Raw genomic sequence first — 72,089 nt, 5'->3', positions numbered from 1 at the left:
GAGACACCAGTCAGTGTACAGATATCTCCCTGAGAGAGAGAAGGGACTGAGAGACACCAGTCAGTGTACAGATATCTCCCGGAGAGAGAGGAGGGACTGAGAGGCAACAGTCAGTGTACACATATCTCCCTGAGTGAGAGAGAGAGGGGACTGAGAGACACCAGTCAGTGTACAGATATCTCCCTGAGAGACAGAGGGGTAACTGAGAGACACCAGTCAGTGTACAGATATCTCCCTGAGAGAGAGGGGACTCAGAGACACCAGTCAGTGTACAGATATCTCCCTGAGAGAGAGGGGACTGAGAGACACCAGTCAGTGTACAGATATCTCACTGAGAGAGAGGGGACTGAGAGACACCAGTCAGTGTACAGATATCTCCCTGAGAGAGAGAGGGGACTGAGAGACACCAGTCAGTGTACAGATATCTCCCTGAGAGGGAGGGGACTGAGAGACACCAGTCAGTGTACAGATATCTCCCTGAGAGGGAGGGGACTGAGAGACACCAGTCAGTGTACAGACATCTCCCTGAGAGAGAGAGGGGGGACTGAGAGACACCAGTCAGTGTACAGATATCTCCCTAAGAGAGAGAGAGAGAGGGGACTCAGAGACACCAGTCAGTGAACAGATATCTCCCTGAGAGAGAGAGGGAGGACAGAGAGACAACAGTCAGTGTACAGATATCTCACTGACAGAGAGAGGGGACTGAGAGACACCAGTCAGTGTACAGATATCTCACTGACAGAGAGAGGGGACTGAGAGACACCAGTCAGTGTACAGATATCTCCCTGAGAGAGAGGGGACTGAGAGACACCAGTCAGTGTACAGATATCTCCCTGAGAGAGAGAGAGGGGACTGAGAGACACCAGTCAGTGTACAGATATCTCCCTGAGAGAGAGAGGACTGAGAGAAACTAGTCAGTGTACATATATCTCCCTGAGAGAGAGGGGACTGAGAGACACCAGTCAGTGTACAGATATCTCCCTGTGAGAGAGAGAGGGGACTGAGAGACACCAGTCAGTGTCCAGATATCTCCCTGAGAGAGAGAGAGGGGACTGAGAGACACCAGTTAGTGGACAGATATCTCCCTGTGAGAGAGAGAGGGGACTGAGAGACACCAGTCAGTGTACAGATATCTCCCTGAGAGAGAGAGGGGGGACTGAGAGACACCAGTCAGTGTACAGATATCTCCCTGAGAGAGAGAGAGGGGACTGAGAGACACCAGTTAGTGGACAGATATCTCCCTGAGAGAGAGAGAGCGGACTGAGAGACACCAGTCAGTGTACAGATATCTCCCTGAGAGAGAGGGGACTGAGAGACACCAGTCAGTGTACAGATATCTCCCTGAGAGAGAGGGGACTGAGAGGCACCAGTCAGTGTACAGATATCTCCCTGAGAGTGAGAGAGGGGATTGAGAGACACCAGTCAGTGTACAGATATCTCCCTGAGAGAGAGGGGACTGAGAGACACCAGTCAGTGTACAGATATCTCCCTGAGAGAGGGGGGAGACTGAGAGACACCAGTCAGTGTACAGATATCTCCCAGAGATAGAGGGGACTGAGAGACACCAGTCAGTGTACAGATATCTCCCTGAGAGAGAGAGGACTGAGAGACACCAGTCAGTGTACAGATATCTCCCTGAGAGAGAGAGAGGGGACTGAGAGACACCAGTCAGTGTACAGTTATCTCCCTGAGAGAGAGAGAGGGGACTGAGAGACACCAGTCAGTGTACAGATATCTCCCTGAGAGTGAGAGAGGGGATTGAGAGACACCAGTCAGTGTACAGATATCTCCCTGAGAGAGAGGGGACGGAGAGACACCAGACAGTGTACAGATATCTCCCAGAGATAGAGGGGACTGAGAGACACCAGTCAGTGTACAGATATCTCCCTGAGAGAGAGAGGACTGAGAGACACCAGTCAGTGTACAGATATCTCCCTGAGAGAGAGGGGACTGAGAGACACCAGTCAGTGTACAGATATCTCCCTGAGAGAGAGGGGACTGAGAGGCACCAGTCAGTGTACAGATATCTCCCTGAGAGTGAGCGAGGGGATTGAGAGACACCAGTCAGTGTACAGATATCTCCCTGAGATACAGAGGGGGGACTGAGAGACACCAGTCAGTGTACAGATATCTCTCTGAGAGAGAGGGGACTGAGAGACACCAGTCAGTGTACAGATATCTCCCTGTGAGAGAGAGAGGGGACTGAGAGACACCAGTCAGTGTACAGATATCTCCCTAAGAGAGAGAGAGAGAGGGGACTCAGAGACACCAGTCAGTGTACAGATATCTCCCTGAGAGAGAGGGGACTGAGAGTCACCAGTCAGTGTACAGATATCTCCCTGAGAGAGAGAGAGGGGACTGAGAGACACCAGTCAGTGTACAGATATCTCCCTGAGAGAGAGAGGGAGGACAGAGAGACAACAGTCAGTGTACAGATATCTCACTGACAGAGAGAGGGGACTGAGAGACACCAGTCAGTGTACAGATATCTCCCTGAGAGAGAGGGGACTGAGAGACACCAGTCAGTGTACAGATATCTCCCTGTGAGAGAGAGAGGGGTCTGAGAGACACCAGTCAGTGTACAGATATCTCCCTGAGAGAGAGAGGACTTAGAGAAACTAGTCAGTGTACATATATCTCCCTGAGAGAGAGGGGACTGAGAGACACCAGTCAGTGTACAGATATCTCCCTGTGAGAGAGAGAGGGGACTGAGAGACACCAGTCAGTGTCCAGATATCTCCCTGAGAGAGAGAGAGGGGACTGAGAGACACCAGTTAGTGGACAGATATCTCCCTGTGAGAGAGAGAGGGGACTGAGAGACACCAGTCAGTGTACAGATATCTCCCTGAGAGAGAGAGGGGGGACTGAGAGACACCAGTCAGTGTACAGATATCTCCCTGAGAGAGAGAGAGGGGACTGAGAGACACCAGTTAGTGGACAGATATCTCCCTGAGAGAGAGAGAGCGGACTGAGAGACACCAGTCAGTGTACAGATATCTCCCTGAGAGAGAGGGGACTGAGAGACACCAGTCAGTGTACAGATATCTCCCTGAGAGAGAGGGGACTGAGAGGCACCAGTCAGTGTACAGATATCTCCCTGAGAGTGAGAGAGGGGATTGAGAGACACCAGTCAGTGTACAGATATCTCCCTGAGAGAGAGGGGACTGAGAGACACCAGTCAGTGTACAGATATCTCCCTGAGAGAGGGGGGGGACTGAGAGACACCAGTCAGTGTACAGATATCTCCCAGAGATAGAGGGGACTGAGAGAGACCAGTCAGTGTACAGATATCTCCCTGAGAGAGAGAGGACTGAGAGACACCAGTCAGTGTACAGATATCTCCCTGAGAGAGAGGGGACTGAGAGACACCAGGCAGTGTACAGATATCTCCCTGAGAGAGAGGGGACTGAGAGACACCAGTCAGTGTACAGATATCTCCCTGAGAGTGAGAGAGGGGATTGAGAGACACCAGTCAGTGTACAGATATCTCCCTGAGAGAGAGGGGACGGAGAGACACCAGTCAGTGTACAGATATCTCCCTGAGAGAGGGGGGGGACTGAGAGACACCAGTCAGTGTACAGATATCTCCCAGAGATAGAGGGGACTGAGAGACACCAGTCAGTGTACAGATATCTCCCTGAGAGAGAGAGGACTGAGAGACACCAGTCAGTGTACAGATATCTCCCTGAGAGAGAGGGGACTGAGAGACACCAGTCAGTGTACAGATATCTCCCTGAGAGAGAGGGGACTGAGAGGCACCAGTCAGTGTACAGATATCTCCCTGAGAGTGAGCGAGGGGATTGAGAGACACCAGTCAGTGTACAGATATCTCCCTGAGAGAGAGGGGACTGAGAGACACCAGTCAGTGTACAGATATCTCCCTGAGAGAGAGAGGGGACTGAGAGACACCAGTCAGTGTACAGATATCTCCCTGAGAGAGGGGGGGGACTGAGAGACACCAGTCAGTGTACAGATATCTCCCAGAGATAGAGGGGACTGAGAGACGCCAGTCAGTGTACAGATATCTCCCTGAGAGAGAGAGGGGACTGAGAGACACCAGTCAGTGTACAGATATCTCCCTGAGAGAGAGAGGGGACTGAGAGACACCAGTCAGTGTACAGATATCTCCCTGAGAGAGAGAGGGGACTGAGAGACACCAGTCAGTGTACAGATATCTCCCTGAGAGAGAGAGGGGACTGAGAGACACCAGTCAGTTTACAGATATCTCCCTGAGAGAGAGGGGGGACTGAGAGACACCAGTCAGTGTACAGATATCTCCCTGAGAGAGAGAGAGGACTAAGAGACACCGGTCAGTGTACAGGTATCTCCCCGAGGGAGAGAGAGGGGACTGAGAGACACCAGTCAGTGGACAGATATCTCCTTGAGACAGATACAGAGGGGGGACTGAGAGACACCAGTCAGTGTACAGAGATCTCCCTGAGAGAGAGAGGGGACTGAGAGACACCAGTCAGTGTACAGATATCTCCCTGAGGGAGAGAGGGGGGACTGAGAGACACCAGTCAGTGTACAGATATCTCCCCGAGAGAGAGGGAGGACTGAGAGACACCAGTCAGTGTACAGATATCTCCCTGAGAGAGAGAGGGGGGACTGAGAGACACCAGTCAGTGTACAGATATCTCCCTGAGAGAGAGAGGGGGGACTGAGAGACACCAGTCAGTGTACAGATATCTCCCTGAGAGAGAGAGGGGACTGAGAGACACCAGTCAGTGTACAGATATCTCCCTGAGAGAGACAGAGGGGACTGAGAGACACCAGTCAGTGTACAGATATCCCCCTGAGAGAGAGAGAGGGGACTGAGAGACACCAGTCAGTGTACAGATGTCTCCCTGAGAGAGAGGGAGGCTTCTGAGAGACACCAGTCAGTGTACAGATATCTCCCTGAGTGAGGGGACAGAGAGACACCAGTCAGTGTACAGATATCTCCCTGAGAGAGGGGACTGAGAGACACCAGTCAGTGTACAGATACCTTCCTGGGAGAGAGACGGGGGAATGAAAGACACCAGTCATTGTACAGTTATCTCCCTGTGAGAGAGAGACGGGGTACTGACAGACACCAGACAGTGTACATTTATCTCCCTGAGAGAGAGGGGACTGAGAGACACCAGTCATTGTACAGATATCTCCCTGAGAGAGAGAGAGGGGACTGAGATACTCCAGTCAGTGCACAGATATCTCCCTGAGAGACAGAGGGGACTGAGAGACACCAGTCAGTGTACAGATATCTCCCTGAAAGAGAGTGGGGGGCCTGAGAGACACCAGTCAGTGTACAGATATCTCCCTGAGAGAGAGAGGGGACTGAGAGACACCAGTCAGTGTACAGATATCTCCCTGAGAGAGAGGGGACTGAAAGACACCAGTCAGTGTACAGATATCTCCCTGAGAGAGAGGGGACTGAGAGACACCAGTCAGTGTACAGATATCTCCCTGAGATACAGAGGGGGGACTGAGAGACACCAGTCAGTGTACAGATATCTCCCTGAGAGAGAGGGGACTGATAGACAACAGTCAGTGTACAGATATCTCCCTGAGGGAGAGAGGGGGGACTGAGAGACACCAGTCAGTGTACAGATATCTCCCTGAGAGAGAGAGAGAGGGGTGAGTGAGAGACACCAGTCAGTGTACAGATATCTCCCTGAGAGAGAGGGGACTGAGAGTCACCAGTCAGTGTACAGATATCTCCCTGAGAGAGAGAGCGGGGACTGAGAGACACCAGTCAGTGTACAGATATCTCCCTGAGAGAGAGAGGGGGGACTGAGAGACACCAGTCAGTGCACAGATATCTCCCTGAGAGAGAGGGGACTGAGAGACACCAGTCAGTGTACAGATATCTCCCTGAGAGAGAGGGGACTGAGAGACACCAGTCAGTGTACATATATCTCCCTGTGAGAGAGAGAGGGGACTGAGAGACACCAGTCAGTGTACAGATATCTCCCAGAGAGAGAGAGGACTGAGAGAAACTAGTCAGTGTACATATATCTCCCTGAGAGAGAGGGGACTGAGAGATACCAGTCAGTGTACAGATATCTCCCTGAGAGAGAGAGGGGGGACTGAGAGACACCAGTCAGTGTACAGATATCTCCCTGTGAGAGAGAGGGGGGACTGAGAGACACCAGTCAGTGTACAGATATCTCCCTGAGAGAGAGAGAGGGGACTGAGAGACACCAGTTAGTGGACAGATATCTCCCTGAGAGAGAGGGGACTGAGAGACACCAGTCAGTGTACAGATATCTCCCTGAGAGAGAGGGGACTGAGAGACACCAGTCAGTGTACAGATATCTCCCTGAGAGAGAGAGAGCGGACTGAGAGACACCAGTCAGTGTACAGATATCTCCCTGAGAGAGAGGGGACTGAGAGACACCAGTCAGTGTACAGATATCTCCCTGAGAGAGAGGGGACTGAGAGACACCAGTCAGTGCACAGATATCTCCCTGAGAGTGAGAGAGGGGATTGAGAGACACCAGTCAGTGTACAGATATCTCCCTGAGAGAGAGGGGACTGAGAGACACCAGTCAGTGTACAGATATCTCCCTCAAAAAAGGGGCGGACTGAGAGACACCAGTCAGTGTACAGATATCTCCCAGAGATAGAGGGGACTGAGTGACACCAGTCAGTGTACAGATATCTCCCTGAGAGAGAGAGGGGACTGAGAGACACCAGTCAGTGTACAGATATCTCCCTGAGAGAGAGGGGACTGAGAGACACCAGTCAGTGTACAGATATCTCACTGAGAGAGAGGGGACTGAGAGACACCAGTCAGTGTACAGATATCTCCCTGAGAGAGAGAGGGGACTGAGAGACACCAGTCAGTGTACAGATATCTCCCTGAGAGGGAGAGAGGGGACTGAGAGACACCAGTCAGTGTACAGATATCTCCCTGAGAGAGAGGGGACTGAGAGACAACAGTCAGAGTACAGATATCTCCCTGAGAGAGAGGGGGGACTGAGATACACCAGTCAGTGTACAGATATCTCCCTGAGAGAGAGCGAGGGGAATGAGAGACACCCGTCAGTGTACAGATATCTCCCTGAACGAGAGTGGGGGGCCTGAGAGACACCAGTCAGTGTACAGATATCTCCCTCAGAGAGAGAGGGGACTGAGAGACACCAGTCAGTGTACAGATATCTCCCTGAGAGAGAGGGCACTGAAAGACACCAGTCAGTGTACAGATATCTCCCTGAGAGAGAGGGGACTGAGAGACACCAGTCAGTGTACAGATATCTCCCTGAGATACAGAGGGGGGACTGAGAGACACCAGTCAGTGTACAGATATCTCCCTGAGAGAGAGGGGACTGAGAGACAACAGTCAGTGTACAGACATCTCCCTGAGAGAGAGAGGGGGGACTGAGAGACACCAGTCAGTGTACAGATATCTCCCTAAGAGAGAGAGAGAGAGGGGACTCAGAGACACCAGTCAGTGAACAGATATCTCCCTGAGAGAGAGAGGGAGGACAGAGAGACAACAGTCAGTGTACAGATATCTCACTGACAGAGAGAGGGGACTGAGAGACACCAGTCAGTGTACAGATATCTCCCTGAGAGAGAGGGGACTGAGAGACACCAGTCAGTGTACAGATATCTCCCTGAGAGAGAGAGAGGGGACTGAGAGACACCAGTCAGTGTACAGATATCTCCCTGAGAGAGAGAGGACTGAGAGAAACTAGTCAGTGTACATATATCTCCCTGAGAGAGAGGGGACTGAGAGACACCAGTCAGTGTACAGATATCTCCCTGTGAGAGAGAGAGGGGACTGAGAGACACCAGTCAGTGTCCAGATATCTCCCTGAGAGAGAGAGAGGGGACTGAGAGACACCAGTTAGTGGACAGATATCTCCCTGTGAGAGAGAGAGGGGACTGAGAGACACCAGTCAGTGTACAGATATCTCCCTGAGAGAGAGAGGGGGGACTGAGAGACACCAGTCAGTGTACAGATATCTACCTGAGAGAGAGAGAGGGGACTGAGAGACACCAGTTAGTGGACAGATATCTCCCTGAGAGAGAGAGAGGGGACTGAGAGACACCAGTCAGTGTACAGATATCTCCCTGAGAGAGAGGGGACTGAGAGACACCAGTCAGTGTACAGATATCTCCCTGAGAGAGAGGGGACTGAGAGTCACCAGTCAGTGTACAGATATCTCCCTGAGAGTGAGAGAGGGGATTGAGAGACACCAGTCAGTGTACAGATATCTCCCTGAGAGAGAGGGGACTGAGAGACACCAGTCAGCGTACAGATATCTCCCTGAGAGAGGGGGGGAACTGAGAGACACCAGTCAGTGTACAGATATCTCCCAGAGATAGAGGGGACTGAGAGACACCAGTCAGTGTACAGATATCTCCCTGAGAGAGAGAGGACTGAGAGACACCAGTCAGTGTACAGATATCTCCCTGAGAGAGAGGGGACTGAGAGACACCAGTCAGTGTACAGATATCTCCCTGAGAGAGAGGGGACTGAGAGACACCAGTCAGTGTACAGATATCTCCCTGAGAGTGAGAGAGGGGATTGAGAGACACCAGTCAGTGTACAGATATCTCCCTGAGAGAGAGGGGACGGAGAGACACCAGTCAGTGTACAGATATCTCCCTGAGAGAGAGGGGACTGAGAGGCACCAGTCAGTGTACAGATATCTCCCTGAGAGTGAGCGAGGGGATTGAGAGACACCAGTCAGTGTACAGATATCTCCCTGAGAGAGAGGGGACTGAGAGACACCAGTCAGTGTACAGATATCTCCCTGAGAGAGAGGGGACTGAGAGACACCAGTCAGTGTACAGATATCTCCCTGAGAGAGAGAGGGGGGACTGAGAGACACCAGTCAGTGTACAGATATCTCCCTAAGAGAGAGAGAGAGAGGGGACTCAGAGACACCAGTCAGTGTACAGATATCTCCCTGAGAGAGAGAGGGGTCTGAGAGACACCAGTCAGTGTACAGATATCTCCCTGAGAGTGAGCGAGGGGATTGAGAGACACCAGTCAGTGTACAGATATCTCCCTGAGATACAGAGGGGGGACTGAGAGACACCAGTCAGTGTACAGATATCTCCCTGAGAGAGAGGGGACTGAGAGACAACAGTCAGTGTACAGACATCTCCCTGAGAGAGAGAGGGGGGACTGAGAGACACCAGTCAGTGTACAGATATCTCCCTGAGAGAGAGGGGACTCAGAGACACCAGTCAGTGTACAGATATCTCCCTGAGAGAGAGGGGACTGAGAGTCACCAGTCAGTGTACAGATATCTCCCTAAGAGAGAGAGAGGGGACTGAGAGACACCAGTCAGTGTACAGATATCTCCCTGAGAGAGAGAGGGAGGACAGAGAGACAACAGTCAGTGTACAGATATCTCCCTGAGAGAGAGGGGACTGAGAGACACCAGTCAGTGTACAGATATCTCCCTGTGAGAGAGAGAGGGGACTGAGAGACACCAGTCAGTGTACAGATATCTCCCTGAGAGAGAGAGGACTGAGAGAAACTAGTCAGTGTACATATATCTCCCTGAGAGAGAGGGGACTGAGAGACACCAGTCAGTGTACAGATATCTCCCTGTGAGGGAGAGAGGGGACTGAGAGACACCAGTCAGTGTCCAGATATCTCCCTGAGAGAGAGAGAGGGGACTGAGAGACACCAGTTAGTGGACAGATATCTCCCTGTGAGAGAGAGAGGGGACTGAGAGACACCAGTCAGTGTACAGATATCTCCCTGAGGGAGAGAGAGGGGACTGAGAGACACCAGTCAGTGTACAGATATCTCCCAGAGATAGAGGGGACTGAGAGACACCAGTCAGTGTACAGATATCTCCCTGAGAGAGAGAGGACTGAGAGACACCAGTCAGTGTACAGATATCTCCCTGAGGGAGAGAGAGGGGACTCAGAGACACCAGTCAGTGTACAGATATCTCCCTGAGAGAGAGGGGACTGAGAGACACCAGTCAGTGTACAGATATCTCCCTGAGAGTGAGAGAGGGGATTGAGAGACACCAGTCAGTGTACAGATATCTCCCTGAGAGAGAGGGGACTGAGAGACACCAGTCAGTGTACAGATATCTCCCTGAGAGAGGGGGGGGACTGAGAGACACCAGTCAGTGTACAGATATCTCCCAGAGATAGAGGGGACTGAGAGACACCAGTCAGTGTACAGATATCTCCCTGACAGATAGAGGACTGAGAGACACCAGTCAGTGTACAGATATCTCCCTGAGAGAGAGGGGACTGAGAGACACCAGTCAGTGTACAGATATCTCCCTGAGAGAGGGGGGGGACTGAGAGACACCAGTCAGTGTACAGATATCTCCCAGAGATAGAGGGGACTGAGAGACACCTGTCAGTGTACAGATATCTCCCTGAGAGAGAGAGGACTGAGAGACACCAGTCAGTGTACAGATATCTCCCTGAGAGCGAGGGGACTGAGAGGCACCAGTCAGTGTACAGATATCTCCCTGAGAGTGAGCGAGGGGATTGAGAGACACCAGTCAGTGTACAGATATCTCCCTGAGAGAGAGGGGACTGAGAGACACCAGTCAGTGTACAGATATCTCCCTGAGAGAGAGAGGGGACTGAGAGACACCAGTCAGTGTACAGATATCTCCCTGAGAGAGGGGGGGGACTGAGAGACACCAGTCAGTGTACAGATATCTCCCAGAGATAGAGGGGACTGAGAGACACCAGTCAGTGTACAGATATCTCCCTGAGAGAGAGAGGACTGAGAGACACCAGTCAGTGTACAGATATCTCCCTGAGAGAGAGGGGACTGAGAGACACCAGTCAGTGTACAGATATCTCCCTGAGAGAGGGGGGGGACTGAGAGACACCAGTCAGTGTACAGATATCTCCCAGAGATAGAGGGGACTGAGAGACACCAGTCAGTGTACAGATATCTCCCTGAGAGAGAGAGGACTGAGAGCCACCAGTCAGTGTACAGATATCTCCCTGAGAGAGAGGGGACTGAGAGGCACCAGTCAGTGTACAGATATCTCCCTGAGAGTGAGCGAGGGGATTGAGAGACACCAGTCAGTGTACAGATATCTCCCTGAGAGAGAGGGGACTGAGAGACACCAGTCAGTGTACAGATATCTCCCTGAGAGAGAGGGGGGACTGAGAGACACCAGTCAGTGTACAGATATCTCCCTGAGAGAGGGGGGGGACTGAGAGACACCAGTCAGTGTACAGATATCTCCCAGAGATAGAGGGGACTGAGAGACGCCAGTCAGTGTACAGATATCTCCCTGAGAGAGAGAGGGGACTGAGAGACACCAGTCAGTGTACAGATATCTCCCTGAGAGAGAGGGGGGGGACTGAGAGACACCAGTCAGTGTACAGATATCTCCCTGAGAGAGAGAGAGGACTAAGAGACACCGGTCAGTGTACAGATATCTCCCCGAGGGAGAGAGAGGGGACTGAGAGACACCAGTCAGTGGACAGATATCTCCTTGAGACAGATACAGAGGGGGGACTGAGAGACACCAGTCAGTGTACAGAGATCTCCCTGAGAGAGAGAGGGGACTGAGAGACACCAGTCAGTGTACAGATATCTCCCTGAGGGAGAGAGGGGGGACTGAGAGACACCAGTCAGTGTACAGATATCTCCCTGAGAGAGAGAGGGGGGACTGAGAGACACCAGTCAGTGTACAGATATCTCCCTGAGAGAGACAGAGGGGACTGAGAGACACCAGTCAGTGTACAGATATCTCCCTGAGAGAGAGAGAGGTGACTGAGAGACACCAGTCAGTGTACAGATGTCTCCCTGAGAGAGAGGGAGGCTTCTGAGAGACACCAGTCAGTGTACAGATATCTCCCTGAGAGAGGGGACAGAGAGACACCAGTCAGAGTACAGATATCTCCCTGAGAGAGGGGACTGAGAGACACCAGTCAGTGTACAGATACCTTCCTGGGAGAGAGACGGGGGAATGAGAGACACCAGTCATTGTACAGTTATCTCCCTGTGAGAGAGAGACGGGGTACTGAGAGACACCAGACAGTGTACATTTATCTCCCTGAGAGAGAGGGGACTGAGAGACACCAGTCAGTGTACAGATATCTCCCTGAGAGAGAGAGAGGGGACTGAGATACTCCAGTCAGTGCACAGATATCTCCCTGAGAGACAGAGGGGACTGAGAGGCAACAGTCAGTGTACAGATATCTCACTGATAGAGAGAGGGGACTGAGAGACACCAGTCAGTGTACAGATATCTCCCTGAAAGAGAGTGGGGGGCCTGAGAGACACCAGTCAGTGTACAGATATCTCCCTGAGAGAGAGAGGGGACTGAGAGACACCAGTCAGTGTACAGATATCTCCCTGAGAGAGAGGGGACTGAAAGACACCAGTCAGTGTACAGATATCTCCCTGAGAGAGAGGGGACTGAGAGACACCAGTCAGTGTACAGATATCTCCCTGAGATACAGAGGGGGGACTGAGAGACACCAGTCAGTGTACAGAGAACTCCCTGAGAGAGAGAGGGGACTGAGAGACGCCAGTCAGTGTACAGATATCTCCCTGAGAGAGAGGGGACTGATAGACAACAGTCAGTGTACAGATATCTCCCTGAGAGAGAGAGGGGGGACTGAGAGACACCAGTCAGTGTACAGATATCTCCCTGAGAGAGAGGGGACTGAGAGTCACCAGTCAGTGTACAGATATCTCCCTGAGAGAGAGAGCGGGGACTGAGAGACACCAGTCAGTGTACAGATATCTCCCTGAGAGAGGGGGGGGACTGAGAGACACCAGTCAGTGTACAGATATCTCCCAGAGATAGAGGGGACTGAGAGACACCAGTCAGTGTACAGATATCTCCCTGAGAGAGAGAGGACTGAGAGACACCAGTCAGTGTACAGATATCTCCCTGAGAGAGAGGGGACTGAGAGACACCAGTCAGTGTACAGATATCTCCCTGAGAGAGGGGGGGGACTGAGAGACACCAGTCAGTGTACAGATATCTCCCAGAGATAGAGGGGACTGAGAGACACCAGTCAGTGTACAGATATCTCCCTGAGAGAGAGAGGACTGAGAGACACCAGTCAGTGTACAGATATCTCCCTGAGAGAGAGGGGACTGAGAGGCACCAGTCAGTGTACAGATATCTCCCTGAGAGTGAGCGAGGGGATTGAGAGACACCAGTCAGTGTACAGATATCTCCCTGAGAGAGAGGGGACTGAGAGACACCAGTCAGTGTACAGATATCTCCCTGAGAGAGAGAGGGGACTGAGAGACACCAGTCAGTGTACAGATATCTCCCTGAGAGAGGGGGGGGACTGAGAGACACCAGTCAGTGTACAGATATCTCCCAGAGATAGAGGGGACTGAGAGACACCAGTCAGTGTACAGATATCTCCCTGAGAGAGAGAGGACTGAGAGACACCAGTCAGTGTACAGATATCTCCCTGAGAGAGAGGGGACTGAGAGACACCAGTCAGTGTACAGATATCTCCCTGAGAGAGGGGGGGGACTGAGAGACACCAGTCAGTGTACAGATATCTCCCAGAGATAGAGGGGACTGAGAGACACCAGTCAGTGTACAGATATCTCCCTGAGAGAGAGAGGACTGAGAGCCACCAGTCAGTGTACAGATACCTCCCTGAGAGAGAGGGGACTGAGAGGCACCAGTCAGTGTACAGATATCTCCCTGAGAGTGAGCGAGGGGATTGAGAGACACCAGTCAGTGTACAGATATCTCCCTGAGAGAGAGGGGACTGAGAGACACCAGTCAGTGTACAGATATCTCCCTGAGAGAGAGGGGGGACTGAGAGACACCAGTCAGTGTACAGATATCTCCCTGAGAGAGGGGGGGGACTGAGAGACACCAGTCAGTGTACAGATATCTCCCAGAGATAGAGGGGACTGAGAGACGCCAGTCAGTGTACAGATATCTCCCTGAGAGAGAGAGGGGACTGAGAGACACCAGTCAGTGTACAGATATCTCCCTGAGAGAGAGAGGGGGGACTGAGAGACACCAGTCAGTGTACAGATATCTCCCTGAGAGAGAGAGAGGACTAAGAGACACCGGTCAGTGTACAGATATCTCCCCGAGGGAGAGAGAGGGGACTGAGAGACACCAGTCAGTGGACAGATATCTCCTTGAGACAGATACAGAGGGGGGACTGAGAGACACCAGTCAGTGTACAGAGATCTCCCTGAGAGAGAGAGGGGACTGAGAGACACCAGTCAGTGTACAGATATCTCCCTGAGGGAGAGAGGGGGGACTGAGAGACACCAGTCAGTGTACAGATATCTCCCTGAGAGAGAGAGGGGGGACTGAGAGACACCAGTCAGTGTACAGATATCTCCCTGAGAGAGACAGAGGGGACTGAGAGACACCAGTCAGTGTACAGATATCTCCCTGAGAGAGAGAGAGGGGACTGAGAGACACCAGTCAGTGTACAGATGTCTCCCTGAGAGAGAGGGAGGCTTCTGAGAGACACCAGTCAGTGTACAGATATCTCCCTGAGAGAGGGGACAGAGAGACACCAGTCAGAGTACAGATATCTCCCTGAGAGAGGGGACTGAGAGACACCAGTCAGTGTACAGATACCTTCCTGGGAGAGAGACGGGGGAATGAGGGACACCAGTCATTGTACAGTTATCTCCCTGTGAGAGAGAGACGGGGTACTGAGAGACACCAGACAGTGTACATTTATCTCCCTGAGAGAGAGGGGACTGAGAGACACCAGTCAGTGTACAGATATCTCCCTGAGAGAGAGAGAGGGGACTGAGATACTCCAGTCAGTGCACAGATATCTCCCTGAGAGACAGAGGGGACTGAGAGGCAACAGTCAGTGTACAGATATCTCACTGATAGAGAGAGGGGACTGAGAGACACCAGTCAGTGTACAGATATCTCCCTGAAAGAGAGTGGGGGGCCTGAGAGACACCAGTCAGTGTACAGATATCTCCCTGAGAGAGAGAGGGGACTGAGAGACACCAGTCAGTGTACAGATATCTCCCTGAGAGAGAGGGGACTGAAAGACACCAGTCAGTTTACAGATATCTCCCTGAGAGAGAGGGGACTGAGAGACACCAGTCAGTGTACAGATATCTCCCTGAGATACAGAGGGGGGACTGAGAGACACCAGTCAGTGTACAGAGAACTCCCTGAGAGAGAGAGGGGACTGAGAGACGCCAGTCAGTGTACAGATATCTCCCTGAGAGAGAGGGGACTGATAGACAACAGTCAGTGTACAGATATCTCCCTGAGAGAGAGAGGGGGGACTGAGAGACACCAGTCAGTGTACAGATATCTCCCTGAGAGAGAGGGGACTGAGAGTCACCAGTCAGTGTACAGATATCTCCCTGAGAGAGAGAGCGGGGACTGAGAGACACCAGTCAGTGTACAGATATCTCCCAGAGATAGAGGGGACTGAGAGACACCAGTCAGTGTACAGATATCTCCCTGAGAGAGAGAGGACTGAGAGACACCAGTCAGTGTACAGATATCTCCCTGAGAGAGAGGGGACTGAGAGACACCAGTCAGTGTACAGATATCTCCCTGAGAGAGAGGGGACTGAGAGACACCAGTCAGTGTACAGATATCTCCCTGAGAGTGAGAGAGGGGATTGAGAGACACCAGTCAGTGTACAGATATCTCCCTGAGAGAGAGGGGACTGAGAGACACCAGTCAGTGTACAGATATCTCCCTGAGAGAGGGGGGGGACTGAGAGACACCAGTCAGTGTACAGATATCTCCCAGAGATAGAGGGGACTGAGAGACACCAGTCAGTGTACAGATATCTCCCTGAGAGAGAGAGGACTGAGAGACACCAGTCAGTGTACAGATATCTCCCTGAGAGAGAGGGGACTGAGAGGCACCAGTCAGTGTACAGATATCTCCCTGAGAGTGAGCGAGGGGATTGAGAGACACCAGTCAGTGTACAGATATCTCCCTGAGAGAGAGGGGACTGAGAGACACCAGTCAGTGTACAGATATCTCCCTGAGAGAGAGAGGGGACTGAGAGACACCAGTCAGTGTACAGATATCTCCCTGAGAGAGGGGGGGGACTGAGAGACACCAGTCAGTGTACAGATATCTCCCAGAGATAGAGGGGACTGAGAGACACCAGTCAGTGTACAGATATCTCCCTGAGAGAGAGAGGACTGAGAGACACCAGTCAGTGTACAGATATCTCCCTGAGAGAGAGGGGACTGAGAGACACCAGTCAGTGTACAGATATCTCCCTGAGAGAGGGGGGGGACTGAGAGACACCAGTCAGTGTACAGATATCTCCCAGAGATAGAGGGGACTGAGAGACACCAGTCAGTGTACAGATATCTCCCTGAGAGAGAGAGGACTGAGAGCCACCAGTCAGTGTACAGATACCTCCCTGAGAGAGAGGGGACTGAGAGGCACCAGTCAGTGTACAGATATCTCCCTGAGAGTGAGCGAGGGGATTGAGAGACACCAGTCAGTGTACAGATATCTCCCTGAGAGAGAGGGGACTGAGAGACACCAGTCAGTGTACAGATATCTCCCTGAGAGAGAGGGGGGACTGAGAGACACCAGTCAGTGTACAGATATCTCCCTGAGAGAGGGGGGGGACTGAGAGACACCAGTCAGTGTACAGATATCTCCCAGAGATAGAGGGGACTGAGAGACGCCAGTCAGTGTACAGATATCTCCCTGAGAGAGAGAGGGGACTGAGAGACACCAGTCAGTGTACAGATATCTCCCTGAGAGAGAGAGGGGGGACTGAGAGACACCAGTCAGTGTACAGATATCTCCCTGAGAGAGAGAGAGGACTAAGAGACACCGGTCAGTGTACAGATATCTCCCCGAGGGATAGAGAGGGGACTGAGAGACACCAGTCAGTGGACAGATATCTCCTTGAGACAGATACAGAGGGGGGACTGAGAGACACCAGTCAGTGTACAGAGATCTCCCTGAGAGAGAGAGGGGACTGAGAGACACCAGTCAGTGTACAGATATCTCCCTGAGGGAGAGAGGGGGGACTGAGAGACACCAGTCAGTGTACAGATATCTCCCTGAGAGAGAGAGGGGGGACTGAGAGACACCAGTCAGTGTACAGATATCTCCCTGAGAGAGACAGAGGGGACTGAGAGACACCAGTCAGTGTACAGATATCTCCCTGAGAGAGAGAGAGGGGACTGAGAGACACCAGTCAGTGTACAGATGTCTCCCTGAGAGAGAGGGAGGCTTCTGAGAGACACCAGTCAGTGTACAGATATCTCCCTGAGAGAGGGGACAGAGAGACACCAGTCAGAGTACAGATATCTCCCTGAGAGAGGGGACTGAGAGACACCAGTCAGTGTACAGATACCTTCCTGGGAGAGAGACGGGGGAATGAGAGACACCAGTCATTGTACAGTTATCTCCCTGTGAGAGAGAGACGGGGTACTGAGAGACACCAGACAGTGTACATTTATCTCCCTGAGAGAGAGGGGACTGAGAGACACCAGTCAGTGTACAGATATCTCCCTGAGAGAGAGAGAGGGGACTGAGATACTCCAGTCAGTGCACAGATATCTCCCTGAGAGACAGAGGGGACTGAGAGGCAACAGTCAGTGTACAGATATCTCACTGATAGAGAGAGGGGACTGAGAGACACCAGTCAGTGTACAGATATCTCCCTGAAAGAGAGTGGGGGGCCTGAGAGACACCAGTCAGTGTACAGATATCTCCCTGAGAGAGAGAGGGGACTGAGAGACACCAGTCAGTGTACAGATATCTCCCTGAGAGAGAGGGGACTGAAAGACACCAGTCAGTTTACAGATATCTCCCTGAGAGAGAGGGGACTGAGAGACACCAGTCAGTGTACAGATATCTCCCTGAGATACAGAGGGGGGACTGAGAGACACCAGTCAGTGTACAGAGAACTCCCTGAGAGAGAGAGGGGACTGAGAGACGCCAGTCAGTGTACAGATATCTCCCTGAGAGAGAGGGGACTGATAGACAACAGTCAGTGTACAGATATCTCCCTGAGAGAGAGAGGGGGGACTGAGAGACACCAGTCAGTGTACAGATATCTCCCTGAGAGAGAGGGGACTGAGAGTCACCAGTCAGTGTACAGATATCTCCCTGAGAGAGAGAGCGGGGACTGAGAGACACCAGTCAGTGTACAGATATCTCCCAGAGATAGAGGGGACTGAGAGACACCAGTCAGTGTACAGATATCTCCCTGAGAGAGAGAGGACTGAGAGACACCAGTCAGTGTACAGATATCTCCCTGAGAGAGAGGGGACTGAGAGACACCAGTCAGTGTACAGATATCTCCCTGAGAGAGAGGGGACTGAGAGACACCAGTCAGTGTACAGATATCTCCCTGAGAGTGAGAGAGGGGATTGAGAGACACCAGTCAGTGTACAGATATCTCCCTGAGAGAGAGGGGACTGAGAGACACCAGTCAGTGTACAGATATCTCCCTGAGAGAGGGGGGGGACTGAGAGACACCAGTCAGTGTACAGATATCTCCCAGAGATAGAGGGGACTGAGAGACACCAGTCAGTGTACAGATATCTCCCTGAGAGAGAGAGGACTGAGAGACACCAGTCAGTGTACAGATATCTCCCGGAGAGAGAGGGGACTGAGAGGCACCAGTCAGTGTACAGATATCTCCCTGAGAGTGAGCGAGGGGATTGAGAGTCACCAGTCAGTGTACAGATATCTCCCTGAGAGAGAGGGGACTGAGAGACACCAGTCAGTGTACAGATATCTCCCTGAGAGAGAGAGGGGACTGAGAGACACCAGTCAGTGTACAGATATCTCCCTGAGAGAGGGGGGGGACTGAGAGACACCAGTCAGTGTACAGATATCTCCCAGAGATAGAGGGGACTGAGAGACACCAGTCAGTGTACAGATATCTCCCTGAGAGAGAGAGGACTGAGAGACACCAGTCAGTGTACAGATATCTCCCTGAGAGAGAGGGGACTGAGAGACACCAGTCAGTGTACAGATATCTCCCTGATAGAGGGGGGGGACTGAGAGACACCAGTCAGTGTACAGATATCTCCCAGAGATAGAGGGGACTGAGAGACACCAGTCAGTGTACAGATATCTCCCTGAGAGAGAGAGGACTGAGAGCCACCAGTCAGTGTACACATATCTCCCTGAGAGAGAGGGGACTGAGAGGCACCAGTCAGTGTACAGATATCTCCCTGAGAGTGAGCGAGGGGATTGAGAGACACCAGTCAGTGTACAGATATCTCCCTGAGAGAGAGGGGACTGAGAGACACCAGTCAGTGTACAGATATCTCCCTGAGAGAGAGGGGGGACTGAGAGACACCAGTCAGTGTACAGATATCTCCCTGAGAGAGGGGGGGGACTGAGAGACACCAGTCAGTGTACAGATATCTCCCAGAGATAGAGGGGACTGAGAGACGCCAGTCAGTGTACAGATATCTCCCTGAGAGAGAGAGGGGACTGAGAGACACCAGTCAGTGTACAGATATCTCCCTGAGAGAGAGAGGGGGGACTGAGAGACACCAGTCAGTGTACAGATATCTCCCTGAGAGAGAGAGAGGACTAAGAGACACCGGTCAGTGTACAGATATCTCCCCGAGGGAGAGAGAGGGGACTGAGAGACACCAGTCAGTGGACAGATATCTCCTTGAGACAGATACAGAGGGGGGACTGAGAGACACCAGTCAGTGTACAGAGATCTCCCTGAGAGAGAGAGGGGACTGAGAGACACCAGTCAGTGTACAGATATCTCCCTGAGGGAGAGAGGGGGGACTGAGAGACACCAGTCAGTGTACAGATATCTCCCTGAGAGAGAGAGGGGGGACTGAGAGACACCAGTCAGTGTACAGATATCTCCCTGAGAGAGACAGAGGGGACTGAGAGACACCAGTCAGTGTACAGATATCTCCCTGAGAGAGAGAGAGGGGACTGAGAGACACCAGTCAGTGTACAGATGTCTCCCTGAGAGAGAGGGAGGCTTCTGAGAGACACCAGTCAGTGTACAGATATCTCCCTGAGAGAGGGGACAGAGAGACACCAGTCAGAGTACAGATATCTCCCTGAGAGAGGGGACTGAGAGACACCAGTCAGTGTACAGATATCTCCCTGAGAGAGAGAGAGGGGACTGAGATACTCCAGTCAGTGCACAGATATCTCCCTGAGAGACAGAGGGGACTGAGAGGCAACAGTCAGTGTACAGATATCTCCCTGAAAGAGAGTGGGGGGCCTGAGAGACACCAGTCAGTGTACAGATATCTCCCTGAGAGAGAGAGGGGACTGAGAGACACCAGTCAGTGTACAGATATCTCCCTGAGAGAGAGGGGACTGAAAGACACCAGTCAGTGTACAGATATCTCCCTGAGAGAGAGGGGACTGAGAGACACCAGTCAGTGTACAGATATCTCCCTGAGATACAGAGGGGGGACTGAGAGACACCTGTCAGTGTACAGAGAACTCCCTGAGAGAGAGAGGGGACTGAGAGACGCCAGTCAGTGTACAGATATCTCCCTGAGAGAGAGGGGACTGATAGACAACAGTCAGTGTACAGATATCTCCCTGAGAGAGAGAGGGGGGACTGAGAGACACCAGTCAGTGTACAGATATCTCCCTGAGAGAGAGGGGACTGAGAGTCACCAGTCAGTGTACAGATATCTCCCTGAGAGAGAGAGCGGGGACTGAGAGACACCAGTCAGTGTACAGATATCTCCCTGAGAGAGAGAGGGGGGACTGAGAGACACCAGTCAGTGCACAGATATCTCCCTGAGAGAGAGTGGACTGAGAGACACCAGTCAGAGTACAGATATCTCCCTGAGAGAGAGGGGACTGAGAGACACCAGTCAGTGTACATATATCTCCCTGTGAGAGAGAGAGGGGACTGAGAGACACCAGTCAGTGTACAGATATCTCCCAGAGAGAGAGAGGACTGAGAGAAACTAGTCAGTGTACATATATCTCCCTGAGAGAGAGGGGACTGAGAGATACCAGTCAGTGTACAGATATCTCCCTGAGAGTGAGAGGGGGGACTGAGAGACACCAGTCAGTGTACAGATATCTCCCTGTGAGAGAGAGGGGGGACTGAGAGACACCAGTCAGTGTACAGATATCTCCCTGTGAGAGAGAGAGGGGACTGAGAGACACCAGTTAGTGTACAGATATCTCCCTGAGAGAGAGAGCGGACTGAGAGACACCAGTCAGTGTACAGATATCTCCCTGAGAGAGAGGGGACTGAGAGACACCAGTCAGTGTACAGATATCTCCCTGAGAGAGAGGGGACTGAGAGACACCAGTCAGTGTACAGATATCTCCCTGAGAGTGAGAGAGGGGATTGAGAGACACCAGTCAGTGTACAGATATCTCCCTGAGAGAGAGGGGACTGAGAGACACCAGTCAGTGTACAGATATCTCCCTGAGAGAGGGGGGGGACTGAGAGACACCAGTCAGTGTACAGATATCTCCCAGAGATAGAGGGGACTGAGTGACACCAGTCAGTGTACAGATATCTCCCTGAGAGAGAGAGGGGACTGAGAGACACCAGTCAGTGTACAGATATCTCCCTGAGAGAGAGAGGGGGGACTGAGAGACACCAGTCAGTGTACAGATATCTCCCTGAGAGAGAGAGAGGGGACTGAGAGACACCAGTCAGTTTACAGATATCTCCTTGAGACAGATACAGAGGGGGGACTGAGAGACACCAGTCAGTGTACAGAGATCTCCCTGAGAGAGAGAGGGGACTGAGAGACACCAGTCAGTGTACAGATATCTCCCTGAGAGAGAGAGAGGGGACTCATTGACACCAGTCAGTGTACAGATAACTCCCTGAGAGAGAGAGGGGTCTGAGAGACACCAGTCAGTGTACAGATATCTCCCTGAGAGAGAGAGTGGGGACTGAGAGACACCAGTCAGTGTACAGATATCTCCCTGAGAGAGAGAGGGGACTGAGAGACACCAGTCAGTGTACAGATATCTCCCTGAGAGAGAGGGGACTGAGAGACACCAGTCAGTGTACAGATATCTCCCTGAGAGAGGGGACAGAGAGACACCAGTCAGTGTACAGATATCTCCCTGAGAGAGGGGACTGAGAGACACCAGTCAGTGTACAGATACCTTCCTGGGAGAGAGACGGGGGAATGAGAGACACCAGTCATTGTACAGTTATCTCCCTGTGAGAGAGAGACGGGGTACTGAGAGACACCAGACAGTGTACATTTATCTCCCTGAGAGAGAGGGGACTGAGAGTCACCAGTCAGTGTACAGATATCTCCCTGAGAGAGAGAGAGAGGGGACTGAGAGACACCAGTCACTGTACAGATATCTCCCTGAGAGAGAGGGGACTGAGAGACACCAGTCAGTGCACAGATATCTCCCTGAGAGAGAGAGAGGGGACTCATCGACACCAGTCAGTGTACAGATATCACCCTGAGAGAGAGAGGGGGGACTGAGAGACACCAGTCAGTGTACAGATATCTCCCTGAGAGAGAGAGAGGGGACTGAGAGACACCAGTCAGTGTACAGATATCTCCCTGAGAGAAAGAGAGGGGACTGAGAGACACCAGTCAGTGTACAGATATCTCCCTGAGAGAGAGGGGGGACTGAGAGACACCAGTCAGTGAACAGATATCTCCCTGAGAGAGAGACGACTGAGAGACACCAGTAAGTGTACAGATATCTCCCTGAGAGAGAGGGAGGCTTCTGAGAGACACCAGTCAGTGTACAGATATCTCCCTGAGAGAGAGGGGACTGAGAGACACCAGTCAGTGTACAGATATCTCCCTGAGAGAGAGGGAGGCTTCTGAGAGACACCATTCAGTGTACAGGTACCTTCCTGGGAGAGAGACAGGGGAATGAGAGGCACCAGTCAGTGTACAGATATCTCCCTGAGAGAGAGAGAGAGGGGACTGAGAGACACCAGTCAGTGTACAGATATCTCCCTGAGAGAGAGAGGGGACTGAGAGACACCAGTCAGTGTACAGATATCTCCCTGAGAGAGAGGGGACTGAGAGACACCAGTCAGTGTACAGATATCTCCCTGAGAGAGAGGGAGGCTTCTGAGAGACACCATTCAGTGTACAGATATCTCCCTGAGTGAGGGGACAGAGAGACACCAGTCAGTGTACAGATATCACCCTGAGAGAGGGGACTGAGAGACACCAGTCAGTGTACCGATACCTTCCTGGGAGAGAGACGGGGGAATGAGAGACACCAGTCAGTGTACAGTTATCTCCCTGTGAGAGAGAGGCGGGGTATTGAGAAACACCAGTCAGTGTACAGATATCTCCCTGAGAGAGAGAGAGAGGGGACTGAGAGACACCAGTCAGTGTACAGATATCTCCCTGACAGAGAGAGAGAGGGGACTGAGAGACACCAGTCAGTGTACAGATATCTCCCTGAGAGAGAGAGAGGACTGAGAGACACCAGTCAGTGTACAGATATCTCCCTGAGAGAGAGAGAGAGGGGACTGAGAGGCACCAGTCAGTGTACAGATATCTCCCTGAGAGAGAGAGGGGGGACTGAGAGACACCAGTCAGTGTACAGATATCTCCCTGAGAGAGAGAGGGGACTGAGAGACACCAGTCAGTGTACAGATATCTCCCTCAGAGAGAGGGGACTGAGAGACACCAGTCAGTGTACAGATATCTCCCTGAGAGAGAGGGAGGCTTCTGAGAGACACCAGTCAGTGTACAGATATCTCCCTGAGAGAGGGGACAGAGAGACACCAATCAGTGTATAGATATCACCCTGAGAGGGAGAGGGGACTGAGAGGCACGAGTCAGTGTACAGATATCTCCCTCAGAGAGAGAGGGGACTGAGAGACACCAGTCAGTGTACAGATATCTCCCTGAGTGAGAGAGAGAGGGGTTTGAGAGACACCAGTCAGTGTACAGATATCTCCCTGAGAGAGAGAAGTGACTGAGAGACACCAGCCAGTGCACAGGTATCTCCCGGAGAGAGAGGGGGGACTGAGAGGCAACAGTCAGTGTACACATATCTCCCTGAGTGAGAGAGAGAGGGGACTGAGAGACACCAGTCAGTGTACAGATATCTCCCTGAGAGACAGTGGGGACTGAGAGACACCAGTCAGTGCACAGATATCTCCCTGAGAGAGAGGGGACTGAGAGACACCAGTCAGTGCACAGATATCTCCCTGAGAGAGAGGGGACTGAGAGACACCAGTCAGTGTACCGATATCTCCCTGAGAGAGAGGGGACTCAGAGACACCAGTCAGTGTACAGATATCTCCCTGAGAGAGAGGGGACTGAGAGACACCAGTCAGTGTAGAGATATCTCACTGAGAGAGAGAGAGGGGGGACTGAGAGACACCAGACAGTGTACAGATATCTCCCTGAGAGAGAGAGAGGGGACTGAGAGACACCAGTCAGTGTACAGATATCTCCCTGAGAGAGGGGGGACTGAGAGACACCAGTCAGTGTACAGATATCTCACTGAGAGAGAGGGGACTGAGAGACACCAGTCAGTGTACAGATATCTCCCTGAGAGAGAGAGGGGACTGAGAGACACCAGTCAGTGTACAGATATCTCCCTGAGAGGGAGAGAGGGGACTGAGAGACACCAGTCAGTGTACAGATATCTCCCTGAGAGAGAGGGGGGACTGAGATACACCAGTCAGTGTACATTTATCTCCCTGAGAGAGAGAGAGGGGAATGAGAGACACAAGTCAGTGCACAGATATCTCCCTGAGAGACAGAGGGGACTGAGAGGCAACAGTCAGTGTACAGATATCTCACTGACAGAGAGAGGGGACTGAGAGACACCAGTCAGTGTACAGATATCTCCCTGAAAGAGAGTGGGGGGCCTGAGAGACACCAGTCAGTGTACAGATATCTCCCTCAGAGAGAGAGGGGACTGAGAGACACCAGTCAGTGTACAGATATCTCCCAGAGAGAGAGAGGACTGAGAGAAACGAGTCAGTGTACATATATCTCCCTGAGAGAGAGGGGACTGAGAGACACCAGTCAGTATACAGATATCTCCCTGAGAGAGAGAGGGGGGACTGAAAGACACCAGTCAGTGTACAGATATCTCCCTGAGAGAGAGGGGGGACTGAGAGACACCAGTCAGTGTACACAGATCTCACTGAGAGAGACGGGGTACTGAGAGACACCAGTCAGTGTACAGATATCTCCCTGTGAGAGAGGGGACTGAGAGACAACAGTCAGTGTACAGATATCTCCCTGAGAGAGAGAGGGGGGTCTGAGAGACACCAGTCAGTGTACAGATATCTCCCTGTGAGAGAGGGGACTGAGAGACAACAGTCAGTGTACAGATATCTCCCTGAGAGAGAGAGGGGGGACTGAGAGACACCAGTCAGTGTACAGATATCTCCCTGAGAGAGAGAGAGAGAGAGGGTACTGAGAGACACCAGTCAGTGTACAGATATCTCCCTGAGAGAGTGGACTGAGAGACACCAGTCAGTGTACAGATATCTCCCTGAGAGAGAGGGGACTGAGAGACACCAGTCAGTGTACAGATATCTCCCTGTGAGAGAGAGAGGGGACTGAGAGACACCAGTCAGTGTACAGATATCTCCCAGAGAGAGAGAGGACTGAGAGACACCAGTCAGTGTACAGATATCTCCCTGAGAGAGAGAGAGGGGATTGAGGGACACCAGTCAGTGTACAGATATCTCCCTGTGAGAGAGAGAGTGGACTGAGAGACACCAGTCAGTGTACAGATATCTCCCTGTGAGAGAGAGGGGGGACTGAGAGACACCAGTCCGTGTACAGATATCTCCCTGAGAGAGAGAGAGGGGACTGAGAGACACCAGTCAGTGTACCGATATCTCCCTGAGAGAGAGGGGACTGAGAGACACCAGTCAGTGTACAGATATCTCCCTGTGAGAGAGAGAGTGGACTGAGAGACACCAGTCAGTGTACAGATATCTCCCTGTGAGAGAGAGGGGGGACTGAGAGACACCAGTCCGTGTACAGATATCTGCCTGAGAGAGAGAGAGGGGACTGAGAGACACCAGTTAGTGGACAGATATCTCCCTGAGAGAGAGAGCGGAATGAGAGACACCAGTCAGTGTACAGATATCTCCCTGAGAGAGAGGGGACTGAGAGACACCAGTCAGTGTACAGATATCTCTCTGAGAGGGAGAGAGAGGGGACTGAGAGACACCAGTCAGTGTACAGATATCTCCCTGAGAGAGAGGGGACTGAGAGGCACCAGTCAGTGTACAGATATCTCCCTGAGAGTGAGAGAGGGGATTGAGAGACACCAGTCAGTGTACAGATATCTCCCTGAGAGAGAGGGGACTGAGAGACACCAGTCAGTGTACAGATATCTCCCTGAGAGAGGGGGGGGACTGAGAGACACCAGTCAGTGTACAGATATCTCCCAGAGATAGAGGGGACTGAGAGACACCAGTCAGTGTACAGATATCTCCCTGAGAGAGAGAGGGGACTGAGAGACACCAGTCAGTGTACAGATATCTCCCTGAGAGAGGGGGGGGACTGAGAGACACCAGTCAGTGTACAGATATCTCCGAGAGATAGAGGGGACTGAGAGACACCAGTCAGTGTACAGATATCTCCCTGAGAGAGAGAGGGGACTGAGAGACACCAGTCAGTGTACAGATATCTCCCTGAGAGAGAGAGGGGGGAGTGAGAGACACCAGTCAGTGTACAGATATCTCCCTGAGAGAGAGAGGGGACTGAGAGACACCAGTCAGTGTACAGATATCTCCTTGAGACAGATACAGAGGGGGGACTGAGAGACACCAGTCAGTGTACAGAGATCTCCCTGAGAGAAAGAGGGGGGACTGAGAGACACCAGTCAGTGTACAGATATCTCCCTGAGAGAGAGAGGGGGGACTGAGAGACACCAGTCAGTGTACAGATATCTCCCTGAGAGAGAGAGGGGACTGAGTGACACCAGTCAGTTTACAGATATCTCCCTGAGAGAGAGGGGACTGAGAGACACCAGTCAGTGTACAGATATCTCCCTGTGAGAGAGAGAGGGGACTGAGAGACACCAGTCAGTGTACAGATATCTCCCTGTGAGAGAGAGAGGGGACTGAAAGACCCCAGTCAGTGTACAGATATCTCCCTGAGGGAGAGAGAGGGGACTGAGAGACACCATTCAGTGTACAGATATCTCCCTGAGAGAGAGAGGGGACTGAGAGACACCAGTCAGTGTACAGATATCTCCCTGAGAGAGAGAGAGGGGACTGAGAGACACCAGTCAGTGTACAGATATCTCCCTGAGAGAAAGAGAGGGGACTGAGAGACACCAGTCAGTGTACAGATATCTCCCTGAGAGAGAGAGAGGGGACTCATCGACACCAGTCAGAGTACAGATATCTCCCTGAGAGAGAGAGAGGGGACTGAGAGACACCAGTCAGTGTACAGATATCTCCCTGAGAGAGAGGGGACAGAGAGACACCAGTCAGTGTACAGATATCTCCCTGAGAGAGAGGGGACTGAGAGACACCAGTCAGTGTACAGATATCTCCCTGAGAGAGAGAGGGGACTGAGAGACACCAGTCAGTGTACAGATATCTCCCTCAGAGAGAGAGAGGGGACTGAAAGACCCCAGTCAGTGTACAGATATCTCCCTGAGGGAGAGAGAGGGGACTGAGAGACACCATTCAGTGTACAGATATCTCCCTGAGAGAGAGAGGGGACTGAGAGACACCAGTCAGTGTACAGATATCTCCCTGAGAGAAAGAGAGGGGACTGAGAGACACCAGTCAGTGTACAGATATCTCCCTGAGAGAGAGAGAGGGGACTCATCGACACCAGTCAGAGTACAGATATCTCCCTGAGAGAGAGGGGACTGAGAGGCACCAGTCAGTGTACAGATATCTCCCTGAGAGAGAGAGGGGGGACTGAGAGACACCAGTCAGTGTACAGATATCTCCCTGAGAGAGAGGGGGTCTGAGAGACACCAGTCAGTGTACAGATATCTCCCTGAGAGAGAGAGGGGACTGAGAGACACCAGTCAGTGTACAGATATCTCCCTGAGAGAGAGGGAGGCTTCTGAGAGACACCAGTCAGTGTACAGATATCTCCCTGAGAGAGGGGACAGAGAGACACCAGTCAGTGTACAGATATCACCCTGAGAGGGAGAGGGGACTGAGAGACACCAGTCACTGTACAGATATCTCCCTCAGAGAGAGAGGGGACTGAGAGACATGAGTCAGTGTACAGATATCTCCCTCAAGAGAGAGGGGACTGAGAGACACCAGTCAGTGTACAGATATCTCCCTGAGGGAGAGAAGGGACTGAGAGACACCAGTCAGTGTACAGATATCTCCCGGAGAGAGAGGGGGGACTGAGAGGCAACAGTCAGTGTACACATATCTCCCTGAGTGAGAGAGAGAGGGGACTGAGAGACACCAGTCAGTGTACAGATATCTCCCTGAGAGACAGAGGGGTTACTGAGAGACAAAAGTCAGTGCACAGATATCTCCCTGAGAGAGAGGGGACTGAGAGACACCAGTCAGTGTACCGATATCTCCCTGAGAGAGAGGGGACTCAGAGACACCAGTCAGTGTACAGATATCTCCCTGAGAGAGAGGGGACTGAGAGACACCAGTCAGTGTACAGATATCTCACTGAGAGAGAGAGGGGACTGAGAGACACCAGTCAGTGTACAGATATCTCCCTGAGAGAGAGAGGGGACTGAGAGACACCAGTCAGTGTACAGATATCTCCCTGAGAGGGAGAGAGGGGACTGAGAGACACCAGTTAGTGTACAGATATCTCCCTGAGAGAGAGGGGGGACTCAGATACACCAGTCAGTGTACAGATATCTCCCTGAGAGAGAGGGGGGACTGAGAGACACCAGTCAGTGTACAGATATCTCCCTGAGAGAGAGAGAGGGGAATGAGAGACACCAGTCAGTGCACAGATATCTCCCTGAGAGACAGAGGCGACTGAGAGGCAACAGTCAGTGTACAGATATCTCCCTGAAAGAGAGTGGGGGGCCTGAGAGACACCAGTCAGTGTACAGATATCTCCCTCAGAGAGAGAGGGGACTGAGAGACACCAGTCAGTGTACAGATATCTCCCTGAGAGAGAGGGGACTGAAAGATACCAGTCAGTGTACAGATATCTCCCTGAGAGAGAGGGGACTGAGAGACACCAGTCAGTGTACAGATATCTCCCTGAGATACAGAAGGGGGACTGAGAGACACCAGTCAGTGTACAGATATCTCCCTGAGAGAGAGGGACTGAGAGACAACAGTCAGTGTACAGATATCTCCCTGAGAGAGAGAGAGGGGGGACTGAGAGACACCAGTCAGTGTACAGATATCTCCCTGAGAGAGAGAGAGTGGGGACTGAGAGACACCAGTCAGTGTACAGATAACTCCCTAAGAGAGAGGGGACTGAGAGTCACCAGTCAGTGTACAGATATCTCCCTTAGAGAGAGAGCGGGGACTGAGAGACACCAGTCAGTGTACAGATATCTCCCTGAGAGAGAGAGAGGGGGGACTGAGAGACACCAGTCAGTGTACAGATAACTCCCTAAGAGAGAGGGGACTGAGAGACACCAGTCAGTGTACAGATATCTCCCTGAGAGAGAGGGGGGGGACTGAGAGACACCAGTCAGTGTACAGATATCTCCCTGAGAGAGAGGGGGGACTGAGAGACACCAGTCAGTGTACAGATATCTCCCCGAGAGAGAGAGAGGGGACTGAGAGACACCAGTCAGTGTACAGATATCTCCCTGAGAGAGAGAGTGGACTGAGAGACACCAGTCAGTTTACAGATATCTCCCTGAGAGAGAGGGGACTGAGAGACACCAGTCAGTGTACAGATATCTCACTGAGAGAGAGGGGACTGAGAGACACCAGTCAGTGTACAGATATCTCCCTGTGAGAGAGAGGGGGGACTGAGAGACACCAGTCCGTGTACAGATATCTGCCTGAGAGAGAGAGAGGGGACTGAGAGACACCAGTTAGTGGACAGATATCTCCCTGAGAGAGAGAGCGGAATGAGAGACACCAGTCAGTGTACAGATATCTCCCTGAGAGAGAGGGGACTGAGAGACACCAGTCAGTGTACAGATATCTCTCTGAGAGGGAGAGAGAGGGGACTGAGAGACACCAGTCAGTGTACAGATATCTCCCTGAGAGAGAGGGGACTGAGAGGCACCAGTCAGTGTACAGATATCTCCCTGAGAGTGAGAGAGGGGATTGAGAGACACCAGTCAGTGTACAGATATCTCCCTGAGAGAGAGGGGACTGAGAGACACCAGTCAGTGTACAGATATCTCCCTGAGAGAGGGGGGGGACTGAGAGACACCAGTCAGTGTACAGATATCTCCCAGAGATAGAGGGGACTGAGAGACACCAGTCAGTGTACAGATATCTCCCTGAGAGAGAGAGGGGACTGAGAGACACCAGTCAGTGTACAGATATCTCCCTGAGAGAGGGGGGGGACTGAGAGACACCAGTCAGTGTACAGATATCTCCGAGAGATAGAGGGGACTGAGAGACACCAGTCAGTGTACAGATATCTCCCTGAGAGAGAGAGGGGACTGAGAGACACCAGTCAGTGTACAGATATCTCCCTGAGAGAGAGAGGGGGGAGTGAGAGACACCAGTCAGTGTACAGATATCTCCCTGAGAGAGAGAGGGGACTGAGAGACACCAGTCAGTGTACAGATATCTCCTTGAGACAGATACAGAGGGGGGACTGAGAGACACCAGTCAGTGTACAGAGATCTCCCTGAGAGAAAGAGGGGGGACTGAGAGACACCAGTCAGTGTACAGATATCTCCCTGAGAGAGAGAGGGGGGACTGAGAGACACCAGTCAGTGTACAGATATCTCCCTGAGAGAGAGAGGGGACTGAGTGACACCAGTCAGTGTACAGATATCTCCCTGAGAGAGAGGGGACTGAGAGACACCAGTCAGTGTACAGATATCTCCCTGTGAGAGAGAGAGGGGACTGAGAGACACCAGTCAGTGTACAGATATCTCCCTGTGAGAGAGAGAGGGGACTGAAAGACCCCAGTCAGTGTACAGATATCTCCCTGAGGGAGAGAGAGGGGACTGAGAGACACCATTCAGTGTACAGATATCTCCCTGAGAGAGAGAGGGGACTGAGAGACACCAGTCAGTGTACAGATATCTCCCTGAGAGAGAGAGAGGGGACTGAGAGACACCAGTCAGTGTACAGATATCTCCCTGAGAGAAAGAGAGGGGACTGAGAGACACCAGTCAGTGTACAGATATCTCCCTGAGAGAGAGAGAGGGGACTCATCGACACCAGTCAGAGTACAGATATCTCCCTGAGAGAGAGGGGACTGAGAGACACCAGTCAGTGTACAGATATCTCCCTGAGAGAGAGGGGACAGAGAGACACCAGTCAGTGTACAGATATCTCCCTGAGAGAGAGGGGACTGAGAGACACCAGTCAGTGTACAGATATCTCCCTGAGAGAGAGAGGGGACTGAGAGACACCAGTCAGTGTACAGATATCTCCCTCAGAGAGAGAGAGGGGACTGAAAGACCCCAGTCAGTGTACAGATATCTCCCTGAGGGAGAGAGAGGGGACTGAGAGACACCATTCAGTGTACAGATATCTCCCTGAGAGAGAGAGGGGACTGAGAGACACCAGTCAGTGTACAGATATCTCCCTGAGAGAAAGAGAGGGGACTGAGAGACACCAGTCAGTGTACAGATATCTCCCTGAGAGAGAGAGAGGGGACTCATCGACACCAGTCAGAGTACAGATATCTCCCTGAGAGAGAGGGGACTGAGAGGCACCAGTCAGTGTACAGATATCTCCCTGAGAGAGAGAGGGGGGACTGAGAGACACCAGTCAGTGTACAGATATCTCCCTGAGAGAGAGGGGGGACTGAGAGACACCAGTCAGTGTACAGATATCTCCCTGAGAGAGAGAGGGGACTGAGAGACACCAGTCAGTGTACAGATATCTCCCTGAGAGAGAGGGAGGCTTCTGAGAGACACCAGTCAGTGTACAGATATCTCCCTGAGAGAGGGGACAGAGAGACACCAGTCAGTGTACAGATATCACCCTGAGAGGGAGAGGGGACTGAGAGACACCAGTCAGTGTACAGATATCTCCCTCAGAGAGAGAGGGGACTGAGAGACATGAGTCAGTGTACAGATATCTCCCTCAGAGAGAGAGGGGACTGAGAGACACCAGTCAGTGTACAGATATCTCCCTGAGGGAGAGAAGGGACTGAGAGACACCAGTCAGTGTACAGATATCTCCCGGAGAGAGAGGGGGGACTGAGAGGCAACAGTCAGTGTACACATATCTCCCTGAGTGAGAGAGAGAGGGGACTGAGAGACACCAGTCAGTGTACAGATATCTCCCTGAGAGACAGAGGGGTTACTGAGAGACAAAAGTCAGTGCACAGATATCTCCCTGAGAGAGAGGGGACTGAGAGACACCAGTCAGTGTACCGATATCTCCCTGAGAGAGAGGGGACTCAGAGACACCAGTCAGTGTACAGATATCTCCCTGAGAGAGAGGGGACTGAGAGACACCAGTCAGTGTACAGATATCTCACTGAGAGAGAGAGGGGACTGAGAGACACCAGTCAGTGTACAGATATCTCCCTGAGAGAGAGAGGGGACTGAGAGACACCAGTCAGTGTACAGATATCTCCCTGAGAGGGAGAGAGGGGACTGAGAGACACCAGTTAGTGTACAGATATCTCCCTGAGAGAGAGGGGGGACTCAGATACACCAGTCAGTGTACAGATATCTCCCTGAGAGAGAGGGGGGACTGAGAGACACCAGTCAGTGTACAGATATCTCCCTGAGAGAGAGAGAGGGGAATGAGAGACACCAGTCAGTGCACAGATATCTCCCTGAGAGACAGAGGCGACTGAGAGGCAACAGTCAGTGTACAGATATCTCCCTGAAAGAGAGTGGGGGGCCTGAGAGACACCAGTCAGTGTACAGATATCTCCCTCAGAGAGAGAGGGGACTGAGAGACACCAGTCAGTGTACAGATATCTCCCTGAGAGAGAGGGGACTGAAAGATACCAGTCAGTGTACAGATATCTCCCTGAGAGAGAGGGGACTGAGAGACACCAGTCAGTGTACAGATATCTCCCTGAGATACAGAAGGGGGACTGAGAGACACCAGTCAGTGTACAGATATCTCCCTGAGAGAGAGGGACTGAGAGACAACAGTCAGTGTACAGATATCTCCCTGAGAGAGAGAGAGGGGGGACTGAGAGACACCAGTCAGTGTACAGATATCTCCCTGAGAGAGAGAGAGTGGGGACTGAGAGACACCAGTCAGTGTACAGATAACTCCCTAAGAGAGAGGGGACTGAGAGTCACCAGTCAGTGTACAGATATCTCCCTTAGAGAGAGAGCGGGGACTGAGAGACACCAGTCAGTGTACAGATATCTCCCTGAGAGAGAGAGAGGGGGGACTGAGAGACACCAGTCAGTGTACAGATAACTCCCTAAGAGAGAGGGGACTGAGAGACACCAGTCAGTGTACAGATATCTCCCTGAGAGAGAGGGGGGGGACTGAGAGACACCAGTCAGTGTACAGATATCTCCCTGAGAGAGAGGGGGGACTGAGAGACACCAGTCAGTGTACAGATATCTCCCCGAGAGAGAGAGAGGGGACTGAGAGACACCAGTCAGTGTACAGATATCTCCCTGAGAGAGAGAGTGGACTGAGAGACACCAGTCAGTTTACAGATATCTCCCTGAGAGAGAGGGGACTGAGAGACACCAGTCAGTGTACAGATATCTCACTGAGAGAGAGGGGACTGAGAGACACCAGTCAGTGTACAGATATCTCCCTGAGAGAGAGAGGGGACTGAGAGACACCAGTCAGTGTACAGATATCTCCCTGAGAGAGAGGGGACTGAGAGACACCAGTCAGTGTACAGATATCTCCCTGAGAGAGAGGGGGGACTGAGATACACCAGTCAGTGTACAGATATCTCCCTGAGAGAGAGAGAGGGGAATGAGAGACACCAGTCAGTGCACAGATATCTCCCTGAGAGACAGAGGGGACTGAGAGGCAACAGTCAGTGTACAGATATCTCACTGATAGAGAGAGGGGACTGAGAGACACCAGTCAGTGTACAGATATCTCCCTGAAAGAGAGTGGGCGGCCTGAGAGACACCAGTCAGTGGACAGATATCTCCCTGAGAGAGAGGGGACTGAAAGACACCAGTCAGTGTACAGATATCTCCCTGAGAGAGAGGGGACTGAGAGACACCAGTCAGTGTACAGATATCTCCCTGAGAAACAGAAGGGGGACTGAGAGACACCAGTCAGTGTACAGATATCTCCCTGAGAGAGAGGGGACTGAGAGACAACAGTCAGTGTACAGATATCTCCCTGAGAGAGAGAGAGGGGGGACTGAGAGACACCAGTCAGTGTACAGATATCTCCCTGAGAGAGAGAGAGTGGGGACTGAGAGACACCAGTCAGTGTACAGATACCTCCCTGAGAGAGAGTGGACTGAGAGTCACCAGTCAGTGTACAGATATCTCCCTGAGAGAGAGTGGGCGGCCTGAGAGACACCAGTCAGTGTACAGATATCTCCCTGAGAGAGAGGGGACTGAGAGACACCAGTCAGTGTACAGATATCTCCCTGAGAGAGAGAGGGGACTGAAAGACCCCAGTCAGTGTACAGATATCTCCCTGAGAGAGAGTGGGCGGCCTGAGAGACACCAGTCAGTGTACAGATATCTCCCTGAGAGAGAGGGGACTGAGAGACACCAGTCAGTGTACAGATATCTACCTCAGAGAGAGAGAGGGGACTGAAAGACCCCAGTCAGTGTACAGATATCTCCCTGAGGGAGAGAGAGGGGACTGAGAGACACCATTCAGTGTACAGATATCTCCCTGAGAGAGAGAGGGGACTGAGAGACACCAGTCAGTGTACAGATATCTCCCTGAGAGAAAGAGAGGGGACTGAGAGACACCAGTCAGTGTACAGATATCTCCCTGAGAGAGAGAGAGGGGACTCATCGACACCAGTCAGAGTACAGATATCTCCCTGAGAGAGAGGGGACTGAGAGGCACCAGTCAGTGTACAGATATCTCCCTGAGAGAGAGAGGGGGGACTGAGAGACACCAGTCAGTGTACAGATATCTCCCTGAGAGAGAGGGGGGACTGAGAGACACCAGTCAGTGTACAGATATCTCCCTCAGAGAGAGGGGACTGAGAGACACCAGTCAGTGTACAGATATCTCCCTGAGAGAGAGGGAGGCTTCTGAGAGACACCAGTCAGTGTACAGATATCTCCCTGAGAGAGGGGACAGAGAGACACCAGTCAGTGTACAGATATCACCCTGAGAGGGAGAGGGGACTGAGAGACACCAGTCAGTGTACAGATATCTCCCTCAGAGAGAGAGGGGACTGAGAGACATGAGTCAGTGTACAGATATCTCCCTGAGGGAGAGAAGGGACTGAGAGACACCAGTCAGTGTACAGATATCTCCCGGAGAGAGAGGGGGGACTGAGAGGCAACAGTCAGTGTACACATATCTCCCTGAGTGAGAGAGAGAGGGGACTGAGAGACACCAGTCAGTGTACAGATATCTCCCTGAGAGACAGAGGGGTTACTGAGAGACAAAAGTCAGTGCACAGATATCTCCCTGAGAGAGAGGGGACTGAGAGACACCAGTCAGTGTACCGATATCTCCCTGAGAGAGAGGGGACTCAGAGACACCAGTCAGTGTACAGATATCTCCCTGAGAGAGAGGGGACTGAGAGACACCAGTCAGTGTACAGATATCTCACTGAGAGAGAGAGGGGACTGAGAGACACCAGTCAGTGTACAGATATCTCCCTGAGAGAGAGAGGGGACTGAGAGACACCAGTCAGTGTACAGATATCTCCCTGAGAGGGAGAGAGGGGACTGAGAGACACCAGTTAGTGTACAGATATCTCCCTGAGAGAGAGGGGGTCTCAGATACACCAGTCAGTGTACAGATATCTCCCTGAGAGAGAGGGGGGACTGAGAGACACCAGTCAGTGTACAGATATCTCCCTGAGAGAGAGAGAGGGGAATGAGAGACACCAGTCAGTGCACAGATATCTCCCTGAGAGACAGAGGCGACTGAGAGGCAACAGTCAGTGTACAGATATCTCCCTGAAAGAGAGTGGGGGGCCTGAGAGACACCAGTCAGTGTACAGATATCTCCCTCAGAGAGAGAGGGGACTGAGAGACACCAGTCAGTGTACAGATATCTCCCTGAGAGAGAGGGGACTGAAAGATACCAGTCAGTGTACAGATATCTCCCTGAGAGAGAGGGGACTGAGAGACACCAGTCAGTGTACAGATATCTCCCTGAGATACAGAAGGGGGACTGAGAGACACCAGTCAGTGTACAGATATCTCCCTGAGAGAGAGGGACTGAGAGACAACAGTCAGTGTACAGATATCTCCCTGAGAGAGAGAGAGGGGGGACTGAGAGACACCAGTCAGTGTACAGATATCTCCCTGAGAGAGAGAGAGTGGGGACTGAGAGACACCAGTCAGTGTACAGATAACTCCCTAAGAGAGAGGGGACTGAGAGTCACCAGTCAGTGTACAGATATCTCCCTTAGAGAGAGAGCGGGGACTGAGAGACACCAGTCAGTGTACAGATATCTCCCTGAGAGAGAGAGAGGGGGGACTGAGAGACACCAGTCAGTGTACAGATAACTCCCTAAGAGAGAGGGGACTGAGAGACACCAGTCAGTGTACAGATATCTCCCTGAGAGAGAGGGGGGGGACTGAGAGACACCAGTCAGTGTACAGATATCTCCCTGAGAGAGAGGGGGGACTGAGAGACACCAGTCAGTGTACAGATATCTCCCCGAGAGAGAGAGAGGGGACTGAGAGACACCAGTCAGTGTACAGATATCTCCCTGAGAGAGAGTGGACTGAGAGACACCAGTCAGTTTACAGATATCTCCCTGAGAGAGAGGGGACTGAGAGACACCAGTCAGTGTACAGATATCTCACTGAGAGAGAGGGGACTGAGAGACACCAGTCAGTGTACAGATATCTCCCTGAGAGAGAGAGGGGACTGAGAGACACCAGTCAGTGTACAGATATCTCCCTGAGAGAGAGGGGACTGAGAGACACCAGTCAGTGTACAGATATCTCCCTGAGAGAGAGGGGGGACTGAGATACACCAGTCAGTGTACAGATATCTCCCTGAGAGAGAGAGAGGGGAATGAGAGACACCAGTCAGTGCACAGATATCTCCCTGAGAGACAGAGGGGACTGAGAGGCAACAGTCAGTGTACAGATATCTCACTGATAGAGAGAGGGGACTGAGAGACATCAGTCAGTGTACAGATATCTCCCTGAAAGAGAGTGGGCGGCCTGAGAGACACCAGTCAGTGTACAGATATCTCCCTCAGAGAGAGAGGGGACTGAGAGACACCAGTCAGTGTACAGATATCTCCCTGAGAGAGAGAGGGGACTGAGAGACACCAGTCAGTGTACAGATATCTCCCTCAGAGAGAGAGGGGACTGAGAGACACCAGTCAGTGTACAGATATCTCCCTGAGAGAGAGAGGGGACTGAGAGACACCAGTCAGTGTACAGATATCTCCCTGAGAGAGAGAGGGGACTGAGAGACACCAGTCAGTGGACAGATATCTCCCTGAGAGAGAGGGGACTGAAAGACACCAGTCAGTGTACAGATATCTCCCTGAGAGAGAGGGGACTGAGAGACACCAGTCAGTGTACAGATATCTCCCTGAGAAACAGAAGGGGGACTGAGAGACACCAGTCAGTGTACAGATATCTCCCTGAGAGAGAGGGGACTGAGAGACAACAGTCAGTGTACAGATATCTCCCTGAGAGAGAGAGAGGGGGGACTGAGAGACACCAGTCAGTGTACAGATATCTCCCTGAGAGAGAGAGAGTGGGGACTGAGAGACACCAGTCAGTGTACAGATACCTCCCTGAGAGAGAGTGGACTGAGAGTCACCAGTCAGTGTACAGATATCTCCCTGAGAGAGAGTGGGCGGCCTGAGAGACACCAGTCAGTGTACAGATATCTCCCTGAGAGAGAGGGGACTGAGAGACACCAGTCAGTGTACAGATATCTCCCTGAGAGAGAGAGGGGACTGAGAGACACCAGTCAGTGGACAGATATCTCCCTGAGAGAGAGGGGACTGAAAGACACCAGTCAGTGTACAGATATCTCCCTGAGAGAGAGGGGACTGAGAGACACCAGTCAGTGTACAGATATCTCCCTGAGAGAGGGGGGGGACTGAGAGACACCAGTCAGTGTACAGATATCTCCCTGATAGAGAGAGGGGACTGAGAGACACCAGTCAGTGGACAGATATCTCCCTGAGAGAGAGGGGACTGAGAGACAACAGTCAGTGTACAGATATCTCCCTGAGAGAGAGAGAGGGGGGACTGAGAGACACCAGTCAGTGTACAGATATCTCCCTGAGAGAGAGAGCGGGGACTGAGAGACACCAGTCAGTGTACAGATATCTCCCTGAGAGAGAGGGGGGGGACTGAGAGACACCAGTCAGTGTACAGATATCTCCCTGAGAGAGAGTGGACTGAGAGACACCAGTCAGTGTACAGATATCTCCCTGAGAGAGAGGGGACTGAGAGACACCAGTCAGGGTACAGATATCTCCCGGTGAGAGAGAGAGGGGACTGAGAGACACCAGTCAGTGTACAGATATCTCCCAGAGAGAGAGAGGACTGAGAGAAACTAGTCAGTGTACATATATCTCCCTGAGAGAGAGGGGACTGAGAGACACCAGTCAGTGTACAGATATCTCCCTGAGAGAGAGAGGGGAGATTGAGAGACACCAGTCAGTGTACAGATATCTCCCTGTGAGAGAGAGGGGGGACTGAGAGACACCAGTCAGTGTACAGATATCTCCCTGAGAGAGAGGGGACTGAGAGGGACCAGTCAGTGTACAGGAATCTGCCTGAGAGTGAGAGAGGGGATCGAGAGACACCAGTCAGTGTACAGATATCTCCCTGAGAGAGAGGGGACTGAGAGACACCAGTCAGTGTACAGATATCTCCCAGAGAGAGAGAGAGGGGACTGAGAGACACCAGTCAGTGTACAGATATCTCCCAGAGATAGAGGGGACTGAGAGACACCAGTCAGTGTACAGATATCTCCCTGAGAGAGAGAGGGGACTGAGAGACACCAGTCAGTGTACAGATATCTCCCTGAGAGAGGGGGGGGACTGAGAGACACCAGTCAGGGTACAGATATCTCCCAGAGATAGAGGGTACTGAGAGACACCAGTCAGTGTACAGATATCTCCCTGAGAGAGAGAGGGGACTGAGAGACACCAGTCAGTGTACAGATATCTCCCTGAGAGAGAGGGGACTGAGAGACACCAGTCAGTGTACAGATATCTCCCTGAGAGAGAGAGAGGACTGAGAGACACCAGTCAGAGTACAGATATCTCCCTGAGAGAGAGAGGGGGGACTGAGAGACACCAGTCAGTGTACAGATATCTCCCTGAGAGAGAGGGGGGACTGAGAGACACCAGTCAGTGTACAGATATCTCCCTGAGAGAGAGAGAGGGGACTGAGAGACACCAGTCAGTGTACAGATATCTCCCTGAGAGAGAGAGAGGACTGAGAGACACCAGTCAGAGTACAGATATCTCCCTGAGAGAGAGAGAGGACTAAGAGACACCGGTCAGTGTACAGATATCTCCCCGAGGGAGAGAGAGGGGACTGAGAGACACCAGTCAGTGTACAGATATCTCCTTGAGACAGATACAGAGGGGGGACTGAGAGACACCAGTCAGTGTACAGAGATCTCCCTGCGAGAGAGAGGGGACTGAGAGACACCAGTCAGTGTACAGATATCTCCCTGAGAGAGAGAGAGGGGACTGAGAGACACCAGTCAGTGTACAGATATCTCCCTGAGAGAGAGAGGGGGGACTGAGAGACACCAGTCAGTGTACAGATATCTCCCTGAGAGAGAGAGGGGGGACTGAGAGACACCAGTCAGTGTACAGATATCTCCCTGAGAGAGAGAGGGGACTGAGAGACACCAGTCAGTGTACAGATATCTCCCTCAGAGAGAGAGAGGGGACTGAGAGACACCAGTCAGTGTACAGATATCTCCCTGAGAGAGAGGGGACTGAGAGGCACCAGTCAGTGTACAGATATCTCCCTGAGAGAGAGAGAGGGGACTGAGAGACACCGGTCAGTGTACAGATATCTCCCCGAGGGAGAGAGAGGGGACTTAGAGACACCAGTCAGTATACAGATATCTCCCTGAGAGAGAGAGAGGGGACTGAGAGACACCAGTCAGTGGACAGATGTCTCCCTGAGAGAGAGGGAGGCTTCTGAGAGACACCAGTCAGTGTTCAGATATCTCCCTGAGAGAGGGGACAGAGAGACACCAGTCAGTGTACAGATATCTCCCTGAGAGAGGGGACTGAGAGACACCAGTCAGTGTACAGATGCCTTCCTGGGAGAGAGACGGGGGAATGAGAGACACCAGTCATTGTACAGTTATCTCCCTGTGAGAGAGAGACGGGGTACTGAGAGACACCAGACAGTGTACAGATATCTCCCTCAGAGAGAGGGGACTGAGAGACACCAGTCAGTGTACAGATATCTCCCTGAGAGAGAGGGAGGCTTCTGAGAGACACCAGTCAGTGTACAGATATCTCCCTGAGAGAGAGAGAGGGGACTGAGAGACACCAGTCAGTGTACAGATATCACCCTGAGAGGGAGAGGGGACTGAGAGACACCAGTCAGTGTACAGATATCACCCTGAGAGGGAGAGGGGACTGAGAGACACGAGTCAGTGTACAGATATCTCCCTCAGAGAGAGAGGGGACTGAGAGACACCAGTCAGTGTACAGATATCTCCCTGAGTGAGAGAGAGAGGGGTTTGAGAGACACCAGTCAGTGTACAGATATCTCCCTGAGAGAGAGAAGGGACTGAGAGACACCAGTCAGTGTACAGATATCTCCCGGAGAGAGAGGGGGGACTGAGAGGCAACAGTCAGTGTACACATATCTCCCTGAGTGAGAGAGAGAGGGGACTGAGAGACACCAGTCAGTGTACAGATATCTCCCTGAGAGACAGAGGGGTAACTGAGAGACACCAGTCAGTGTACAGATATCTCACTGAGAGAGAGGGGACTGAGAGACACCAGTCAGTGTACAGATATCTCCCTGAGAGAGAGAGGGGACTGAGAGACACCAGTCAGTGTACAGATATCTCCCTGAGAGGGAGAGAGGGGACTGAGAGACACCAGTCAGTGTACAGATATCTCCCTGAGAGAGAGGGGGGACTGAGATACACCAGTCAGTGTACAGATATCTCCCTGAGAGAGAGAGAGGGGAATGAGAGACACCAGTCAGTGTACGGATATCTCCCTGAAAGAGAGTGGGGGGCCTGAGAGACACCAGTCAGTGTACAGATATCTCCCTGAGAGAGAGGGCACTGAAAGACACCAGTCAGTGTACAGATATCTCCCTGAGAGAGAGGGGACTGAGAGACAACAGTCAGTGTACAGACATCTCCCTGAGAGAGAGAGGGGGGACTGAGAGACACCAGTCAGTGTACAGATATCTCCCTAAGAGAGAGAGAGAGAGGGGACTCAGAGACACCAGTCAGTGTACAGATATCTCCCTGAGAGAGAGGGGACTGAGAGTCACCAGTCAGTGTACAGATATCTCCCTGAGAGAGAGAGCGGGGACTGAGAGACACCAGTCAGTGTACAGATATCTCCCTGAGAGAGAGAGGGAGGACAGAGAGACAACAGTCAGTGTACACATATCTCCCTGTGAGAGAGAGAGGGGACTGAGAGACACCAGTCAGTGTACAGATATCTCCCTGAGAGAGAGAGAGGGGACTGAGAGACACCAGTCAGTGTACAGATATCTCCCTGAGAGAGAGAGGACTGAGAGAATCTAGTCAGTGTACAGACATCTCCCTGAGAGAGAGGACTGAGAGACACCAGTCAGTGTACAGATATCTCCCTGTGAGAGAGAGAGGGGACTGAGAGACACCAGTCAGTGTACAGATATCTCCCTGTGAGAGAGAGAGGGGACTGAGAGACACCAGTCAGTGTACAGATATCTCCCTGAGAGAGAGAGGACTGAGAGAAACTAGTCAGTGTACATATATCTCCCTGAGAGAGAGGGGACTGAGAGACACCAGTCAGTGTACAGATATCTCCCTGAGAGAGAGAGAGGGGACTGAGAGACACCAGTCAGTGTACAGATATCTCCCTGAGAGAGAGAGGACTGAGAGAAACTAGTCAGTGTACAGATATCTCCCTGAGAGAGAGGGGGGACTGAGAGACAGCAGTCAGTGTACAGATATCTCCCTGAGAGAGAGAGGACTGAGAGACACCAGTCAGTGTACAGATATCTCCCTGAGAGAGAGAGGGGACTGAGAGACACCAGTCAGTGTACAGATATCTCCCTGATAGAGAGAGGGGACTGAGAGAAACTAGTCAGTGTACATATATCTCCCTGAGAGAGAGGGGACTGAGAGACACCAGTCAGTGTACAGATATCTCCCTGTGAGAGAGAGAGGGGACTGAGAGACACCAGTCAGTGTACAGATATCTCCCTGAGAGAGAGAGAGGGGACTGAGAGACACCAGTTAGTGGACAGATATCTCCCTGTGAGAGAGAGAGGGGACTGAGAGACACCAGTCAGTGTACAGATATCTCCCTGAGAGAGAGAGAGGGGACTGAGAGACACCACTCAGTGTACAGATATCTCCCTGAGAGAGAGAGAGGGGACTGAGAGACACCAGTTAGTGGACAGATATCTCCCTGAGAGAGAGAGCGGACTGAGAGACACCAGTCAGTGTACAGACATCTCCCTGAGAGAGAGGGGACTGAGAGACACCAGTCAGTGTACAGATATCTCCCTGAGAGAGAGGGGACTGAGAGGCACCAGTCAGTGTACAGATATCTCCCTGAGAGTGAGAGAGGGGATTGAGAGACACCAGTCAGTGTACAGATATCTCCCTGAGAGAGGGGGGGGACTGAGAGACACCAGTCAGTGTACAGATATCTCCTAGAGATAGAGGGGATTGAGAGACACCAGTCAGTGTACAGATATCTCCCTGAGAGAGAGAGAGGACTAAGAGACACCGGTCAGTGTACAGATATCTCCCCGAGGGAGAGAGAGGGGACTGAGAGACACCAGTCAGTGGACAGATATCTCCTTGAGACAGATACAGAGGGGGGACTGAGATACACCAGTCAGTGTACAGAGATCTCCCTGAGAGACAGAGGGGACTGAGAGACACCAGTCAGTGTACAGATATCTCCCTGAGAGAGAGAGGGGGGACTGAGAGACACCAGTCAGTGTACAGATATCTCCCTGAGAGAGAGAGGGGACTGAGAGACACCAGTCAGTGTACAGATATCTCCCTGAGAGAGAGAGAGGGGACTGAGAGACACCAGTCAGTGTACAGATATCTCCCTGAGAGAGAGAGAGGGGACTGAGAGACACCAGTCAGTGTACAGATATCTCCCTGAGAGAGAGAGAGGGGACTGAGAGACACCAGTCAGTGTACAGATATCTCCCTGAGAGAGAGAGAGGGGACTGAGAGACACCAGTCAGTGTACAGATGTCTCCCTGAGAGAGAGGGAGGCTTCTGAGAGACACCAGTCAGTGTACAGATATCTCCCTGAGAGAGGGGACAGAGAGACACCAGTCAGTGTACAGATATCTCCCTGAGAGAGAGAGGGGACTGAGAGACACCAGTCAGTGTACAGATACCTTCCTGGGAGAGAGACGGGGGAATGAGAGACACCAGTCATTGTACAGTTATCTCCCTGTGAGAGAGAGACGGGGTACTGAGAGACACCAGTCAGTGTACAGATATCTCCCTGAGAGAGAGGGGACTGAGAGACACCAGTCAGTGTACAGATATCTCCCTGAGGGAGAGAGAGGGGACTGAGAGACACCAGTCAGTGTACAGATATCTCCCTGAGAGACAGAGGGGACTGAGAGACACCTGTCAGTGTACAGATATCTCCCTGAGAGAGAGGGGACTGAAAGACACCAGTCAGTGTACAGATATCTCACTGATAGAGAGAGGGGACTGAGAGACACCAGTCAGTGTACAGATATCTCCCTGAAAGAGAGTGGGGGGCCTGAGAGACACCAGTCAGTGTACAGATATCTCCCTGAGAGAGAGAGGGGACTGAGAGACACCAGTCAGTGTACAGATATCTCGCTGAGAGAGAGGGGACTGAAAGACACCAGTCAGTGTACAGATATCTCCCTGAGAGAGAGGGGACTGAGAGACACCAGTCAGTGTACAGATATCTCCCTGTGAGAGAGAGAGGGGACTGAGAGACACCAGTCAGTGTACAGATATCTCCCTGAGAGAGAGAGGGGGGACTGAGAGACACCAGTCAGTGTAGAGATATCTCCCTGAGAGAGAGGGGACTGATAGACAACAGTCAGTGTACAGATATCTCCCTGAGAGAGAGAGGGGGGACTGAGAGACACCAGTCAGTGTACAGATATCTCCCTGTGAGAGAGAGAGGGGACTGAGAGACACCAGTCAGTGTACAGATATCTCCCAGAGAGAGAGAGGACTGAGAGAAACTAGTCAGTGTACATATATCTCCCTGAGAGAGAGGGGACTGAGAGACACCAGTCAGTGTACAGATATCTCCCTGTGAGAGAGAGGGGGGACTGAGAGACACCAGTCAGTGTACAGATATCTCCCTGAGAGAGAGAGGGGGGACTGAGAGACACCAGTCAGTGTACAGATATCTCCCTGTGAGAGAGAGGGGGGACTGAGAGACACCAGTCAGTGTACAGATATCTCCCTGAGAGAGAGAGAGGGGACTGAGAGACACCAGTTAGTGGACAGATATCTCCCTGAGAGACAGAGCGGACTGAGAGACACCAGTCAGTGTACAGATATCTCCCTGAGAGAGAGGGGACTGAGAGACACCAGTCAGTGTACAGATATCTCCCTGAGAGAGAGGGGACTGAGAGGCACCAGTCAGTGTACAGATATCTCCCTGCGAGTGAGAGAGGGGATTGAGAGACACCAGTCAGTGTACAGATATCTCCCTGAGAGGGAGGGGACTGAGAGACACCAGTCAGTGTACAGATATCTCCCTGTGAGAGAGAGAGGGGGGACTGAGAGACACCAGTCAGTGTACAGATATCTCCCTGAGAGAGAGAGGGGGGACTGAGAGACACCAGTCAGTGTACAGATATCTCCCTGAGAGAGAGAGAGGGGACTGAGAGACACCAGTCAGTTTACAGATATCTCCTTGAGACAGATACAGAGGGGGGACTGAGAGACACCAGTCAGTGTACAGAGATCTCCCTGAGAGAGAGAGGGGACTGAGAGACACCAGTCAGTGTACAGATATCTCCCTGAGAGAGAGAGGGGGGACTGAGAGACACCAGTCAGTGTACAGATATCTCCCTGAGAGAGAGAGGGGGGACTGAGAGACACCAGTCAGTGTACAGATATCTCCCTGAGAGAGAGGGGACTGAGAGACACCAGTCAGTGTACAGATATCTCCCTGAGAGAGAGAGAGGGGGCACTGAGAGACACCAGTCAGTGTACAGATATCTCCCTGAGAGAGAGAGGGGACTGAGAGACACCAGTCAGTGTACAGATATCTCCCTGAGAGAGAGGGGACTGAGAGACACCAGTCAGTGTACAGATATCTCCCTGAGAGAGAGAGAGGGGACTGAGAGACACCAGTCAGTGTACAGATATCTCCCTGAGAGAGAGAGAGGGGACTGAGAGACACCAGTCAGTGTACAGATGTCTCCCTGAGAGAGAGGGAGGCTTCTGAGAGACACCAGTCAGTGTACAGATATCTCCCTGAGAGAGGGGACAGAGAGACACCAGTCAGTGTACAGATATCTCCCTGAGAGAGGGGACTGAGAGACACCAGTCAGTGTACAGATACCTTCCTGGGAGAGAGACGGGGGAATGAGAGACACCAGTCATTGTACAGTTATCTCCCTGTGAGAGAGAGACGGGGTACTGAGAGACACCAGACAGTGTACATTTATCTCCCTGAGAGAGAGGGGACAGAGAGACACCAGTCAGTGTACAGATATCTCCCTGAGAGAGAGAGAGAGGGGACTGAGAGACACCAGTCAGTGTACAGATATCTCCCTGAGAGAGAGGGGACTGAGAGACACCAGTCAGTGCACAGATATCTCCCTGAGAGAGAGAGAGGGGACTCATCGACACCAGTCAGTGTACAGATATCTCCCTGAGAGAGAGAGAGGGGACTGAGAGACACCAGTCAGTGTACAGATATCTCCCTGAGAGTAAGAGAGGGGACTGAGAGACACCAGTCAGTGTACAGATATCTCCCTGAGAGAGAGGGGGGACTGAGAGACACCAGTCAGTGTACAGATATCTCCCTGAGAGAGAGGGGACTGAGAGACACCAGTCAGTGTACAGATATCTCCCTGTGAGAGAGAGAGTGGACTGAGAGACACCAGTCAGTGTACAGATATCTCCCTGTGAGAGAGAGGGGGGACTGAGAGACACCAGTCCGTGTACAGATATCTGCCTGAGAGAGAGAGAGGGGACTGAGAGACACCAGTTAGTGGACAGATATCTCCCTGAGAGAGAGAGCGGAATAAGAGACACCAGTCAGTGTACAGATATCTCCCTGAGAGAGAGGGGACTGAGAGACACCAGTCAGTGTACAGATATCTCTCTGAGAGGGAGAGAGAGGGGACTGAGAGACACCAGTCAGTGTACAGATATCTCCCTGAGAGAGAGGGGACTGAGAGGCACCAGTCAGTGTACAGATATCTCCCTGAGAGTGAGAGAGGGGATTGAGAGACACCAGTCAGTGTACAGATATCTCCCTGAGAGAGAGGGGACTGAGAGACACCAGTCAGTGTACAGATATCTCCCTGAGAGAGGGGGGGGACTGAGAGACACCAGTCAGTGTACAGATATCTCCCAGAGATAGAGGGGACTGAGAGACACCAGTCAGTGTACAGATATCTCCCTGAGAGAGAGAGGGGACTGAGAGACACCAGTCAGTGTACAGATATCTCCCTGAGAGAGGGGGGGGACTGAGAGACACCAGTCAGTGTACAGATATCTCCCAGAGATAGAGGGGACTGAGAGACACCAGTCAGTGTACAGATATCTCCCTGAGAGAGAGAGGGGACTGAGAGACACCAGTCAGTGTACAGATATCTCCCTGAGAGAGAGAGGGGGGAGTGAGAGACACCAGTCAGTGTACAGATATCTCCCTGAGAGAGAGAGGGGACTGAGAGACACCAGTCAGTGTACAGATATCTCCTTGAGACAGATACAGAGGGGGGACTGAGAGACACCAGTCAGTGTACAGAGATCTCCCTGAGAGAGAGAGGGGACTGAGAGACACCAGTCAGTGTACAGATATCTCCCTGATAGAGAGAGAGGGGACTCATTGACACCAGTCAGTGTACAGATATCTCCCTGAGAGAAAGAGGGGGGACTGAGAGACACCAGTCAGTGTACAGATATCTCCCTGAGAGAGAGAGGGGGGACTGAGAGACACCAGTCAGTGTACAGATATCTCCCTGAGAGAGAGAGGGGACTGAGTGACACCAGTCAGTGTACAGATATCTACCTGAGAGAGAGGGGACTGAGAGACACCAGTCAGTGTACAGATATCTCCCTGTGAGAGAGAGAGGGGACTGAGAGACACCAGTCAGTGTACAGATATCTCCCTGTGAGAGAGAGAGGGGACTGAAAGACCCCAGTCAGTGTACAGATATCTCCCTGAGGGAGAGAGAGGGGACTGAGAGACACCATTCAGTGTACAGATATCTCCCTGAGAGAGAGAGGGGACTGAGAGACACCAGTCAGTGTACAGATATCTCCCTGAGAGAGAGAGAGGGGACTGAGAGACACCAGTCAGTGTACAGATATCTCCCTGAGAGAAAGAGAGGGGACTGAGAGACACCAGTCAGTGTACAGATATCTCCCTGAGAGAGAGAGAGGGGACTCATCGACACCAGTCAGAGTACAGATATCTCACTGAGAGAGAGAGGGGACTGAGAGACACCAGTCAGTGTACAGATATCTCACTGAGAGAGAGAGGGGACTGAGAGACACCAGTCAGTGTACAGATATCTCCCTGAGAGAGGGGGGACTGAGAGACACCAGTCAGTGTACAGATATCTCCCTGAGAGAGTGGGGGGACTGAGATACACCAGTCAGTGTACAGATATCTCCCTGAGAGAGAGGGGGGACTGAGAGACACCAGTCAGTGTACAGATATCTCCCTGAGAGAGAGAGAGGGGAATGAGAGACACCAGTCAGTGCACAGATATCTCCCTGAGAGACAGAGGCGACTGAGAGGCAACAGTCAGTGTACAGATATCTCCCTGAAAGAGAGTGGGGGGCCTGAGAGACACCAGTCAGTGTACAGATATCTCCCTCAGAGAGAGAGGGGACTGAGAGACACCAGTCAGTGTACAGATATCTCCCTGAGAGAGAGGGGACTGAAAGATACCAGTCAGTGTACAGATATCTCCCTGAGAGAGAGGGGACTGAGAGACACCAGTCAGTGTACAGATATCTCCCTGAGATACAGAAGGGGGACTGAGAGACACCAGTCAGTGTACAGATATCTCCCTGAGAGAGAGGGACTGAGAGACAACAGTCAGTGTACAGATATCTCCCTGAGAGAGAGAGAGGGGGGACTGAGAGACACCAGTCAGTGTACAGATATCTCCCTGAGAGAGAGAGAGTGGGGACTGAGAGACACCAGTCAGTGTACAGATAACTCCCTAAGAGAGAGGGGACTGAGAGTCACCAGTCAGTGTACAGATATCTCCCTTAGAGAGAGAGCGGGGACTGAGAGACACCAGTCAGTGTACAGATATCTCCCTGAGAGAGAGAGAGGGGGGACTGAGAGACACCAGTCAGTGTACAGATAACTCCCTAAGAGAGAGGGGACTGAGAGTCACCAGTCAGTGTACAGATATCTCCCTGAGAGAGAGAGCGGGGACTGAGAGACACCAGTCAGTGTACAGATATCTCCCTGAGAGAGAGGGGACTGAGAGACACCAGTCAGTGTACAGATATCTCCCTGAGAGAGAGGGGGGGGACTGAGAGACACCAGTCAGTGTACAGATATCTCCCTGAGAGAGAGGGGGGACTGAGAGACACCAGTCAGTGTACAGATATCTCCCCGAGAGAGAGAGAGGGGACTGAGAGACACCAGTCAGTGTACAGATATCTCCCTGAGAGAGAGTGGACTGAGAGACACCAGTCAGTTTACAGATATCTCCCTGAGAGAGAGGGGACTGAGAGACACCAGTCAGTGTACAGATATCTCCCTGAGAGAGAGTGGACTGAGAGACACCAGTCAGTTTACAGATATCTCCCTGAGAGAGAGGGGACTGAGAGACACCAGTCAGTTTACAGATATCTCCCTGAGAGAGAGGGGACTGAGAGACACCAGTCAGTGTACAGATATCTCACTGAGAGAGAGAGCGGGGACTGAGAGACACCAGTCAGTGTACAGATATCTCCCTGAGAGAGAGGGGACTGAGAGACACCAGTCAGTGTACAGATATCTCCCTGAGAGAGAGGGGGGGGACTGAGAGACACCAGTCAGTGTACAGATATCTCCCTGAGAGAGAGGGGGGACTGAGAGACACCAGTCAGTGTACAGATATCTCCCCGAGAGAGAGAGAGGGGACTGAGAGACACCAGTCAGTGTACAGATATCTCCCTGAGAGAGAGTGGACTGAGAGACACCAGTCAGTTTACAGATATCTCCCTGAGAGAGAGGGGACTGAGAGACACCAGTCAGTGTACAGATATCTCACTGAGAGAGAGGGGACTGAGAGACACCAGTCAGTGTACAGATATCTCCCTGAGAGAGAGAGGGGACTGAGAGACACCAGTCAGTGTACAGATATCTCCCTGAGAGAGAGGGGACTGAGAGACACCAGTCAGTGTACAGATATCTCCCTGAGAGAGAGGGGGGACTGAGATACACCAGTCAGTGTACAGATATCTCCCTGAGAGAGAGAGAGGGGAATGAGAGACACCAGTCAGTGCACAGATATCTCCCTGAGAGACAGAGGGGACTGAGAGGCAACAGTCAGTGTACAGATATCTCACTGATAGAGAGAGGGGACTGAGAGACACCAGTCAGTGTACAGATATCTCCCTGAGAGAGAGGGGACTGAGAGACACCAGTCAGTGTACAGATATCTCCCTGAAAGAGAGTGGGCGGCCTGAGAGACACCAGTCAGTGTACAGATATCTCCCTCAGAGAGAGAGGGGACTGAGAGACACCAGTCAGTGGACAGATATATCCCTGAGAGAGAGGGGACTGAAAGACACCAGTCAGTGTACAGATATCTCCCTGAGAGAGAGGGGACTGAGAGACACCAGTCAGTGTACAGATATCTCCCTGAGAAACAGAAGGGGGACTGAGAGACACCAGTCAGTGTACAGATATCTCCCTGAGAGAGAGCGGACTGAGAGACAACAGTCAGTGTACAGATATCTCCCTGAGAGAGAGAGAGGGGGGACTGAGAGACACCAGTCAGTGTACAGATATCTCCCTGAGAGAGAGAGAGTGGGGACTGAGAGACACCAGTCAGTGTACAGATACCTCCCTGAGAGAGAGTGGACTGAGAGTCACCAGTCAGTGTACAGATATCTCCCTGAGAGAGAGTGGGCGGCCTGAGAGACACCAGTCAGTGTACAGATATCTCCCTGAGAGAGAGGGGACTGAGAGACACCAGTCAGTGGACAGATATTTCCCTGAGAGAGAGGGGACTGAAAGACACCAGTCAGTGTACAGATATCTCCCTGAGAGAGAGGGGACTGAGAGACACCAGTCAGTGTACAGATATCTCCCTGAGAGAGGGGGGGGACTGAGAGACACCAGTCAGTGTACAGATATCTCCCTGATAGAGAGAGGGGACTGAGAGACACCAGTCAGTGGACAGATATCTCCCTGAGAGAGAGGGGACTGAGAGACAACAGTCAGTGTACAGATATCTCCCTGAGAGAGAGAGAGGGGGGACTGAGAGACACCAGTCAGTGTACAGATATCTCCCTGAGAGAGAGAGCGGGGACTGAGAGACACCAGTCAGTGTACAGATATCTCCCTGAGATAGAGGGGGGGGACTGAGAGACACCAGTCAGTGTACAGATATCTCCCTGAGAGAGAGTGGACTGAGAGACACCAGTCAGTGTACAGATATCTCCCTGAGAGAGAGGGGACTGAGAGACACCAGTCAGGGTACAGATATCTCCCGGTGAGAGAGAGAGGGGACTGAGAGACACCAGTCAGTGTACAGATATCTCCCAGAGAGAGAGAGGACTGAGAGAAACTAGTCAGTGTACATATATCTCCCTGAGAGAGAGGGGACTGAGAGACACCAGTCAGTGTACAGATATCTCCCTGAGAGAGAGAGGGGGGATTGAGAGACACCAGTCAGTGTACAGATATCTCCCTGTGAGAGAGAGGGGGGACTGAGAGACACCAGTCAGTGTACAGATATCTCCCTGAGAGAGAGGGGACTGAGAGGGACCAGTCAGTGTACAGGAATCTGCCTGTGAGTGAGAGAGGGGATCGAGAGACACCAGTCAGTGTACAGATATCTCCCTGAGAGAGAGGGGACTGAGAGACACCAGTCAGTGTACAGATATCTCCCAGAGAGAGAGAGAGGGGACTGAGAGACACCAGTCAGTGTACAGATATCTCCCAGAGATAGAGGGGACTGAGAGACACCAGTCAGTGTACAGATATCTCCCTGAGAGAGAGAGGGGACTGAGAGACACCAGTCAGTGTACAGATATCTCCCTGAGAGAGAGGGGACTGAGAGACACCAGTCAGTGTACAGATATCTCCCTGAGAGAGAGAGAGGACTGAGAGACACCAGTCAGAGTACAGATATCTCCCTGAGAGAGAGAGGGGGGACTGAGAGACACCAGTCAGTGCACAGATATCTCCCTGAGAGAGAGGGGGGACTGAGAGACACCAGTCAGTGTACAGATATCTCCCTGAGAGAGAGAGAGGGGACTGAGAGACACCAGTCAGTGTACAGATATCTCCCTGAGAGAGAGAGAGGACTGAGAGACACCAGTCAGAGTACAGATATCTCCCTGAGAGAGAGAGAGGACTGAGAGACACCAGTCAGAGTACAGATATCTCCCTGAGAGAGAGAGAGGACTAAGAGACACCGGTCAGTGTACAGATATCTCCCCGAGGGAGAGAGAGGGGACTGAGAGACACCAGTCAGTGTACAGATATCTCCTTGAGACAGATACAGAGGGGGGACTGAGAGACACCAGTCAGTGTACAGAGATCTCCCTGAGAGAGAGAGGGGACTGAGAGACACCAGTCAGTGTACAGATATCTCCCTGAGAGAGAGAGAGGGGACTCATTGACACCAGTCAGTGTACAGATATCTCCCTGCGAGAGAGAGGGGACTGAGAGACACCAGTCAGTGTACAGATATCTCCCTGAGAGAGAGAGAGGGGACTGAGAGACACCAGTCAGTGTACAGATATCTCCCTGAGAGAGAGAGGGGGGACTGAGAGACACCAGTCAGTGTACAGATATCTCCCTGAGAGAGAGAGGGGGGACTGAGAGACACCAGTCAGTGTACAGATATCTCCCTGAGAGAGAGAGGGGACTGAGAGACACCAGTCAGTGTACAGATATCTCCCTCAGAGAGAGAGAGGGGACTGAGAGACACCAGTCAGTGTACAGATATCTCCCTGCGAGAGAGGGGACTGAGAGGCACCAGTCAGTGTACAGATATCTCCCTGAGAGAGAGAGAGGGGACTGAGAGACACCGGTCAGTGTACAGATATCTCCCCGAGGGAGAGAGAGGGGACTTAGAGACACCAGTCAGTATACAGATATCTCCCTGAGAGAGAGAGAGGGGACTGAGAGAGACCAGTCAGTGGACAGATGTCTCCCTGAGAGAGAGGGAGGCTTCTGAGAGACACCAGTCAGTGTTCAGATATCTCCCTGAGAGAGGGGACAGAGAGACACCAGTCAGTGTACAGATATCTCCCTGAGAGAGGGGTCTGAGAGACACCAGTCAGTGTACAGATGCCTTCCTGGGAGAGAGACGGGGGAATGAGAGACACCAGTCATTGTACAGTTATCTCCCTGTGAGAGAGAGACGGGGTACTGAGAGACACCAGACAGTGTACAGATATCTCCCTCAGAGAGAGGGGACTGAGAGACACCAGTCAGTGTACAGATATCTCCCTGAGAGAGAGGGAGGCTTCTGAGAGACACCAGTCAGTGTACAGATATCTCCCTGAGAGAGAGAGAGGGGACTGAGAGACACCAGTCAGTGTACAGATATCACCCTGAGAGGGAGAGGGGACTGAGAGACACGAGTCAGTGTACAGATATCTCCCTCAGAGAGAGAGGGGACTGAGAGACACCAGTCAGTGTACAGATATCTCCCTGAGTGAGAGAGAGAGGGGTTTGAGAGACACCAGTCAGTGTACAGATATCTCCCTGAGAGAGAGAAGGGACTGAGAGACACCAGTCAGTGTACAGATATCTCCCGGAGAGAGAGGGGGGACTGAGAGGCAACAGTCAGTGTACACATATCTCCCTGAGTGAGAGAGAGAGGGGACTGAGAGACACCAGTCAGTGTACAGATATCTCCCTGAGAGACAGAGGGGTAACTGAGAGACACCAGTCAGTGAACAGATATCTCACTGAGAGAGAGGGGACTGAGAGACACCAGTCAGTGTACAGATATCTCCCTGAGAGAGAGAGGGGACTGAGAGACACCAGTCAGTGTACAGATATCTCCCTGAGAGGGAGAGAGGGGACTGAGAGACACCAGTCAGTGTACAGATATCTCCCTGAGAGAGAGGGGGGACTGAGATACACCAGTCAGTGTACAGATATCTCCCTGAGAGAGAGAGAGGGGAATGAGAGACACCAGTCAGTGTACGGATATCTCCCTGAAAGAGAGTGGGGGGCCTGAGAGACACCAGTCAGTGTACAGATATCTCCCTCAGAGAGAGAGGGGACTGAGAGACACAAGTCAGTGTACAGATATCTCCCTGAGAGAGAGGGCACTGAAAGACACCAGTCAGTGTACAGATATCTCCCTGAGAGAGAGGGGACTGAGAGACAACAGTCAGTGTACAGACATCTCCCTGAGAGAGAGAGGGGGGACTGAGAGACACCAGTCAGTGTACAGATATCTCCCTAAGAGAGAGAGAGAGAGGGGACTCAGAGACACCAGTCAGTGTACAGATATCTCCCTGAGAGAGAGGGGACTGAGAGTCACCAGTCAGTGTACAGATATCTCCCTGAGAGAGAGAGCGGGGACTGAGAGACACCAGTCAGTGTACAGATATCTCCCTGAGAGAGAGAGGGAGGACAGAGAGACAACAGTCAGTGTACACATATCTCCCTGTGAGAGAGAGAGGGGACTGAGAGACACCAGTCAGTGTACAGATATCTCCCTGAGAGAGAGAGAGGGGACTGAGAGACACCAGTCAGTGTACAGATATCTCCCTGAGAGAGAGAGGACTGAGAGAAACTAGTCAGTGTACAGACATCTCCCTGAGAGAGAGGACTGAGAGACACCAGTCAGTGTACAGATATCTCCCTGTGAGAGAGAGAGGGGACTGAGAGACACCAGTCAGTGTACAGATATCTCCCTGTGATAGAGAGAGGGGACTGAGAGACACCAGTCAGTGTACAGATATCTCCCTGAGAGAGAGAGGACTGAGAGAAACTAGTCAGTGTACATATATCTCCCTGAGAGAGAGGGGACTGAGAGACACCAGTCAGTGTACAGATATCTCCCTGAGAGAGAGAGAGGGGACTGAGAGACACCAGTCAGTGTACAGATATCTCCCTGAGAGAGAGAGGACTGAGAGAAACTAGTCAGTGTACAGATATCTCCCTGAGAGAGAGGGGGGACTGAGAGACACCAGTCAGTGTACAGATATCTCCCTGAGAGAGAGAGGACTGAGAGAAACTAGTCAGTGTACATATATCTCCCTGAGAGAGAGGGGACTGAGAGACACCAGTCAGTGTACAGATATCTCCCTGTGAGAGAGAGAGGGGACTGAGAGACACCAGTCAGTGTACAGATATCTCCCTGAGAGAGAGAGAGGGGACTGAGAGACACCAGTTAGTGGACAGATATCTCCCTGTGAGAGAGAGAGGGGACTGAGAGACACCAGTCAGTGTACAGATATCTCCCTGAGAGAGAGAGAGGGGACTGAGAGACACCAGTCAGTGTACAGATATCTCCCTGAGAGAGAGAGAGGGGACTGAGAGACACCAGTTAGTGGACAGATATCTCCCTGAGAGAGAGAGCGGACTGAGAGACACCAGTCAGTGTACAGACATCTCCCTGAGAGAGAGGGGACTGAGAGACACCAGTCAGTGTACAGATATCTCCCTGAGAGAGAGGGGACTGAGAGGCACCAGTCAGTGTACAGATATCTCCCTGAGAGTGAGAGAGGGGATTGAGAGACACCAGTCAGTGTACAGATATCTCCCTGAGAGAGGGGGGGGACTGAGAGACACCAGTCAGTGTACAGATATCTCCTAGAGATAGAGGGGATTGAGAGACACCAGTCAGTGTACAGATATCTCCCTGAGAGAGAGAGAGGACTAAGAGACACCGGTCAGTGTACAGATATCTCCCCGAGGGAGAGAGAGGGGACTGAGAGACACCAGTCAGTGGACAGATATCTCCTTGAGACAGATACAGAGGGGGGACTGAGATACACCAGTCAGTGTACAGAGATCTCCCTGAGAGAGAGAGGGGACTGAGAGACACCAGTCAGTGTACAGATATCTCCCTGAGAGAGAGAGGGGGGACTGAGAGACACCAGTCAGTGTACAGATATCTCCCTGAGAGAGAGAGGGGACTGAGAGACACCAGTCAGTGTACAGATATCTCCCTGAGAGAGAGAGAGGGGACTGAGAGACACCAGTCAGTGTACAGATATCTCCCTGAGAGAGAGAGAGGGGACTGAGAGACACCAGTCAGTGTACAGATATCTCCCTGAGAGAGAGAGAGGGGACTGAGAGACACCAGTCAGTGTACAGATATCTCCCTGAGAGAGAGAGAGGGGACTGAGAGACACCAGTCAGTGTACAGATGTCTCCCTGAGAGAGAGGGAGGCTTCTGAGAGACACCAGTCAGTGTACAGATATCTCCCTGAGAGAGGGGACAGAGAGACACGAGTCAGTGTACAGATATCTCCCTAAGAGAGAGAGAGAGAGAGGGGACTGAGAGACACCAGTCAGTGTACAGATGTCTCCCTGAGAGAGAGGGAGGCTTCTGAGAGACACCAGTCAGTGTACAGATATCTCCCTGAGAGAGGGGACTGAGAGACACCAGTCAGTGTACAGATACCTTCCTGGGAGAGAGACGGGGGAATGAGAGACACCAGTCAGTGTACAGATATCTCCCTGAGAGAGAGACGGGGTACTGAGAGACACCAGTCAGTGTACAGATATCTCCCTGAGAGAGAGGGGACTGAGAGACACCAGTCAGTGTACAGATATCTCCCTGAGAGAGAGGGGACTGAGAGACACCAGTCATTGTACAGTTATCTCCCTGTGAGAGAGAGACGGGGTACTGAGAGACACCAGTCAGTGTACAGATATCTCCCTGAGAGAGAGGGGACTGAGAGACACCAGTCAGTGTACAGATATCTCCCTGAGGGAGAGAGAGGGGACTGAGAGACACCAGTCAGTGTACAGATATCTCCCTGAGAGACAGAGGGGACTGAGAGACACCTGTCAGTGTACAGATATCTCCCTGAGAGAGAGGGGACTGAAAGACACCAGTCAGTGTACAGATATCTCACTGATAGAGAGAGGGGACTGAGAGACACCAGTCAGTGTACAGATATCTCCCTGAAAGAGAGTGGGGGGCCTGAGAGACACCAGTCAGTGTACAGATATCTCCCTGAGAGAGAGAGGGGACTGAGAGACACCAGTCAGTGTACAGATATCTCCCTGAGAGAGAGGGGACTGAAAGACACCAGTCAGTGTACAGATATCTCCCTGAGAGAGAGGGGACTGAGAGACACCAGTCAGTGTACAGATATCTCCCTGTGAGAGAGAGAGGGGACTGAGAGACACCAGTCAGTGTACAGATATCTCCCTGAGAGAGAGAGGGGGGACTGAGAGACACCAGTCAGTGTAGAGATATCTCCCTGAGAGAGAGGGGACTGATAGACAACAGTCAGTGTACAGATATCTCCCTGAGAGAGAGAGGGGGGACTGAGAGACACCAGTCAGTGTACAGATATCTCCCTGTGAGAGAGAGAGGGGACTGAGAGACACCAGTCAGTGTACAGATATCTCCCAGAGAGAGAGAGGACTGAGAGAAACTAGTCAGTGTACATATATCTCCCTGAGAGAGAGGGGACTGAGAGACACCAGTCAGTGTACAGATATCTCCCTGTGAGAGAGAGGGGGGACTGAGAGACACCAGTCAGTGTACAGATATCTCCCTGAGAGAGAGAGGGGGGACTGAGAGACACCAGTCAGTGTACAGATATCTCCCTGTGAGAGAGAGGGGGGACTGAGAGACACCAGTCAGTGTACAGATATCTCCCTGAGAGAGAGAGAGGGGACTGAGAGACACCAGTTAGTGGACAGATATCTCCCTGAGAGAGAGAGCGGACTGAGAGACACCAGTCAGTGTACAGATATCTCCCTGAGAGAGAGGGGACTGAGAGACACCAGTCAGTGTACAGATATCTCCCTGAGAGAGAGGGGACTGAGAGGCACCAGTCAGTGTACAGATATCTCCCTGCGAGTGAGAGAGGGGATTGAGAGACACCAGTCAGTGTACAGATATCTCCCTGAGAGGGAGGGGACTGAGAGACACCAGTCAGTGTACAGATATCTCCCTGAGAGAGAGGGGGGACTGAGAGACACCAGTCAGTGTACAGATATCTCCCTGAGAGAGAGAGAGGGGACTGAGAGACACCAGTCAGTTTACAGATATCTCCTTGAGACAGATACAGAGGGGGGACTGAGAGACACCAGTCAGTGTACAGAGATCTCCCTGAGAGAGATAGGGGACTGAGAGACACCAGTCAGTGTACAGATATCTCCCTGAGAGAGAGAGGGGGGACTGAGAGACACCAGTCAGTGTACAGATATCTCCCTGAGAGAGAGAGGGGGGACTGAGAGACACCAGTCAGTGTACAGATATCTCCCTGAGAGAGAGAGGGGACTGAGAGACACCAGTCAGTGTACAGATATCTCCCTGAGAGAGAGGGGACTGAGAGACACCAGTCAGTGTACAGATATCTCCCTGAGAGAGAGAGAGGGGACTGAGAGACACCAGTCAGTGTACAGATATCTCCCTGAGAGAGAGAGAGGGGACTGAGAGACACCAGTCAGTGTACAGATGTCTCCCTGAGAGAGAGGGAGGCTTCTGAGAGACACCAGTCAGTGTACAGATATCTCCCTGAGAGAGGGGACAGAGAGACACCAGTCAGAGTACAGATATCTCCCTGAGAGAGGGGACTGAGAGACACCAGTCAGTGTACAGATACCTTCCTGGGAGAGAGACGGGGGAATGAGAGACACCAGTCATTGTACAGTTATCTCCCTGTGAGAGAGAGACGGGGTACTGAGAGACACCAGACAGTGTACATTTATCTCCCTGAGAGAGAGGGGACAGAGAGACACCAGTCAGTGTACAGATATCTCCCTGAGAGAGAGAGAGAGGGGACTGAGAGACACCAGTCAGTGTACAGATATCTCCCTGAGAGAGAGGGGACTGAGAGACACCAGTCAGTGCACAGATATCTCCCTGAGAGAGAGAGAGGGGACTCATCGACACCAGTCAGTGTACAGATATCTCCCTGAGAGAGAGAGAGAGGGGACTGAGAGACACCAGTCAGTGTACAGATATCTCCCTGAGAGTAAGAGAGGGGACTGAGAGACACCAGTCAGTGTACAGATATCTCCCTGAGAGAGAGGGGGGACTGAGAGACACCAGTCAGTGTACAGATATCTCCCTGAGAGAGAGAGGGGACTGAGAGACACGTGTCAGTGTACAGATGTCTCCCTGAGTGAGAGAGAGATGGGACTGAGAGACACCAGTCAGTGTACAGATATCTCCCTGAGAGAGAGAATGGACTGAGAGACACCAGTCAGTGAACAGATATCTCCCTGAGAGAGAGGGGGGACTGAGAGGCAACAGTCAGTGTACACATATCTCCCTGAGTGAGAGATAGAGGGGACTAAGAGACACCAGTCAGTGTACAGATATCTCCCTGAGAGACAGAGGGGGTACTGAGAGACACCAGTCAGTGCACAGATATCTCCCTGAGAGGGAGGGGACTGAGAGACACCAGTCAGTGCACAGATATCTCCCTGAGAGAGAGGGTACTCAGAGACACCAGTCAGTGTACCGATATCTCCCTGAGAGAGAGGGGACACAGAGACACAAGTCAGTGTACAGATATCTCACTGAGAGAGAGGAGGGACTGAGAGACACCAGTCAGTGTACAGATATCTCCCTGAGAGAGAGAGGGGACTGAGAGACACCAGTCAGTGTACAGATATCTCCCTGAGAGAGAGGGGACTGACAGTCACCAGTCAGTGTACAGATATCTCCCTGAGAGAGAGAGCGGGGACTGAGAGACCCCAGTCACTGTACAGATATCTCCCTGAGAGAGAGAGCGGGAACTAAGAGACACCAGTCAGTGTACAGATATCGCCCCGAGGGAGAGAGAGGGGACTGAGAGACACCAGTCAGTGTACAGATATCTCCTTGAGACAGATAGAGAGGGGGGACTGAGAGACACCAGTCAGTGTACAGATATCTCCCTGAGAGAGAGGGGACTGAGAGACACCAGTCAGTGTACAGATATCTCCCTGAGAGAGAGAGAGGGGACTCATCGACACCAGTCAGTGTACAGATATCGCCCTGAGAGAGAGTGGACTGAGAGGCACCAGTCAGTGTACAGATATCTCCCTGAAAGAGAGAGGGGGGACTGAGAGACACCAGTCAGTGTACAGATATCTCCCTGAGAGAGAGAGGGGACTGAGAGACACCAGTCAGTGTACAGATATCTCCCTGAGATAGAGGGGACTGAGAGACACCAGTCAGTGCACAGATGTCTCCCTGAGAGAGAGGGAGGCTTCTGAGAGACACCAGTCAGTGTACAGATATCTCCCTGAGAGAGAGAGGGGACTGAGAGACACCAGTCAGTGTACAGATATTTCCCTGAGAGAGGGGACAGAGAGACACCAGTCAGTGTACAGATATCTCCCTGAGAGAGAGAGCGGGGACTAAGAGACACCAGTCAGTGTACAGATATCTCCCCGAGGGAGAGAGAGGGGACTGAGAGACACCAGTCAGTGTACAGATATCTCCCTGAGAGAGAGGGGACTGAGAGTCACCAGTCAGTGTACAGATATCTCCCTGAGAGAGAGAGCGGGGACTGAGAGACACCAATCAGTGTACAGATATCTCCCTGAGAGAGAGACCGGGGACTAAGAGACACCAGTCAGTGTACAGATATCTCCCCGAGGGAGAGAGAGGGGACTGAGAGTCACCAGTCAGTGTACAGATATCTCCCTGTGAGAGAGAGGGGGGACTGAGCGACACCAGTCAGTGTACAGATATCTCCCTGAGAGAGAGAGGGGACTGAGAGACACCAGTCAGTGTACAGATATCTCCCTGAGAGAGAGAGAGGGGACTGACAGACATCAGTTAGTGTACAGATATCTCCCTGAGAGAGAGAGCGGACTGAGAGACACCAGTCAGTGTACAGATATCTCCCTGAGAGAGAGGGGACTGAGAGACACCAGTCAGTGTACAGATATCTCCCTGAGAGGGAGAGAGAGGGGACTGAGAGACACCAGTCAGTGTACAGATATCTCCCTGAGAGAGAGGGGACTGAGAGGCACCAGTCAGTGTACAGATATCTCCCTGAGAGTGAGAGAGGGGATTGAGAGACACCTGTCAGTGTACAGATATCTCCCAGAGATAGAGGGGACTGAGAGACACCAGTCAGTGTACAGATATCTCCCTGAGAGAGAGAGGGGGGACTGAGAGACACCAGTCATTGTACAGATAACTCCCTGAGAGAGAGGGGGGACTGAGAGACACCAGTCAGTGTCCAGATATCTCCCCGAGGGAGAGAGAGGGGACTGAGAGTCACCAGTCAGTGTACAGATATCTCCTTGAGACAGATAGAGAGGGGGGACTGAGAGACACCAGTCAGTGTACAGAGATCTCCCTGAGAGAGAGAGGGGACTGAGAGACACCAGTCAGTGTACAGATGTCTCCCTGAGAGAGAGAGAGGGGACTCATCGACACCAGTCAGTGTACAGATATCTCCCTGAAAGTGGGTGGACTGAGAGGCACTAGTCAGTGTACAGATATCTCCCTGAGAGAGAGGGGACTGAGAGACACCAGTCAGTGTACAGATATCTCCCTGAGAGAGAGAGGGGACTGAGAGACACCAGTCAGTGTACAGATACCTTCCTGGGAGAGAGACGGGGGACTGAGAGACACCAGTCAGTGTACAGTTATCTCCCTGTGAGAGAGAGACGGGGTACTGAGAGACACCAGTCAGAGTACAGATATCTCCCAGAGAGAGGGTGGACTGAGAGGCACCAGTCAGTGGACAGATATCTCCCTGAGAGAGAGGGGACTGAGAGACACCAGTCAGTGTACAGATATCTCCCTGAGAGAGAGGGGACTGAGAGACACCAGTCAGTGTACATATATCTCCCTGAGAGAGAGGGGACTGAGAGACACCAGTCAGTGTAAAAATATCTCCCTGAGAGAGAGAGGGGGGACTGAGAGACACCAGTCAGTGTACAGATATCTCCCTGAGAGAGAGAGAGGGGACTCATCGACACCAGTCAGTGTACAGATATCTCCCTGAGAGAGAGGGGACTGAGAGGCACCAGTCAGTGTACAGATATCTCCCTGAGAGAGAGAGGGGACTGAGAGGCACCAGTCAGTGTACAGATATCTCCCTGAGAGAGAGAGGGGACTGAGAGACACCAGTCAGTGTACAGATATCTCCCTGAGAGAGAGAGAGGGGACTGAGAGACACTAGTCAGTGTACAGATATCTCCCTGAGAGAGAGTGGACTGAGAGACACCAGTCAGTGTACAGATATCTCCCTGAGAGAGAGAGGGGACTGAGAGACACCAGTCAGTGTACAGATATCTCCCTGAGAGAGAGGGAGGCTTCTGAGAGACACCAGTCAGTGTACAGATATCTCCCTGAGAGAGGGGACAGAGAGACACCAGTCAGTGTACAGATATCTCCCTGAGTGAGAGAGAGAGGGGACTGAGAGACACCAGTCAGTGTACAGATATCTCCCTGAGAGAGAGAAGGGACTGAGAGACACCAGTCAGTGAACAGATATCTCCCTGAGAGAGAGGGGGGACTGAGAGGCAACAGTCAGTGTACAGATATATCCCTGAGAGAGAGAGGGCGTACTGAGAGACACCAGTCAGTGCACAGATATCTCCCTGAGAGGGAGGGGACTGAGAGACACCAGTCAGTGCACAGATATCTCCCTGAGAGGGAGGGGACTGAGAGACACCAGTCAGTGTACAGATATCTCCCTGAGAGAGAGGGGACTGAGAGTCACCAGTCAGTGGACAGATATCTCCCTGAGAGAGAGGGGACTGAGAGACACCAGTCAGTGTACAGATATCTCCCTGAGAGAGAGGTGACTCAGAGACACCAGTCAGTGAACAGATATCTCACTGAGAGAGAGGGGACTGAGAGACACCAGTCAGTATACAGATATCTCCCTGAGAGAGAGAGGGGACTGAGACACACCAGTCAGTGTACAGATATCTCCCTGAGAGAGAGGGGACTGAGAGACACCAGTCAGTGTACAGATATCTCCCTGAGAGAGAGAGAGGGGACTGAGAGACACCAGTCAGTGTACAGATATCTCCCTGAGAGAGAGAGAGGGGACTGAGAGACACCAGTCAGTGTACAGATGTCTCCCTGAGAGAGAGGGAGGCTTCTGAGAGACACCAGTCAGTGTACAGATATCTCCCTGAGAGAGGGGACAGAGAGACACCAGTCAGAGTACAGATATCTCCCTGAGAGAGGGGACTGAGAGACACCAGTCAGTGTACAGATACCTTCCTGGGAGAGAGACGGGGGAATGAGAGACACCAGTCATTGTACAGTTATCTCCCTGTGAGAGAGAGACGGGGTACTGAGAGACACCAGACAGTGTACATTTATCTCCCTGAGAGAGAGGGGACAGAGAGACACCAGTCAGTGTACAGATATCTCCCTGAGAGAGAGAGAGAGGGGACTGAGAGACACCAGTCAGTGTACAGATATCTCCCTGAGAGAGAGGGGACTGAGAGACACCAGTCAGTGCACAGATATCTCCCTGAGAGAGAGAGAGGGGACTCATCGACACCAGTCAGTGTACAGATATCTCCCTGAGAGAGAGAGAGAGGGGACTGAGAGACACCAGTCAGTGTACAGATATCTCCCTGAGAGTAAGAGAGGGGACTGAGAGACACCAGTCAGTGTACAGATATCTCCCTGAGAGAGAGGGGGGACTGAGAGACACCAGTCAGTGTACAGATATCTCCCTGAGAGAGAGAGGGGACTGAGAGACACGTGTCAGTGTACAGATGTCTCCCTGAGTGAGAGAGAGATGGGACTGAGAGACACCAGTCAGTGTACAGATATCTCCCTGAGAGAGAGAATGGACTGAGAGACACCAGTCAGTGAACAGATATCTCCCTGAGAGAGAGGGGGGACTGAGAGGCAACAGTCAGTGTACACATATCTCCCTGAGTGAGAGATAGAGGGGACTAAGAGACACCAGTCAGTGTACAGATATCTCCCTGAGAGACAGAGGGGGTACTGAGAGACACCAGTCAGTGCACAGATATCTCCCTGAGAGGGAGGGGACTGAGAGACACCAGTCAGTGCACAGATATCTCCCTGAGAGAGAGGGTACTCAGAGACACCAGTCAGTGTACCGATATCTCCCTGAGAGAGAGGGGACACAGAGACACAAGTCAGTGTACAGATATCTCACTGAGAGAGAGGAGGGACTGAGAGACACCAGTCAGTGTACAGATATCTCCCTGAGAGAGAGAGGGGACTGAGAGACACCAGTCAGTGTACAGATATCTCCCTGAGAGAGAGGGGACTGACAGTCACCAGTCAGTGTACAGATATCTCCCTGAGAGAGAGAGCGGGGACTGAGAGACCCCAGTCACTGTACAGATATCTCCCTGAGAGAGAGAGCGGGAACTAAGAGACACCAGTCAGTGTACAGATATCGCCCCGAGGGAGAGAGAGGGGACTGAGAGACACCAGTCAGTGTACAGATATCTCCTTGAGACAGATAGAGAGGGGGGACTGAGAGACACCAGTCAGTGTACAGATATCTCCCTGAGAGAGAGGGGACTGAGAGACACCAGTCAGTGTACAGATATCTCCCTGAGAGAGAGAGAGGGGACTCATCGACACCAGTCAGTGTACAGATATCGCCCTGAGAGAGAGTGGACTGAGAGGCACCAGTCAGTGTACAGATATCTCCCTGAAAGAGAGAGGGGGGACTGAGAGACACCAGTCAGTGTACAGATATCTCCCTGAGAGAGAGAGGGGACTGAGAGACACCAGTCAGTGTACAGATATCTCCCTGAGATAGAGGGGACTGAGAGACACCAGTCAGTGCACAGATGTCTCCCTGAGAGAGAGGGAGGCTTCTGAGAGACACCAGTCAGTGTACAGATATCTCCCTGAGAGAGAGAGGGGACTGAGAGACACCAGTCAGTGTACAGATATTTCCCTGAGAGAGGGGACAGAGAGACACCAGTCAGTGTACAGATATCTCCCTGAGAGAGAGAGCGGGGACTAAGAGACACCAGTCAGTGTACAGATATCTCCCCGAGGGAGAGAGAGGGGACTGAGAGACACCAGTCAGTGTACAGATATCTCCCTGAGAGAGAGGGGACTGAGAGTCACCAGTCAGTGTACAGATATCTCCCTGAGAGAGAGAGCGGGGACTGAGAGACACCAATCAGTGTACAGATATCTCCCTGAGAGAGAGACCGGGGACTAAGAGACACCAGTCAGTGTACAGATATCTCCCCGAGGGAGAGAGAGGGGACTGAGAGTCACCAGTCAGTGTACAGATATCTCCCTGTGAGAGAGAGGGGGGACTGAGCGACACCAGTCAGTGTACAGATATCTCCCTGAGAGAGAGAGGGGACTGAGAGACACCAGTCAGTGTACAGATATCTCCCTGAGAGAGAGAGAGGGGACTGACAGACATCAGTTAGTGTACAGATATCTCCCTGAGAGAGAGAGCGGACTGAGAGACACCAGTCAGTGTACAGATATCTCCCTGAGAGAGAGGGGACTGAGAGACACCAGTCAGTGTACAGATATCTCCCTGAGAGGGAGAGAGAGGGGACTGAGAGACACCAGTCAGTGTACAGATATCTCCCTGAGAGAGAGGGGACTGAGAGGCACCAGTCAGTGTACAGATATCTCCCTGAGAGTGAGAGAGGGGATTGAGAGACACCTGTCAGTGTACAGATATCTCCCAGAGATAGAGGGGACTGAGAGACACCAGTCAGTGTACAGATATCTCCCTGAGAGAGAGAGGGGGGACTGAGAGACACCAGTCATTGTACAGATAACTCCCTGAGAGAGAGGGGGGACTGAGAGACACCAGTCAGTGTCCAGATATCTCCCCGAGGGAGAGAGAGGGGACTGAGAGTCACCAGTCAGTGTACAGATATCTCCTTGAGACAGATAGAGAGGGGGGACTGAGAGACACCAGTCAGTGTACAGAGATCTCCCTGAGAGAGAGAGGGGACTGAGAGACACCAGTCAGTGTACAGATGTCTCCCTGAGAGAGAGAGAGGGGACTCATCGACACCAGTCAGTGTACAGATATCTCCCTGAAAGTGGGTGGACTGAGAGGCACTAGTCAGTGTACAGATATCTCCCTGAGAGAGAGGGGACTGAGAGACACCAGTCAGTGTACAGATATCTCCCTGAGAGAGAGAGGGGACTGAGAGACACCAGTCAGTGTACAGATACCTTCCTGGGAGAGAGACGGGGGACTGAGAGACACCAGTCAGTGTACAGTTATCTCCCTGTGAGAGAGAGACGGGGTACTGAGAGACACCAGTCAGAGTACAGATATCTCCCAGAGAGAGGGTGGACTGAGAGGCACCAGTCAGTGGACAGATATCTCCCTGAGAGAGAGGGGACTGAGAGACACCAGTCAGTGTACAGATATCTCCCTGAGAGAGAGGGGACTGAGAGACACCAGTCAGTGTACATATATCTCCCTGAGAGAGAGGGGACTGAGAGACACCAGTCAGTGTAAAAATATCTCCCTGAGAGAGAGAGGGGGGACTGAGAGACACCAGTCAGTGTACAGATATCTCCCTGAGAGAGAGAGAGGGGACTCATCGACACCAGTCAGTGTACAGATATCTCCCTGAGAGAGAGGGGACTGAGAGGCACCAGTCAGTGTACAGATATCTCCCTGAGAGAGAGAGGGGACTGAGAGGCACCAGTCAGTGTACAGATATCTCCCTGAGAGAGAGAGGGGACTGAGAGACACCAGTCAGTGTACAGATATCTCCCTGAGAGAGAGAGAGGGGACTGAGAGACACTAGTCAGTGTACAGATATCTCCCTGAGAGAGAGTGGACTGAGAGACACCAGTCAGTGTACAGATATCTCCCTGAGAGAGAGAGGGGACTGAGAGACACCAGTCAGTGTACAGATATCTCCCTGAGAGAGAGGGAGGCTTCTGAGAGACACCAGTCAGTGTACAGATATCTCCCTGAGAGAGGGGACAGAGAGACACCAGTCAGTGTACAGATATCTCCCTGAGTGAGAGAGAGAGGGGACTGAGAGACACCAGTCAGTGTACAGATATCTCCCTGAGAGAGAGAAGGGACTGAGAGACACCAGTCAGTGAACAGATATCTCCCTGAGAGAGAGGGGGGACTGAGAGGCAACAGTCAGTGTACAGATATATCCCTGAGAGAGAGAGGGCGTACTGAGAGACACCAGTCAGTGCACAGATATCTCCCTGAGAGGGAGGGGACTGAGAGACACCAGTCAGTGCACAGATATCTCCCTGAGAGGGAGGGGACTGAGAGACACCAGTCAGTGTACAGATATCTCCCTGAGAGAGAGGGGACTGAGAGTCACCAGTCAGTGGACAGATATCTCCCTGAGAGAGAGGGGACTGAGAGACACCAGTCAGTGTACAGATATCTCCCTGAGAGAGAGGTGACTCAGAGACACCAGTCAGTGAACAGATATCTCACTGAGAGAGAGGGGACTGAGAGACACCAGTCAGTATACAGATATCTCCCTGAGAGAGAGAGGGGACTGAGACACACCAGTCAGTGTACAGATATCTCCCTGAGAGAGAGAGGGGACTGAGAGACACCAGTCAGTGTACAGATATCTCCCTGAGAGAGAGGGGGGACTGAGAGACAACAGTCAGTGTACAGATATCTCCCTGAGAGAGAGGGGGGACTGAGAGACACCAGTCAGTGTACAGATATCTCCCTGAGAGTGAGAGAGGGGATTGAGAGACACCAGTCAGTGTACAGATATCTCCCTGAGAGAGGGGGGGCACTGAGAGACACCAGTCAGTGTACAGATATCTCCCAGAGATAGAGGGGACTGAGAGACACCAGTCAGTGTACAGATATCTCCCTGAGAGAGAGAGGGGGGACTGAGAGACACCAGTCAGTGTACAGATATCTCCCTAAGAGAGAGAGGGGACTAAGAGACACCAGTCAGTGTACAGATATCTCCCCGAGGGAGAGAGAGGGGACTGAGAGACACCAGTCAGTGTACAGATATCTCCTTGAGCGAGAGTGGACTGAGAGGCACTAGTCAGTGTACAGATATCTCCCTGAGAGAGAGAGGGGACTGAGAGACACCAGTCAGTGTACAGATACCTTCCTGGGAGAGAGACGGGGGACTGAGAGACACCAGTCAGTGTACAGTTATCTCCCTGTGAGAGAGAGACGGGGTACTGAGAGACACCAGTCAGTGTACATATATCTCCCAGAGAGAGGGTGGACTGAGAGGCACCAGTCAGTGGACAGATATCTCCCTGAGAGAGAGAGAGGGGACAGAGAGACACCAGTCAGTGTACATATATCTCCCTGAGAGAGAGGGGACTGAGAGACACCAGTCAGTGTAAAAATATCTCCCTGAGAGAGAGAGGGGGGACTGAGAGACACCAGTCAGTGTACAGATATCTCCCTGAGAGAAAGAGAGGGGACTCATCGACACCAGTCAGTGTACAGATATCTCCCTGAGAGAGAGGGGACTGAGAGGCACCAGTCAGTGTACAGATATCTCCCTGAGAGAGAGAGAGGGGACTGAGAGACACCAGTCAGTGTACAGATATCTCCCTGAGAGAGAGAGGGGACTGAGAGACACCAGTCAGTGTACAGATATCTCCCTGAGAGAGAGGGGACTGAGAGACACCAGTCAGTGTACAGATATCTCCCTGAGAGGGAGAGGGGACTGAGAGACACCAGTCAGTGTACAGATATCTCCCTGAGAGAGAGAAGGGACTGAGAGACACCAGTCAGTGTACCGATATCTCCCTGAGAGAGAGGGGTCTCAGAGACACCAGTCAGTGGACAGATATCTCCCTGAGAGAGAGGTGACTCAGAGACACCAGTCAGTGAACAGATATCTCACTGAGAGAGAGGGGACTGAGAGACACCAGTCAGTGTACAGATATCTCCCTGAGAGAGAGAGGGGACTGAGAGACACCAGTCAGTGTACAGATACCTCCCTGAGAGAGAGAGAGGGGACAGAGAGACACCAGTCAGTGTACAGATATCTCCCTGAGAGAGAGGGGGGCTGAGAGACACCAGTCAGTGTACAGATATCTCCCTGAGAGAGAGGGGGGACTGAGAGACACCAGTCAGTGTACAGATATCTCCCAGAGATAGAGGGGACTGAGAGACACCAGTCAGTGTACAGATATCTCCCTGAGAGAGAGAGGGGGGACTGAGAGACACCAGTCAGTGTACAGATATCTCCCTGAGAGAGAGAGGGGACTAAGAGACACCAGTCAGTGTACAGATATCTCCCCGAGGGAGAGAGAGCGGACTGAGAGACACCAGTCAGTGTACAGATATCTCCTTGAGACAGATAGAGAGGGGGGACTGAGAGACACCAGTCAGTGTACAGAGATCTCCCTGAGAGAGAGAGGGGACTGAGAGACACCAGTCAGTGTACAGATATCTCCCTGAGAGAGAGAGAGGGGACTCATCGACACCAGTCAGTGTACAGATTACTCCCTGAGAGAGAGGGGACTGAAAGACACCAGTCAGAGTACAGATATCTCCCTGAGAGACAGAGGGGACGGAGAGACACCAGTCAGTGTACAGATATCTCCCTGAGAGAGAGAGAGGGGACAGAGAGACACCAGTCAGTGTACAGATATCTCCCTGAGAGACAGAGGGGACGGAGAGACACCAGTCAGTGTGCAGATATCTCCCTGAGAAAGAGAGGGGCGACTGAGAGACACCAGTCAGTGTACAGATATCTCCCTGAGAGAGAGGGGACTGAGAGACACCAGTCAGTGTACAGATATCTCCCTGAGAGAGGGGGGGGGGGACTGAGAGACACCAGTCAGAGTACAGATATCTCCCTGAGAGAGAGAGGGGACTAAGAGACACCAGTCAGTGTACAGATATCTCCTTGAGACAGAGAGAGAGGGGTGACTGAGAGACACCAGTCAGTGTCCAGATATCTCCCTGAGAGAGAGAGGGGACTGAGAGACACCAGTCAGTGTACAGATATCTCCCTGAGAGAGAGAGGGGACTGAGAGACACCAGTCAGTGTACAGAGATCTCCCTGAGAGAGAGAGGGGACTGAGAGACACCAGTCAGTGTACAGATATCTCCCTGAGAGAGAGAGGGGACTGAGAGACACCAGTCAGTGTACAGATATATCCCTGAGAGAGAGAGGGGACTGAGAGACACCTGTCAGTGTACAGATATCTCCCTGAGAGAGGGGGGACTGAGAGACACCAGTCAGTGTACAGATATCTCCCTGAGAGAGAGAGAGAGAGGGGACTGAGACACACCAGTCAGTGTACAGATATCTCCCTGTGAGAGAGGGGGCACTGAGAGACACCAGTTAGTGTACAGATATCTCCCTGAGAGCGAGGGGGCACAGAGAGACACCAGTCAGTGTACAGATATCTCCCTGAGAGAGAGAGAGGGGACTGAGAGACACCAGTCAGTGTACAGATATCTCCCTGAGAAAGAGAGGTGCGACTGAGAGACACCAGTCAGTGTACAGATATCTCCCTGTGAGAGAGGGGGGGGACAGAGAGACACCAGTCAGTGTACAGATGTCTCCCTGAGAGAGGGGTGGGGGACTGAGAGACACTAGTCAGAGTACAGATATCTCCCTGAGAGAGAGAGGGGACTATGAGACACTAGTCAGTGTACAGATATCTCCCTGAGGGAGAGAGAGAGGGGACTGAGAGACACCAGTCAGTGTACAGATATCTCCTTGAGACAGAGAGAGAGGGGTGACTGAGAGACACCAGTCAGTGTACAGATGTCTCCCTGAGAGAGAGGGAGGCTTCTGAGAGACACCAGTCAGTGTACAGATATCTCCCTGAGAGAGGGGACAGAGAGACACCAGACAGTGTAAAGATATCTCCCTGAGAGAGAGGGGACTGAGAGACACCAGTCAGTGTACAGATATCTCCCTGAGAGAGAGGGGGGACTGAGATACTCCAGTCAGTGTACAGATATCTCCCTGTGAGAGAGAGGGGACTGAGAGACACCAGTCAGTGTACAGATATCTCCCTGAGAGAGAGGGGACTGAGAGACACCAGTCAGTGTACAGATATCTCCCTGAGAGAGAGAAGGGACTGAGAGACACCAGTCAGTGAACAGATATCTCCCTGAGAGAGAGGGGGGACTGAGAGGCAACAGTCAGTGTACAGATATATCCCTGAGAGAGAGAGGGCGTACTGAGAGACACCAGTCAGTGCACAGATATCTCCCTGAGAGGGAGGGGACTGAGAGACACCAGTCAGTGCACAGATATCTCCCTGAGAGGGAGGGGACTGAGAGACACCAGTCAGTGTACAGATATCTCCCTGAGAGAGAGGGGACTGAGAGTCACCAGTCAGTGGACAGATATCTCCCTGAGAGAGAGGGGACTGAGAGACACCAGTCAGTGTACAGATATCTCCCTGAGAGAGAGGTGACTCAGAGACACCAGTCAGTGAACAGATATCTCACTGAGAGAGAGGGGACTGAGAGACACCAGTCAGTATACAGATATCTCCCTGAGAGAGAGAGGGGACTGAGACACACCAGTCAGTGTACAGATATCTCCCTGAGAGAGAGAGAGGGGACAGAGAGACACCAGTCAGTGTACAGATATCTCCCTGAGAGAGAGGGGGGACTGAGAGACAACAGTCAGTGTACAGATATCTCCCTGAGAGAGAGGGGGGACTGAGAGACACCAGTCAGTGTACAGATATCTCCCTGAGAGTGAGAGAGGGGATTGAGAGACACCAGTCAGTGTACAGATATCTCCCTGAGAGAGGGGGGGCACTGAGAGACACCAGTCAGTGTACAGATATCTCCCAGAGATAGAGGGGACTGAGAGACACCAGTCAGTGTACAGATATCTCCCTGAGAGAGAGAGGGGGGACTGAGAGACACCAGTCAGTGTACAGATATCTCCCTAAGAGAGAGAGGGGACTAAGAGACACCAGTCAGTGTACAGATATCTCCCCGAGGGAGAGAGAGGGGACTGAGAGACACCAGTCAGTGTACAGATATCTCCTTGAGCGAGAGTGGACTGAGAGGCACTAGTCAGTGTACAGATATCTCCCTGAGAGAGAGAGGGGACTGAGAGACACCAGTCAGTGTACAGATACCTTCCTGGGAGAGAGACGGGGGACTGAGAGACACCAGTCAGTGTACAGTTATCTCCCTGTGAGAGAGAGACGGGGTACTGAGAGACACCAGTCAGTGTACATATATCTCCCAGAGAGAGGGTGGACTGAGAGGCACCAGTCAGTGGACAGATATCTCCCTGAGAGAGAGAGAGGGGACAGAGAGACACCAGTCAGTGTACAGATATCTCCCTGAGAGAGAGGGGACTGAGAGACACCAGTCAGTGTACATATATCTCCCTGAGAGAGAGGGGACTGAGAGACACCAGTCAGTGTAAA

Source organism: Chiloscyllium punctatum, chromosome 51 (assembly GCF_047496795.1).
Source record: "Chiloscyllium punctatum isolate Juve2018m chromosome 51, sChiPun1.3, whole genome shotgun sequence".
Lineage (NCBI taxonomy): Eukaryota > Metazoa > Chordata > Chondrichthyes > Orectolobiformes > Hemiscylliidae > Chiloscyllium > Chiloscyllium punctatum.
This window is presented reverse-complemented; position numbering follows the sequence as displayed.